The following is a 56,979-nucleotide window of genomic DNA, read 5'->3' as shown; positions in this document are numbered from 1 at the left end:
CAGATGTACAAGGGGGCGCATGGGTCTGGAGTTCAGTTGCAGTGGCTGGAAGACCTGGCGCACCCATTCTCTCTCTATCTGCCTCTTTCTCTCTCGGTCACTCTCAAATAAATAAATAACAATGAAATATATATATATATATATATATATTTCATATTCTTGAGAACCCCTGCCTACCTCTTATACCTTGTCTCAGTGACTTCAACATTTAACCACTTACCACTGATTCATTTGGTTTCCAACTGAAAAATGTCAGGCTCTCACCCCAGAACCTTTACCTATACTTTGCCTTCTCTTGGTACATTCCTTACCCACACAGCTTCTTCTAGTCTTGGTATGGCTAGATTTTCTCTGCCTTCCCATACAGGTCTTCCCCTCTCTCTATATACCCTATTATCCTTTCACTTTTTCTTTTTCAATTCATAGTAGTTCTCATAGTATGTATACTTAGTCATTTCTGTCTTTTCAACAAGTATTCACTGGGTACCTGCCATGTGCTGTGTATTACACAAGGAGAAGAACCATACTTATTTTTGCTAACCTCTGTATCCTACTGCTTATCATAGTACCTGGGATATAGTGAATAAGCAATAAATGGTTGTTAGTAAGTGATGGAATTGTGTTTTGTTCATATGTCCATCTCAGTGAAATAAAACAATATTCCATGCATAAAATGGGTTGCATAAATCCAGTGTGAATGAGGTTTAAAACAATTTTGAGCATTAAACTCTAAAGACTGAGTCAGTGAGTGCTGCTGACAGAAATCACTGTGAATGAATTGATGTTTCTCTTCAGCTAATCTTGGATATGAGTTATGAGGTTCCAAAGGAGAACAATATGAATATTTCTTACCACAAACAGTCTCAATGAATACTGAATAAATTTAACCTGGAGAGAAAGCTATATACATCAGATCTTGAGAGTAAGAACTAACTGGGAAAAAATTAATAAAAAGACTTCTTTCCACTCTTTTTAAATAGTGCTGATAAGTTTATTTCGACTGATAAGAGATACTCATAAACAAAGAACAGACAGAACAAGTCTCAAGGAAACAAGTTTCAAGCACCTATTAAGAGGTTAATACATATTTACATGAACAAATGGGCACTTAGAAGACCAGACCAAGAACCCTATGGCACCAAGGGACAGGAAAGTTTGCTTGTCAAGGCCAGTTCTTGCAAACTAGCCTAACAAGTTATAGGTGGAGGCCAGGTTCTTAGTTCCAAGGAAACAGACTTGCATCCAAGGTCTTCAGAGTAATTAGTCTTTAGTATAGAATCTTGAGAAATTTTGACCTGGGAAAAGACGATTCCCCTACTGAATTAGATTCATATTCATGATACAAAATATACTTTGGAACTGGGGCACATAACAGTTGGTAGAGTGCTTTTTGTGTGTGCAATAAGCCACTTTCTATAGTAGTACATCAGGAGCAAAGCATTGAAGTCAACTTAGGAATGCTAGATGTAAGTCTAGACTAAGCCAAGTATGATTCCCTCTAAAGAATAGCATGTTTCATGACAAGGGCAGCCATAACTCATGAATTATATCAGGAGCCATATGTTCTGAATCAAAAGTCAGGGCTAAGTAGCCCTTTTCTTTTTCAGCACTCAGGAGGCTGAAGCAGGAAGATGAAGCTAGGTCTACCTAATGAGAATGTGTCTCAAAAGAAATTAGGGCAAATGTTTGGATAATAAACTCAATCTAGGGAATATGAAAACTTTAGTTAAATGAGAAATGAATAACACTTTAGTTTATGAATTTCTTGGTACTGGGGATTGTGCATGCTAAACACATACAAGTAAGCTATACCTCCTGCCCATTTTCTAATAGAAAATTAAACCTGAAGGTTATTTTTTTTGTTACCCCATATCTTGATGTGAATCATCACAGATTATACATATTTTGGGTGTTTTGTACATGCCAAACACATTCCATAAACTGCCCATTATGTTCTCAGTGACAGACAAGATAACTTTAGGCAAGAGCTGAGGAAACTGTCCAAAAAGTGTTGTCTTCCCAATGGGCCCTGGAAAACCGAAGAGCTGGGAAAGCTAGTGACAGAGGCTGGATTTTCCAGTTATAGGGAATAATATAAAGAAAATCACAAAATTGTAGGGAATAACTAACGAATTTGGACTGCAAGGAACAGAATGAACCAAAGACCTAGCAATGCTTTTGAAAGCTGTGGATTAAATAAGTGGTCAATGAAATCTCACCAACAATCCATAAATTTAGGAAGTTAAGCCGGGCATGGTGGTGCATGCCTTTAATCCCAGCACTCGAGAGGCAGAGGTAGGATGATTGCCATGAGTTCGAGGCCACCCTGAGACTCCATAGTGAATTCCAGGTCAGCCTGGGCTAGAGTGAGACCCTACCTTGAAAAACAAACAACAAAAAAAAAAGTTTAGGAAGTTAACCCTAGTTTGCAGTTACTAGGACTGAAATGAACTAGAGAAATAGACTGAGCATTTCTCTAGCAATGGACCTGGTGAATCATGATTCTTTACTACCCCAGATTCTTACAGATGTGAATAAAAGTAAAAGAATTTTCACCATCCGTTTCCTCTCCAGCTTCTCAAGTCTGCTTTCCCTCTGGTTTCTGTTGATAGAATCTCAAGATCAGATGTGCATCCAAGGTCTTTTAGTATAGAATCTTGAGAAATTTTGACCTGGGGAAAGACTATTCCCCTACTGAATTAGATTCATATCCATGGTAGAAAATACACTTTGAAACTGGGGTGTAACACAGTTGGTAGAGTGCTTTTGGTGTGTGCAGTAAGCCGTGGCATAAATCCACAATACTGCATAAACCAGGCTTTATGATTCATGCCTGTAATCCCAGCACTCAGGAACTGAAGGCAAGATGATTAGAAGTTCAGGGTCATCTTCAGCAAGGTAGGGAGTTTGAGGGCAGCCTGAGCTTGATACCCTGTCTCAAAAAAGGAAAGGATCTGGGTGTGATGGTGGTGCACACCTTTAATCCCAGCACTTAAGAGGAAGAAGTAGGAGTATCACTATGAGTTTGAAGCCACCCTGAAACTACATGGTGAATTCCAGGTCAGCCTGGGCTAGAGTGAAAACCCAACCTTGTAAAACCAAAAATAAAAAAAAGAAAGAAAAGGAAAAATGTGGGGAAGGATGAAGGAAGGAAGGAAGGAAGAAAGAAAGGGAGACAGAAGAAAAGAAAATATACTTTGTTATCTACCCCTGGCACCAAAGACACAGGTCACCAGCATAGTTAGATCACAGGTAACCATTTGTCATGACCAAACGAAGAGACAGATATCCCCCATCATTTTAACAGATGAGGAAATATAAGTGTAGGGAATTGAAGTGGCTTTCCTAAGATGGCAAAGCAAAATCAAAACCTAGGTTTCCTTGACTCAAGATACCTAGCTCTTTGCCATCTACACCATAGAATCAGTCTAGTAGTCTTTCTTATGGTAGTAAAATGCTAAAGCCAGCCCACACTGTTAGAAATTTCCAAGGAAGATCTGTCCACAATCCCACACAAATGTTTAACTGCCCTCATGATCAGGAAATCGTTCACTTGTGTAACGAACATCCCTCTGAACAACGTGGAAATTCATTTCCTCTTGACTGGGTTTTTCACTTGGGCTGTTGCTTGGCAGCTTTCCTGATATCAAAACAGTCGTTAGGATCTTATTCTTACACTCCGGGAGGTCTTGGACTTGTTGGCCTCTGCCCGGAGTGTTCTCACTGGCTCCTTTGAACCTCCCTCCCACCCCGAGACAGTGCAGAGTTGGACAAAGTCTGTTAGGGAGTGAAAAAGTGACACTTGAGAATATACTGGCTTACTATTTTACTCTGAGGAATAAAACTGACCACAGGCGATGCCACTAGAATTGCCAACAGGAGGATGACACCCACTTTCTCATCCTATCTGTCTTTTCCTTGATTTCTATACCATCTCCATCTTTGAAGCTGCTGAATCAGGTAATTGAAGAATGCATATGTTACTCAGAGAAGGTTCCTGTGTCCCAAATTCATCTGTTTGTTTATTTTTTTTTTCTGCATTGCTGTTCTGGTTTTGAAAATGCACCAAACACATTATTCAGAGCTAAACTGAGAAATTATTGCAAGTTCTAATGTCAGTGGTTGGACTGTAGCTGAATGTGTTTCTTTTCCAAGAAAAATACACTTATTTTTAAATCAAGGCTTTCTGTGCCTTTAAACCAAAGGGATAGTGTCTTCACAATATCATCAGATCTCTTTGGTTGGGGATACTGATATTTCTCTTTCACCCACTGAGTAATTCCATAAGCTGGCAGGCAAAGAAGCATCAAGGACAATTTTCTTTGTACTTCTGTGGAGACAGACCTTTGTTCAAAACAACTCCCACAGAACTTTGCCAAATATCATAGTAAAAATGCTGTTAGTATGCTTTCCATAGCATCTAATGTCCCATCTTGTAATACTCCCTGCTATAGTTTTTAAAGTATCTCAAGTGTTCTCTACAAGATCAGGAGTGTTAACAAACAACTCCAAAGCCCTCCTAGGTGGTGACTTGACTTGAGAAGTGGTGGAAGTATCATTCTGGAGGATTTAAAAGAAAGCACCAGCCGTCTCCTAAAAGGGACCTGATGATGTGTGCCTTTGTATGGTGGTTTCCTGCTTCATCAAGCCCTATGATCCTCCTGCTTATTGTCTGGAACAATGAGTCCTAGAGCAGAGAATTATAGTTGAGAATCAACTAGAAATTCCCAAGTGCAATTCCCAGGAAAGTGGTACTTTGTAGGTGGGAGAGGGGGTGGTCATATTATAGTTTCTGTGTCACTGTACCTGATAACAGCCTGTTAATCTTTTATCAGTGATCACACCATAGCATATAGTAAGCCACTACTAAGGGCAGGAGAGAGAGATAACCTCCTGGACTTCCTGTTTGAAGCTTTTTTCCCTCTTGAGATAACAAATTCTCATCAAAGCCAGGAGCCGCTTGGGCCAGGAGGCTAGGCTGGGCGAAGGCCAAGCTTCAACCAGATGAGGAGGGACATACATGAACTCAGCCTGGGTCCTCTGTGTCCTAGAATGCATAGCTATAGTGACAAATTCTGTACTATCTATGAGCCCAGGGTAAAGTGAGAAGGAGCAGTTGGCTCTGTAAGGCCCCATTTGTCTTCCTATAACACTGGGCCCCTAGCCTGTCCTCTTCACACACCTATGTTTCTTTGGTCCAAAGTCAAAGGCCCCAAAATAGCTGGATGGGCACTGCTTCTGTTGCCCCAGGAACTTTCAAAGTACTGCCAGAAGTAAGGAGATAAGAAAAAATGAGGCTGAGCTCTAGGATCATTCCCTCTCATAAGAACCCCTTGGAGATGAGAGTACAGGATAATGACTTAGCTATGGGCTATATCCCTATTTACTCCTCAGCACCACTGTTCACTTTTCTCAATGTCCCATAGTGGTTCAGTTGCAAGGATTAGTTGTTTAATCACCCCACCCCATCTCAAGTATTGTGAGGTCCTCATTACATATGGGTTGGAATTTAAGGGGATTTACATAGTTTTCTGAAGCACTGGCACTTGTAGGTCACTTTCTCCCCATCTCTTAAGGGACTGTTTTATTATGTCTTGTACTGTGATTATATGTGCATGGCTTATCCACACAGATCAGCAGTCAACTTCTCCAAGGCACAGATTTTGCATTATTTACCCTCAAAGCTCTTAGCACATTGCCACAAAATAAAAGTGCACTTAGTGTGGGTGGCTCAATGGCTGGTCAAGTAGCTGCTTGGCTGGATGAGGTTTCAGAACGTTGGGGTTTGCCTTTCTACTAAGAAGCTATCAGCCTTCCCACCTCCATTAATGATAACATAACAGTGGGTCACTGGGTAGGCAAGACGGAAAAACACAAGTCATTAGAATATCAGAGGAATGAAGGAGGCCAGAAACATCTCTCCTTGTGCAAGGGTCAGAGCCATGAGGTGAGGGCATAAACACAACGGCTTTTACTATACCCTAGTCTATGGTTAATCTAAATCGCTTTATGGTGTAAGGCAACTGGGGAATTGAAAACTGTTCTACTTGAGCCTAGACTTGAGAAATTTCTAGGAAACTATTTAGAGCAAAGCTTTTCTTGCTCAATCAGAAAAAAAGATCAATGACACTTTAACAGTCCTGCCCTGATTTTGTTTTTGTTTTTGTTTCGTTATTTTTCTTCTGAACTTCTAATTCCTTCATTGAAACTTCCCAGATTAATAAAGGTCATAGGAAGCTCTAGGCCAGACTCAGCCAACAACAAAGGCCTACTTTCCCAAGTGTCCTTCTATTCCACCACAGACAGGGAAAGGGAATGTATGTGAGTTTGAAGAGCAGCAGCAGGTCCTCAAATACCTTCTTAGACCAGAATCCCATATCCGCATTACCATGAGAAAGTTTTCAAGCTGATTCTGTGTTCTGACACTGTAACTTTAGAGACCTTACTCAATCCACTAGTTCTTAATTTTGTCTCCTGTGAAAGAAACATTGTGCTGTTTTAGAAGATGCAGTGAGGTTGGTAGATCTAAAAGTGCTTTGTTTTCCAGGTGTTGGTTCATCAGAGCCATGGCAGATAGCTGCCCATTCAGAGGTATCCAAGAAAACATCTTTCAGACTCTAGGAGACCCCAAATCACATACTAGGGGTTCTTGATACCAAACTAGAGACAAATCTGTTACGATTCTATCCAAAAGGCCTCCATCACCTTGCCCTTTCCTCTAAATAGGTTTGAATGCTGGCTTCTCACCTAACCAAACATCCATGTCAGAAGTGAAAAATGACTGTAATAACCAATTCCTATGTGTTGATGCCCCCTAGATTCAGGGTCTGGTTAAGCTGAATCTCATAGGGCCCCATTATTGTCCCAGTGAAGCCAAACCATTGGCTTCCAATTCCTCTGTACCTCCAGGATTAGAGGAATTGGGACTTAGGTGTTGCATATTATTCAAATATAAATTTAGCATTGCCCCTAGTGGAACAACTAGGTGAGCCAACTTGGCCAGTTGACAGTAGAAGGAAGTGGCATTTCTAGAAGATGCACTCAATGAAGCCCTACTTTCCCAGACCACATTAATGGAAGACTCAGAAAATCTTCATGTACTCATTCTTACAATACTTGCCCTAAGTTATCTTCTTGAAGCTCTGGCAGGCTTTTTTCTATTGGCTGTGAATATTGTTGGATCTGATGATTCCTATTTTGAGAGTCAGGAGACAGGAGCATTAATACCAGCTATGTGTCCTTGGGAGAATCTCTTTACCTCTATGGGTCTTAGTTTTTCCATTTGCCATGTAGATGATCAGATTCATTTTACCTTCTGTATAACAGTTGTTCAGAGAATGAAATAATAAGCACATAACCATCTAGTACATAACACAAATGAAACTTTTTTCTGAAAAAATGAGGAGTCTGGGAAAGATGAAGAACTTTATTTCCTTTGTGAAAGTGTTGTTCTTATTTTACCCACAAATCTAGAATGTACTATTCACTCTACACAGTCAGACACTTCTACTCTCCCCTTCTTTTAACCCAATTCTTTTCAGTCACATGTGCCATGTCAGGGCCACTTTAATCAATAAAACAATTAATCAACAAGTGTTTATTGATCACCTAGTGTGTGTCCAGCACTGTTACAAATAGTATACATACTGACAAGTACATGTCTTCCAGGTATTTACAGTGAGCTTTTGAAAACACACACACACACACACACACACACACACACACACACACGACATAAAGGGGAGGGGTATCAATCAAAATTGTGAATTATAAGCATCAAGAAGCAATTTATGTATTGCAGGCTGGAGGTGAGAGAGGTAAAAACACAGAGGAGTGCTCAAAAAGGCCCAGGGAAGGAGGTGACGTGATGCTGAGCAAGCCTCCCCCCCAAGCATAGGGTAGATTTTTCACGGGGAAAAGGGCTTCCAGGTTGATAAAGCATCTTGAAAGGGCAATAAGGTGGAAATGTGAAAGGCATGTTCGAGGGATTCCTGTGAGGACCACCCTTGCTGGCACTGTGATTTGGGAAGGTATGCGAGATATCTTCAAAAGCTGGTGATATTAAGCTGATGAGGAAAAGTGTCCGGTTTATGACTTGTACCTACCCTAGGGGAAATGCAGCATCTTCAGATTTTGCAGTGAAAGAGTCTTCTTGGAAACCTCCAATTCTCCCATCTCAATCACAATCCCAGATACCAGCTCACCTATAGCTCAGATCATGGATACAGCACCTCAAGCATAGATGTTTTATGTTGGAGCTTCTGGGTACACTCTGGACTATCTCCTGATGGATGGTGAGAATAAATGAAAATTGACAAAGGACCTATCTGGTGCTGTGGGTTTTCAGAGGATCTGTAGTGCTCTGGGGATAGACCCTAGGGGTTTAATTTTCCATTAGGTCTGCAGACTGAGAGGCTGCTTCTCTCTGAAACAGTAGAAACACACAGCAGCTACCATGTATATCCAACCAGCTTCTTATATACCAAGGTTCTTTTTTTTCTTGGCCAGGGTCAAAGAGTACATTATTTCTTAGTCCCCCACAGCTCCCATAATATTTATTCCCCAGCCAAGGAAAAGTAGTTCTAGAAAAACTGGCTATTGTTCTTAAAGAAACCATTGTCTGGGGCCCCAAGCCCCAAGCCTTGTGGTATAGATAGGATACCAGGTCAGGGGCCCCAGAGGGAGGCAGAGGCCTCACTGGAACTCGGAGCAGCAGCTCTCAGGCAGTCCTCAGTGGTGTCAGAGTGTGGCTGCCTTGTGCTTACCATCTTTATATTATCTTCAGTCCTTGTGCTTCCCTCTTGCTGGGGCCTCCATCTCAAATCCACAAGTGTGAGGGAATTCTGGGAAGTACCCTGTAAAATGATTCTGATCCATTTTGATCCCTTTGCCTTCCTTTTCTCCCATCCTGCACCCAGTTGCTTTCTGATCCCTGCATACCATGAGAAGGCTTTCCTTTACTTGTGCAAACTGGTCTGGATACTCTACAGTCTTATCAAGAGTGGGATGGAGACTCCAGGTCCTGTTACTGACCAGTCCATTTCTTTGGAACTTGTTTTGAAAAGGAGGTTAAAATCATGTCCATAAAAGCCACCACTCCTCCTCCCTGTCCCCCAGCCATGAGTTAAAAGTCAACCTCATTCAAAGGAAGAGGGTCTTTGATTACAGAGTGGATCAGTCAGTTGGATGTGATTAATGGCCTTGACGATGGATTCTCAGGTAAACCAAAGGGGCAGGAGGAAGCCTCTGGAGCTTAACCAAAGGTGGCAGTAGTAGTAGGAGTCTGACCTTGAAGACTCAGGGAACACAGTGGAAGGGAGGAGCAAAGTGAGGGAAATAGAAAGGCCGGTTTGGTGAATATCCTTGACAATTCAACCTGCACGCTGTCACACTGTTTCTCATTTCTACCTTCCCTTGATCCAATGGCCAAAGACAGTCTATCCTCAGCAGCACCTGCTGACATGATGCAGTGGCAATGTCCCTCATCTGTAGCCCTGGGGGCGCTGCCCACTAGTTTGCACCAATCCAGCCACCCCCCAACTCTGGCCCCTGGTTCTTCACACATACCCTGTCAGGCTGTAGGAGTTGAACTCACTCTTGGCTTTAGGCTGTTGACCAGGTCTTGGAGAGCTCCTAGTGGCAAGAGGCTGGGCCTGGTAGCCATCGTAATAGTTGGTGCGATTTCCCTGGGATGAGCAGGAAAAGCAGAGGATGATTCCAGCTATCAGGGAGAACAGGGAGGAAATAATGCCCAAGTAAAGTGCTTCTCCAATCTCATATTTCATGCTGTCAGGCACCAGTGGTGAGTAGAAGTCCCTCAGGATCCCATGAAGATTCCAAGCAACTGGGATGAAGCCCAAGAGGCCTCCAAGGATGAAGAAAACTCCTCCCACTACAGCCACTCTGTCCTTGGCTCGGGATTCCTGGCAGAAGACTGTGCATCTCATGCCCACCACAGAAATCATGCAGGCCAGTGAGGACATTGCACTGGATGTTACCATCATAGCCTGGGCAGCCTGGATGTCAGCGGGTAGGCCTAAAAGGGTGCTGTAGATGTCACACTGGGTGATGCCTGTGCTGTGCGTAGCACACTCCATCCAGAGACCCTTGGAAAATCCAACTGCCGTCACTATGCTGGCACCAACGTAAGAACTCGTTCGCCAGTTAGGAAGCAGCATGGCAATCACTGTGCCCAACAGCCCCAGAAGGCCTAGGATGTAGCCCACGAGTTGGACGCCAAGGGATGCCATGGTAGACCTCTCAGTAGAAGTGTCTTCAGGACCTGTTCCTTTGTATTTTGGTTGCAGCTCTTCTTGGATCCCAGCCTCTAATCCCTCATGTCACAGTTGTCTCTGCCAGGCTGACTTCTGTCTTTCTTACAAGTATCTGTGGGTGGCCACAAGCAGGCTCAAGAAGGCATCTAGAAAACCTTAAAAAAATCCATAAACCAGATTAAATATTGACCAGACGCTTATGAGAAACCAGAAAACGCTGGATGCCTTTTGACCTTTGTTATCTTTAGAAATAACACATGAGAAAGGGGGAAAAAAAAACTTTGAAAGTGGAGCCAAAATGTCATCACCTCCTGCGTAGGCACATGCCTTAGGTTGGCAGTCAGACAAAGGCAGGGGCCAGACAGGTGGCTGCTTTCCGAGAAGGTAGTGTGGCAGCTGCAGTTGTGATGATTGTGCTAACTCCACTACTCATCTCCAGGGCCTGCTGTTTAACATATTGCCAAGCAACGGCACCACAGGGCCCCTCAGTTGCAGACTGAGGCCAAACTCCAGGGGACTCGATCAGGAGGAACAAGTCCTAGAATAGGGCCTTGGACTCCAGCTTGTTAGAGACAGCTTGAATCTCCAAGGGACAAAATAGTAGTGACTTAGCCCTGGGCCATCCCACCTATGGTAAAAATGTATTTCCAGGCCAAATAGGGGTGGATGACAAAGCTATCTGTCCATACTCTGAGAATTCAGGTCTTAGCTTTGCCTAGATCCCTCTCTGTGGCCTCATCTAAAGGCTCCTGCGCATATATATATACATATATATATATATATATAGTACACTAGTTATTTCCTCCCTAATCGCTTGATGTGCTCCCACCATTAGCTTTGGCTTACATGGGAGGACTGGAGAGAGTCTGTTCCAAGTCCTGGAGGTTCCTGGCTTAGCTGTTAAGGGCAGTAGAAGTTGCTCTGGAATAGAGGCCAGCATGTGAGCCAATCTTTTGGAATGTCAGTGTTTAGGAACTCATCCGTCTTTCCAAGATTCAGGACACTAAAAGTCAAGGTTAAGTCCTTTTCCACATCTTCAAAAAGACCCATAAGGTCACTAGTTTGTCAACCCACTACAATTTGGCTACTCCGTCCTGATCTTCAAAATAACTCTTTCCCTATTCCTTCCTTGAATGTGAGCATTGCTCAGAAGTCCATTCTTTTCTCAGCACCATTTCTGAACAAACACACCTGCTCCATAGTAATCTATTACCCATTCACTGGCACTCAGAACTCTAAATTTCCAGTAGTGACTCTCCAGACTGGCAGAGGAATCTTCTAGTCAAAATTCTCATATGAAGGGACTGGGGATTTTGCAAGCACAGGACACTGCCTTCAGTTTACAGCACTAAAAAATATTTTTTTAACATTGAAATCGCATAGATACCTCAGAATTGACATATCCAAAGGAAGATATACGACCTACCCCTTTGTGACTCTCCTTGAGTTCTCTTCTCCATCCACTCCTATAAGACCAAAGCCCCCAGAGTGATAGTTGACACCCTTCTGCTTATCCCTTGCATCCTAGAATCAGAATGTCCTAGTAGTTCTACCTCTTGTATATCCCCTAAATCCAGGACTTCTCTTTTTCATTTCCACTGCCTGATCATTCTCTCTCCCAAGGAAAACAACAGTTTCCTAAGTAATCTTACTTTCAATCTTGCCTTCTCCAATTCATTCTCCACCTTGTTGCCATGGTGATCTTTTAACACATTAATCTGATCAAGGGACTACTCTAAATAAGACATTCCAATAGGAAGCTTTTAGCCAAAGGATAAAGTCCAAACTTATTTGTACTCCATGACTTTCCAAGTTTCAGCTCTTGCTGTACACCTGCTCCTACGCTATACTCTTGGCTAAATAAATTACTCTCACTCAACTCCTCAATCATGTCATGTAGTGTTTGTATTTGAAATGTGAGCACAGGCTGTTCTGTGAGGAATGTCCTGCATTCTTCTGTGTGCTGCTTTCTTATTCTTTAGGACTTAGCTTAGGTATCTCTTATTCTAGCCTTGGCCAATTGTCCCACTTCTATATTCTTTTTAAATTTTTATTTATTGATATCTCTCTCTCTCTCTCTCTCTCTCTCTCTCTCTCTCTCTCTCTCTGTGTGTGTGTGTGTGTGTGTGTGTGTATCCCAGTGTCTCTTGATGCTGCAAATGAATACAAGACATAGGTGCCACTTTTGGCATCTAGCTTACAAGGGTGGCTTGGGGATTGAATGAAGAAAGTCAGGCTTTGCAATAAAGTGCCTTTTACCATTGAGACATCTTCCCAGTCCCCCTCTTCTATATTCTTATAATATCTTCCTTCAATTTTCTTTTGTAGGCCAGGCCTGGTGGCACACGCTTTTATTATTTTTTTATTTATTTTTATTTATTTATTTGAGAGCGACAGGGAGAGAGAGAGAGAAAGAGGCAGAGAGCAAGAGAGAGAATGGGCTTGCCAGGGCCTCCAGCCACTGCAAATGAACTCCAGACGCGTGCGCCCCTTGTGCATCTGGCTAACGTGGGTCCTGGGGAATCGAGCCTCAAACCAAGGTCCTTAGGCTTCAAAGGCAAGTGCTTAACCGCTAAGCCAACTCTCCAGCCCTCTTCCTTCAATTTTGATATTAGCAACACTTATGAACTTCAGATGCATGTGCCACCTTGTGCATCTGGCTTTATGTGGGTACTGGGGAATCAAAATCCAGTCCTTAGGCTTTGCAAGCAAGTGCCTTAACTGCTGAGCCATTTCTACAGCTCTGATCTTCCTTAGCTCTCCAAGTGCTGGGATTATATGCATGTACTACTATGCCTGGTTATGCAGTGTTTCTTATGGTGCCATTACAAGCACTTTACATGTGTAAATTCATGTAATTATCACTTTTATTATAGATACCAATACTTCCTGCTGTATAGAAGATGAGGAAACTGAGGTAGTAGTATACATTGAACACTATCTTATACTTCCCTATTTAAAGTCATTTGTCTCTACCAGTCTGTGAGTTGCTTGAGGGGAGGAATGGTATCTTACTTATTTCTGTGTCTCATTTGTCTTGCACAGTGTTTTATCCAGAATAACTGTTCAAAGTTTTCCTTTCCTGTTTTTTTTCTTTTTCTTTTTAAATTTTATTTTTTCAAAGTAGGGTGTCACTCTTGTCTAGGATGACATAGAAGTCATTCTGTAGGCCCATGCTGGCCTTAAACTCATAGTGATCCTCTTACCTCTGCCTCCTTTTTTTGAGGCAGATTCTTTTCATGTAGCCCTGGATAACCTGGGACTTACTATATAGCCCAGGTTGTCCTCAAACTCCTGCCTCAGCCTTGCAAATACTGGGATTATAGGCCTGCACCTAGCTCAAAAATATCTTGGGGGGGGGCTAGAAAGATGGCTTATCACTTAAGGAGCTTGCCTGCAAAGCCAAAGGACCCAGGTTTGACTCCCCAGTACCCACATACAGCACAGGGTGGGCACATGCTTCAGGAGTTCGTTGGCAGTGGCTAGAGGTCCTGGTGTGCCATTCTCTCTCTTAAATATATAAATAAATCTTTTTAAAAGTTTGTAAAAATATCTTTTCAGTGAATGAACAAAAGTAGTTAAGAGGTTTGAGGGGCCCCATGTGACTATAAAATATACTTCCTAAATGAGTCAGCGAGCATTGCAGTATAAGGATTACCAAAATTCCACCCAGATGAGAAAAGAGGATTGAGATAAAGGGGATCAGAGGAAGGAGTAAATAGTGTAGGGAAGATGGAAAAACAGGCACAGAGACACATACATTCATTTGTTGCTTATCTTGCTTTTTCAGTTAATTCAAAATAATTTGAAGGTGAAAAACACATACATTAAACTTTTGTTGTTTTACTGCAGGACCTGACAATGACTTACAGTTAGTGCTATTCATCTGTACGGGATACAGTGATGCCAAGGTTGATGCAAAGCAATACTGATAAGGAGCCAATAAAATATTTAATGAGCTCTTATCAGTTGTGACATGGAGCAACTCCTTTCTTGACGCTGGTTTGCTCCTTGCTAACCTGGGCACAATTATGCTTATCCAGATCTTGATTGTACATATTGGTGAGGCCTGATAAGCATCCTCCTGGTGAATCCTGCAAATATTCCCCACTCTTCCTTATTGACAGCTTTTATGCATGTATATAATATACTTTGATAATAATCCCCTTCCATACCTTCTCTTGACCTCCCCCCTTTCACCTTCCACCAAACCCTTCATTTTCCCAATTAGTCTCTCTTCTATTTTGAGGTCTTTTTGTGTATTTGTTTGACCCACTGAGTTTAATTAGGCTTGTCTGCGTGTGGCATGATTCACCAGATCATATGCAACTTACTAGTGGCTATACACCACTGAAAATAATGTCTCCTGCTCCCCCAGCAACTAACTGCCAGTAATTCCTCCAGGAGGGATGGGTACCTCATAGCCTCCTCCATTCTTGGTGATGGAATGTTGATAAACTCAATATTGTTTCCCCCTCTCTTCTAAGCTTCCTTCCTCCTTCCTTCCCTCCCTTCCCTCTTTCCCTCCCTGCTCCTTATGCAGCTATTGCCATCTATCCTGATCACACTTTTTATAGCCAACACTCTTAAACTAGCATTTAATACTGACGTCTGTCTTTCTCCACCTTCTCACTCAATTCTCAGCTCCAGACATTCCTGCTTCCATTTGCCCTCAACTGAGAGTGCTCTCATCAAGGCTAATGATTTCCTTGTTCCAATATCTAATGATCATATCTCTCTCCTTCAGAGAATCACCTTCCTGTTTTCTGTAATATCACTCCCAGTTTTTTTTTATTTTCTTTTACTCCTCAGAATGACTCTTCTAGGCCATTTCATAAATTACTTTTCTTCTGATCTTTATGAAAATCATATTATTTCCTGCAGTTTCATCTAGATTGCTTTCTTGTTCTTTTTATTTATTTGTTTTCAAAGTACAGTTTCACCTAACCAAGACTGATCTAGATCTTACTAGCCCCAGGATGTCATCAAACTCGCAGTGATCCTCTTACCTCTGCCTCCTTAGTGCTGGGATTAAAGGCATGTGCCATCACTCCCAGATATATATATATATATATATATATATATATATATATATATATATATATATATATATATATATATATATACATATATATATATATATATATATATATATACACACACACACACACACACACACACAATTTCTATTCTTGTTCTCATCCTATTCCTTCATCATAGTTATTCATTCTATCTCTATGACAATGATTTTGGTTTTGGATACAGAGTCTTGCTACATAGCCCTACCTGACCTGATACTAGGTATGAAGCACAGGCTGGCCTCAAACTCACAGCAATACTCCTGCCTTAGTCTGTACATGACTCTTAAATACCTCTGTTCTCTTCTCTTCTCTCTCTCCCTCTCTCTCTCTCTCTCTCTCTCTCTCTCTCTCTCTCTCTCTCTGTGTGTGTGTGTGTGTGTCTATTCAATTGTATTTGGAATGACCTCACCTAAATGTGCTCATGGAAACTCAAACTCAATTTTTGCAAAACTAAAGCGTACTGTCTTCTCTCTCTACTCCCAAACTACTGAGCATATAATATGCCCTATCTCAATAGAATCACCAACCATCCAATAACCTAAACCAGTAACAGTTGATTCCTATAGTTTTCTTTTTTCCTTCTTGAGACAGGGTTTGTCTACATCACCCCAGGCTGGCCTTGAACTTATGCCAATTTTCTGTCTCAGCCTTCCAAATGTTGGAATTGGGTGCATGCACCCAACTTCTTCACCTTTTCTTAACATGTAATTATTATGAAGTCCTGTCAGATCTACCTTCAAAGTAAATCATGAATCTATCTACTTATATCTATCTCCACTGCCCAAACATTAATTAAGACTACAAAACCGGCATAGCTTGTCCATTTGGAAATCACATAGGTGCTTCAAACTGATTTCTCTAATTTCCATTTAGCCCTGGCCCTGTAATCAATTATCCATCTAGTCATTAAGGATTTTCTAAGGTATAACTCAAATCAGAACTGTTACCTTACCCTTTGTCATGCTTAAAAGACATCGGGAGCTTTTCATTCCTTTCAGAATGAAGTTCAACCTCCCTATCCTAGGAAACTAGAAAAAAAAAAAAAAAAAAAAAACAACCTCTATTGTCTGACCTTATGCTTTTCTTTGCAGACTTATCTCTCTCCATTTACCTCCAATACTATGCCTTATATATATCTACACACACACATACACAGTGTAGCTGTACCGGAGCACTTCTATTTCTCTGAATCTCCGTCTGTCTCCAAGCTCTGACAATCCATCATTTGCTTGGATAGTGCTTGTCATCCTTTAGTATCGATTCTTTCCTTGAAACTGTGCTTGGGCTCTACTTATACCCCAGGGTTAAATATCTTTCTGTAATACCTTCAGTCTATACCTGTGCTTTCAATGAAAGGCGATACACTACTCTGTCATTTTTAAGAGGAAGACCTCCTGGCTCTTAGCAAAGCAGGTTTTGGCTTCAAGCTTCATGTGATGGCAGCAGAACTAAGCCCATGCTGGATAGTGGTGCATGTTTGTGATGGCAGCACTAAGAATGCAAGGGCAAGAGGAGGCCAACCTGAGCTACATAGGGGAATTCCAGGTCAGTCTCACTAACTAGTGAAACTCTCAAGACAAAACAAAACAAAACAAACAAACAAAAGCAGAGTGAAGCCTGAGTTGCCCATGAGAATGAATCAACTTAAGTACCTCCAAAAGAAGAAACTCTCCTCAGAGATAGGCCTGACTTGGTAAGAGAAAGGAGGAAAGCACAAGGAGGGCAGAGTTAAGAAAATGTCCTAATTTAGGCTCAGAATCCTTTTTTTTAGAGGTAAGGATTCACTCTAACCCAGGCTCACCTGACACTCATTTGATAGTCCCAGGCTAGCCTCGAACTCACAGCAATGCAATCCACCTATTGTTTACCTACTGAGTGTTGGGATTAAAGGTGTGCATTACCATGCCTGTCTAGGCTCAGAACCTTTAAAGAGTAAATTGGCATAGCTGAGCAGAGAAACAGTCCACTGTCAGAGCCTAGTGACATGAGAGAAATGGGTCCATAGAAGTTTACTTTCAGCCAGCATCAAGAAGAAAAGTAGGCAAAGGATCCAGGGACTGGGTAGTGTGCCAGGATAGATTCTGATTTTGTTTGATGAGCAGTAGCAATGAGGTCAAACACTATTTAGTTAAAGGGAACTGAATTAATGTCTAGTTTCTACTCTTAGTCCTTTATGGAAACATGTTGAAGGAGTTACCTAACTTTTGTAGCCCCTGGTTTGCTCATCCCTAAGTTTCTAAGTCTCAAATAAGTTATTGGAGGACTGTAAAACTGCTATTAGAAGCAAATGGAGTGAAAAGAAGCCTCTCTTTGAAGGATTCTCCTAGAAGCCAGGTATTGCCTGCTTTGGGGTTTAGAGAACTCTGGGTTTTACCAACTGAGTCTGACTTCTGGGAATGAGGCCAACATATTCCATGGCCCAAAGGCTGGGCAAGAAAGTTCCACTCAGGATCCTTTCCTAATCTTCTGTAGGGGAGGGATTGGAACTGCAAGAGAGGATTAGGAGGCTCAAGACTGACAGCAGCTCCTCACTTAACTCCTTCTCACCTGGGCACTTGTCCTGATAACATTCCCATTATTGTGCACAGTTCTCCTCCTTTGAAGACAACCTTAAAAGAGTGAGTGGAACAGGAACATTGTGATTCTCAGGCTCAAGGTAGGACCTACTGTAGCCTTCCCAGTCTGATGGAAGCCAGTCACCCTCATTTCTCTGTCTCTTGATCCCACAGCATTTTAGGGAAATCAGAGACACTTGTTTCTGTCTAAACCCCAACCAAGCTTCCAAGGATTCTTATATGTGGCAAAGATTTTTGTTGAGACCCTATTTTCTGTAAAGTCTATCCTTGGAGCACTACACCTTTTCTTCTGCATCAGTTGATTGATGGCACCTCAGGGGATTGCAAATGGATTGAGAGGTTTTCTAATTGTTTTAAAAAGAAGTTTTTTTTTTTTTTAATCCTCATTATCAAAGTAAAGCATGCATAACTTTAAAGCACTGGAAAATACAGAAAAGCAGAATTTAGAAAGCCAACATCAGCTTTCATCTTGCCAGTTATAGGGGTAGTGAATGCCTGGGTTTCAACCCCATTTTCAAGAAAAAACACTTGAAGATAATAATGCCTAAATCAACCAAGGAATTTGTAATGGGAGGCTTGCAGAGCAGTGAGCTTGAGGGGAAAACTTCATACTTTCACATAGGAACCCATTCTCTGCTGATTCCCTGAGCCTGCATGCTGAGAAGGGCTTTGGGAATTACGGTCCTTCTCATCCCCTGTCCCCCTCAATGTGAGGAGTATAACTAGCTCATTTCTTTCCTTATTTGCCCCAGTTCTTTTCTGCCAAGAGATCAGTTTTGAAGAATGCCCCTTCTTGTCCTGAATTTGCAAAGACAGGAACATTTGTGGCAGCTTCAAGGAAGCCCATTTCACTAACCCAGCACCCACTGACAATCTTCACTCAGAAACGCCATATACCCAACCTGATTCCACCATGGGCTCAAATGACAGCAGCCAGACAGGTAAAGCCCCACCTAGGTGAATATATAGAGCAACAACTGGATCTGGGTCCAGATACTTACAGAGCTGTTCTTTCGTAGAGCCTCTGCAGAGAAGATGCCTCCTGAGAGATGGGGTGGGGTCCTGAGAAAGGCAAGCCAGATACAAGGAGCCATAGGCTGAGGTGATAAGGGATTTCTAATTCCTAGCAATGGCTTTGCAAAATCCACCTTATGCCTTATTACAGATGAGAATTAAACCCTGTGGAGACTGAGAAAGATTGAGGCACTTAAAAAATGGTTTGGTGGGTTTTGTGTTTCTCTGGAAAAATCTCCAGCTGGGCTTTTGTGTGGTGACCTCCTTGAGCCCTGGGGAAACCTTGGGTGAAGGGGGATTGGCCCAAGGAGGAGGAATTCAGAACATTCCTGCTTTGAGGAGGAGGGGGGAAGAAGGGGGCTCTGTTGTGCCCATTAGGTGTTCCTGGTTTTCAGTCCTGAGGCCCAGCAAGAAGTAAGTCTCATAAACACAGCCCTGGTGAGCTAGGTCTAAGCAGCCCTGTAATTCTGCCTCAGCCCCAGGGCTCCTTCCCTTCTCTACCTCTAAGTCTGATCCTGAGGCTCAAGGGCAAACATTTGTACTATAGTTTTGTTGCTGAAGCTGTTCTCATCAGAGCTGGACCCTTGCAACTCAATCAAGTTAGGTTCAGCTACTATCCCCAATATAGGAATTAAAGAGACAATAATAATGAGAAGCAGAGAAAGATTTATTCTATGTGGACACATTGGGCAGAGAACCAAATAAAGGGGCAGTGATCTCAAATTCCATTTTCAGGGGTACCACTTCAGGATTTCAGTAGCCTATAAGAAGTATGTGAAATTAAGCAGCCCTGGTCAAGATATAGTCCCAACTATCAGTGGACCATCATTGTCTTAGTTCTTCTGGTCTTTCCCTGCAGGGTGGTTCCATAAGTGGTCAGAACTATGTGAAACTTCTTGCTGCAAGGCAATTTCCTCCTCTGGTTTTAGCCTTTCTCTTCCCCTAGTATTCCTGGGGAAATTTTAATTTTGAGGGGCTGTCCATTCTTTTAATAATCTGATGACTGAAAGGAGGGGCAAAAGTGTTTCTCCTTAAAACATCTTCTGTCCTATCAGGGTAGTTACAGGTTCAGTCCCTGTGTCCAAAGCAGTTTCTTCAAGGTAAGACTGATGAGACTGGCATAATAGCAGTACTTTTTTTTAACCATACCTAACAGTACTATATGTCATTTCTATCCCTAAGAAGTTCCAGACAATGCAGAGGCTGGGTTTACACTCCAAGTTGAAAATAAATTCCATATATACACACACACACACACACACACACATACACACATATATATGTATATATATATATATATATATATATGTATATATATATGTATATGTATGTATATATGTGTGTGTGTATGTGTGTGTGTGTGTGTGTGTGTGTTTCTTTCTTTTTTAGCTTTGTGAGAAACTGGTCTAAAGCTTGAAGCAACCCTCCCAAGTCCTAGGATTTATAGGCATGAGCTGTGATGCCTGGTGCTCCTGGGTTTTCTGAATAACAAATACTAGATGCTATTGAAAAAAAACAATTTAGAGAATAAAGTATAAAGAAGAAAATGAAGGTCCTCATAATGCTACCAGCTAGACATAATCACTACTAACATCTTGATTTATTTCAGAATGCATTAATATAAATACCTCTTATAAAATTGAATCACACTATATCTACACCCTCTATAACATAAAAAAAAACACCTGTTCCCATGTCAACTGAAAGACAGAGCTATATCATTCTCTTATGGCTGCACTATATTCCATCATATAAATTTATTCCTTTAGCCATTAATGTACATCTTGTTATTTCCATTTTTGCTATTAAAAATCTCATCTTTGCATAAAATCCCATTCCTAGGTCTGGAATTGCTAGGTCAAAGATCATTCATGCTATAGTGGCTAGTTCAACATGTTTCATAACTAAAATAGCTTTTACTATTCCCATGGTTGGAACTTAAGCCTAATTAGATGAAAGAATGAATTATTTAGCATCTCAAGTTAAGCATTAATAGTTATATCTAGCATCTATATGGATAATTGAATAAATTTTCAAGTGAGCTTCCCAAGGAATCCCATGTAGAAGTGCAAAGGCCAGTGGCCACTATTCAGTGAACACTTTGTAAGTGTGGTGTTGAGGGTTTTCATACATAGGATCTCACTGAGTTAATGTAAATATTAGAAGGTCGGAGTTCTAACTCTGGCCATATTTGGTATTTGACATTTATTCATCCTGGCTGACTCCCTTCCTTGACCAATGCCAGAGAAAACAGACTGGTTGCCTGGGGTGAATTCAATGAAGCAAATCAGAAATCATCCTCCTTCCTCAGGTGGCCCTTATGGGCATGAATGGGAGTAGTGATCCCCAGCAGTACTCTTGCATAGGAGTCTCTTCATGATACTCCCCACTTGACAGGCTGGGGCAGGCTAAGGATATCCAGGACTGAATTCAAGCCTCCGGACTCGTTGGGCATTTAAGCAAGCAAGGATGTGTGGACAGGGTGAATAACAAACTGGCTTATCCTCTAACCAGCTTTGTGACCTTGTGCAAGACTTTTCATCTTCTTTTGTCAGACTTCACCCAGCCAACTCCCCAAGGCTAGGCTCATGAATCTGCAAGTGTTTTGAGACTTAGACAAAGATGTTTGATTTGTAGTGGAGGGGCACATTATCAGTGATTCTGTGCAATTGGTGATAGGAAAAAGCAGCATCTTACAGGTAGGTGCCAGGGGAGGATGAGAGTACTGTGTTGGCAGGATGTGGTTACCATCTTGGCAAGTACTCAAGGACTAGGTTCTAACAATGGTTCTTCATGCAGCTTGGCACTGTCAGATCCTGGTGGAACCATGCCAATGTGTATAACTCCTTGGTGTTGAGTCTGGGAGGAGCCTTGGCAATCATTCTATTAAGACCTCCTGCTGAGTCCCAGCCAACATACATAGTGGATGGAGAAGAGCCTGAAAGAAGAGTGGAAAAAGGAGCAGTCTGAGAAAAGTAGTATGTGTTTAAGGAGAGGAGTGAGTAAAGTGAGCACAATAGTGGCCTAGAAGGTGATGGAAGAGGAATAGTAGAAGAGGTGAGAGACCCATCTCCAAGAAAGAAAATCTGTGGTCTATTTAAAGTAACATCTTAAAGGAGATGGAAGAGATGTTATGGGAAGAGGAGTCTAGGGCTAGGGATGTAGCTCAGTTGGTAGAGTGCTTGCGTAGCATGCATGAAGCCCTGTGTTTGATCACCAGCACTGCATAAAACCAGGGTAGTAACACATAACTCTAATTTTAGCATTTGGAAGGTAGAGGCAGGAGGATCAACAAGAGTTCAAGACCAGCCTCATCTAATTAACTAGTTTGAGGTCAGCTTGGGTTAGTGAAACCTTGTATCAAAAGATAAAAGGAGCTTAGCTAGGCATAGTGACACATGCCTATAATCCTAGCACTCAGGAGTCTGAACCAATGAATTTGAGGCAAGTCTAGTCTACATATTGAGTTCCATGGTAGCCTGGGCTACTGGGTGAGATTCTGTCTCTAAAGAAAAAAAAACGCTACCAAGTATAAAGAAGAGATGAAAAACAAAGCAGAAGTCTTGAAGGAGAAATAGGAATAATTGAAGAGGAAACGAAGTAGGGATAAGAGGACTTTGAGAATAGTGAAGGAGTTAAGGTCAGTGGCAAAGGTAGGCTTTGAGAGATTTCGACCTAAATATTTCACCAAACTAAGAAGTTTTTGTCACCAGTGTGCTTATGCCACCAAAATTTTGAGGCCTTAGCTTCCCTCACCTTTGCACAGCATTCAGTAACCTCAGCAACCACCCTTTGAAAAACACTTCTTTTGGCCTCGGTGACACAATGCTTCCCTGGGTTTTCCTCTAGCTCTTGGACTACATTTTCATTGGTTCTTTCTCTTCTGTCAGACCCTAAGTGCTAGTGTTTGTCAAAAGTGGTGAGTGGCTTCAACTGGGGCCCTGTTGAGGTATGATGGGGTAGCTCTCTCCTTAGGATCTACGTCTATTCGAAAAAATCTGTTTTCTTGGTGAACCAGGTACCAGCACAAGGGTGAAGGAGATCAACACAGAGAAAAATCAACTCCTGCCAAATCAGATATCCAGAGACCCAGAGGCCCCCAACACCTCATCACTGAAGCAGACCAAAAATGAACCTAACATGGCTCAGGGAAATTTTCGGGGGCGGAAAAATGTCAGAGCTGGGCTGGAGAGATGGCTTAGCAGTTAAGTGCTTGCCTGTGAAGCCTGAGGACCCTGGTTCGAGGCTCGATTCCCCAGGACCCACGTTAACCAGATGCACAAGGGGGTGCACACATCTGGAGTTCGTTTGCAGTGGCTGGAAGCCCTGGCATGCCCATTCTCTCTCTCTCAATCTCTCCTGATTTTTCTGCTTCCATTCTTGGCATGTGTGTTGGGGGGGGGGGGCGCGCATATGAGTGCCATGATGCATCTGTGGAGGTCATACGATAGCTTTTTTTTTTTTTTTTTTTTTTTTGGCTTTCTTGCCTTTTCATCTCATTTTGAGGCAGTTTCTCTCTGAATCTCATCCTACTGTTACTCTTTGCTGTGCTTATGCTACAGTGAGCCAGGAATTTCTTCTGTCTTTATCTCCCATCTTACTGTCAGTGTTCCGGGAATACAGAAACTTTCTGTGGCTTCCAATTTAATATTGGGTCTGGGGAGGATCAAACTTGGGTATTCAGGCTTGAGCAGCCAGTGCACTATCCACTGAGTTGTCTCCTCAGCCCATCATTCTTGTTTTGTTACAGTGCATTTTGGGCCTCACCTTGTTATCTTTGTCCTCCCCCCTTCTCCCTCTATGTTGTATTTGCTGTAGTTTCCCCACTGGACTGTGAATTCCTGGAGGTGTTGTTTCCTTAATCATTTTCATCACTATATTCTAGTTAAATACTGTGATTACGATATGATAGGTGATCCGTAGAAGTGATAGAATTGGACTAAGACAAGAAACAGTTGATTTATTACAAAGTGAAGGACTCTGGGAGAAGAATAGAGAGAAACAAAAGAATTTTGTAATAGAAAAAATATGTGGAGTGGGAGGGGCAAGAGAAAGGTCCACAAAGATATCTAAGGAGAAAGAATGATAAAAATGGGGGCTAGAGAGATGGCTTAGTGGTTAAGTGCTTGCCTGTGAAACCTAGGGACATCAGTACAAGGCTCGGTTCCCCAGGACTCACATAAGCCAGATGCACAAGGGGGCGCATGCGTCCTGAGGTCGTTTGCAGTGGCTGGAGGCCCTGGTGTTCCCATTCTCTCTCTCTCTCTCCCTCTCTGTCTCTTTCTCTATGTCTGTCATTCTCAAATAAATAAATAAAAATAAACAAACATAATGATAAAAATGAATATGAAGATCTAAGAAGAGGAGGTGTGGAGTCAGTGGTTCCAGTGCACCAAGACATAGATTTTTAGAAGGAAGGACCGGAAGGGTGAAGGAATGACTAATCTTTTATTGATATTAAAGTTTATTCCATGTAAAGAACTATCTAATTTCATTCTATTCTCTGTATAGTTGGGTTTGAAGTTTATTTATTTATTTATTTTGTTTTTTTCAAGGTAGGGTCTCACTCTAGGCCATACTGACCAGGACTTCACTACATAGTCTCAGATTGGCCTTGAAATCATGGTGATCATCCTACCTCTGCTTCCCAAGTGCTGGGATTAAAGATGTCAGCCACCACGTCCGGCCTTTGAAGTTTATTTTATAAAACAAAAAATAGTAAGTTTTTTTAGCGGGGAGGGAGGAGGATTTCATAGCTGACCTGGAACTCACTATGTAGTCTGAGGCTGGCCTCATACAGTGATTCTCCTACTTCTGCCTCCTGAGTGCTGGGATTTAAGGTGTGTACCACCACATACAGCTTAAATAATAGTATTTTTATGATCCTAATCACATAAATAAAATTTCAGGTGTCATCTCATTTTTTGGTGTGTATCTGTGTGCAAATGTGTATGTGTGCATGTTCGTGTGTGTAAATGTGGTCACTTGCGTGCCACAATGTATGTGGAGGCTAGAGGAAAACTTGGATATCAATCCTTGCCTCCTACTTTGTTTGAGGAAGCATGTTCATTTATTGCCACATTCACTAGGCTAGCTGGCCCATGAGCTTCCCAGAATTCTTCTGCCGACACCTCCCATCTTGCAATTATTACATATGCTTGTGCTTCTGCATCTGACTTTATGTGGGTTCTGCGGATCCAAACTCAGGTACTCATACTTGCTCAACAAGCGCTTTATCCACTGAGTTATTTCCCCACCTCTCTTGCTCATTTTTAAAAAGTTTAGCCAGGCGTGGTGGCGCACGCCTTTAATCCCAGCACTCGGGAGGCAGAGGTAGGAGGATCGCCGTGAGTTCGAGGCCACCCTGAGACTACAGAGTGAATTCCAGGTCAGCCTGGACCAGAGTGAGACCCTACCTCGAAAAAAGAAAAAAAAAAGTTTGAAATTTAGCCTAGCATGGTGGCACATGCCTTTAATCCCAGCACTCAGGAGGCAGAGGTAGGAGGATTTCCATGAGTTCAAGGCCACCCTGAGACTGCATAGTGAATTCCAGGTCAGCCCAAGCTAGAGTGAGACCCTAACTTGAAAAACTAAAAAAAGGGCTGGAGAGATGGCTTAGCGGTTAAGTGCTTGCCTGTGAAGCCTAAGGACCCCGGTTCGAGGCTCGGTTCCCCAGGTCCCACGTTAGCCAGATGCACAAGGGGCGCACGCGTCTGGAGTTCGTTTGCAGAGGCTGGAAGCCCTGGCGCGCCCATTCTCTCTGTCTCCCTCTATCTGTCTTTCTCTCTGTGTCTGTCGCTCTCAAATAAATAAATAAATAAAATTTTTTTTTAAAAAAAGTTTGAAATTGAACTGGCCCATGAAATCACAAGGAGAGAAGGGCTCTGGGAGGAGAACATTTTACATAAAGTTTTCAGAAATATTTGGTCTCAGGACAACTTAACACTCATAATAATTGTTTAAGTATTTAGGGAATGGTAGTGCACATCTATAATCCCAGCACTTGCGAGACTGAGGCTGAAGAATCAGAATTCAAGGCTCCAGGTTTGTCTGGGTTACATAATGAGACTATGTTTCAAAAGTTAAAACTGAAAAAAGAAAAAATTCTTTAAGAAATAATCTTGAATTGATAAATAAACTATCTATCTATCTATCTATCTATCTATCTATCTATCTATCTATATATAATTGAATATTATTCAGCAACAGAAAGGAACATTCTACTGTTCTACACAAGTATATGGATGAAGGTCAAATGTATTTTACTGGTTGAAAGAAACCAGACTCAAGAAGATGCTTATTGCATCTATATGGCATTATCAGAATGACAAAATTATAGGGATGAGGAACAGATTAGTGGTTGCCAGGGGCAAGAGTAGTGAAAACATAGGCTGCAATGATATTACACAAGGGAATTATATGGGGTATTAGAACTCTAGTGGCTGTTACAATAATTTCAGTCATTTGTCAAACTTCATAGAGCTGAAGCTGGATGTGGTAGTACATACCTAGGAGGTATAGGTAGGAGAATCTGGTGTTCAAGGTCATCCTCAGCTACATAGTGAACTCAGGGCTAGCCTGGACTACATGAGACCTGTGCTAAAAAATTCATGGAGCTGCCTACTAAAAAGTGTGAATTTTATGCATTCTTCCACATTTTGTTACACAGAATATTAGATGTTTGTAAACTTAAAAATGAGCAAAAGTTATTAGTTAAAATCAAAGAGGATTTCAAAGGGCTTTTTCTTCTATGAGCTGTATCTATTAATATTTAACATATTAGAAATTAAAATATGCATTTAAAGTGTTCATTTATTAATTTACAATCATAATTATAAATCCATTATGTGATAAAGTAAATGGCATATTTTCCAAAACAAAAATGTGGCAAGAAAAGTGGCATTATATTACATATTTGCAAATCTCTTTAATTTCTGATCAATAAAAGGCAGCCACACTCTTGTATTGACTCTTCCATTCAGTTGATGCAGAATTTTGTTTTGTATATGTAGAAAATCCAGTCTCAGAATGATAGATGAGAAGTGTTTGATAACCTTCCCAGACAGAATTCTAGGACTGATTCACCAATGATTCTTATCTGGGGATAAATCCCCTGCCCTCTGTGAATGGGTATCTATGAAATATTCTCATGACTATATTAATTATACAGCAAATTATTCCATTAGACTTAATCTAATAACAGAATCCCATTAAAGAAGTTTTAAAAATATTTTATTTATTTGATAGAGAGAGAGAGTGCAAGAAAGAAAGAGGCAGATAGAGAGACATAGAGAATGGATGCACAAGGGCCTCCTGACACTCCAAATGAATTCCAGATGTTATGTGCCATCCTGTGCATCTGGTTTTACTTGGTTAATGGAGAATAAAACCTGGGTCCTTAGGCTTTGCAGGAAAGCACCCTAACTGCTGAACCATCTCTCCAGCCCAAGAAGTTTTAAAAATATTTTTCCATATTGACATTTCCATACATGTATGTGTTTTGATCGTATTTCCCCAAAATAACCTCTCTTTTCCCCTTCCCCTCCTTTTAACACCCTTCTTCTTTCCCATTAATCCCCATTTTATTTTCATACATTTTCTTTAAATCATTGAGCTAAATTAGGGTTGGTTGCATGATCATGGGTAGAAGGTTATTTACGGTGAAATAGGCAATTTAAATCATTGAGCTAAATTAGGGTTGGTTGCATGATCATGGGTAGAAGGTTATTTACGGTGAAATAGGCAATTTATCAATGGTTCCATCACTGATGAACCTGACTCTCCTATTCCAGCAACTATTAGCTGCCATTAGCTACTCTGGGAGGTGTGGGGTCTTGTATGTTTCCGTCCCATGGATGTTTTCTAATGCCAGAGACAGAAGTCAGAATCAAAAATGAGAAATACTTGATGTGTCATTGGTGGTTTCAAAATTCAAGGGCCACATGAGAAGGAATGTGGGTAGACTGTATGAGTAAAAAGCTGACTTTGGATGACAGCCAGCAATGCCATAGGGACCTCAGACCCATCCCCAGGAGGAAGGAAATGGATTCTGCTAACAGCCTTGGAAGGAGACTTTTTCCTCTGAGCCTCCTGATAAGAGCCCAGCCCAGCTGACAACTAGACTCCATTCTTCTGAGACCCTAGACAAAGAACACAGGTGAGCCCATATGGACTTCTGACCTACGTAACTGTGAGATAATGAGTGTTGTATTAAGTTGTTAAGTTTGCTGTATTTTGTTATGGCAGCAATAGAAAACTAATAAATTGTGTGGGCTTCTTTTTGATAGCTACATCTAAACTTTGCAAGTGGTAGTTTCTTAATGTTTATTTGCAATGTTGAAACCAAATCCCTATCAATGAACCTTTTGTACTCTGTTACGTTAAAAATTCATCAGTTTATCTTGCACTGTGAATGGATCCATTATCCATGCATGATTTTAGAACACCATACATTAGTCATTAAAATATCAGTCCAATCAGTGATGCAGATGTTCTAATTGTTGACTCATTCATGACTATATATAATATAAAATAATCATGTAAGTTAATATCACCACTAATCTTATCATAAAGGTCTTTAAGGGTAGTTGGAAACATTCAAGCTGACGGTAGGAGATGCGAGTTTTCCAAAATTTTGCTTTTTACATAAAGGACTAAATAGTATGATTGATATGATGAGTTGTTTTCCTTGAGGTAAAAAGAATCATTTTTTAAAATACTGGCCAAATACCCAAGTGTAAATAACCAGTTTGTTGATTTCAAGAAAAAAAAAATGTTCTATGAAAAATTAGTTGGTACAAAATAAAGAAATAATGAAAAGCAATTGTTGTCTGGTAGCTTTCAATCCAGTTACACAAATGCTTTTCTTCATGACAGTCATACTTCAGTGTGCACTAGAAGTGCTCCTTTCCTATTTTGCCACACATTATTTATTTTTGGCATTTTAAATACAGTTGGCTTTTATTTGTTTCTGTCCCTCCTCCAATCCTCAGCTGTCTTCCCTCCAATTCTCCTCCCCACCCTGTGTTTTCCCTTCTGTTTACATGACACAAGTATCCTTTTGCCTATCCTCTGTCTTCCAAGCCCTTCTGACTAAATTTACTTTGGGTTGCAACTCTGTCTTTATAAGTTTTATCCACATTTGCTGAGAGAGAGAGATTATACAAGCTAAAAACACTGCATATCAGAGAAAACATGCAGTTTAGTCTTTCTGGATTCGAGTCACTTTACTTAGTATGATTCTTTTCAGACCATTTTCTTGAAACTTTCATAATTTCATTTTTGTATATATATCACATTTTTTGTAATCCACTCATCTGTCAGTGGACATCTAGGCTGTTTCCAATTCTTATTTGTTGTAAATGGAGCTACAATAAACATGAATGTTCAAGTATCCCTGTAGTAGAGTGTGGAGTTCTTAGGGCATATGCCCAGGAGTGGTAAAACTGGATCTTATGGGAGATCTATTTCTAACTTTCTGAGAAACCTCTATACTGATTTTCATAATGGCTGTACTAGTTTACACTCCTGTCAACAATGGAGGAGGGTTCCCTTTTATTGCATTCTTGCCAGCATTTGTTGTCTGTTTCCCTGATGACAGCTGTTCTGACTGAGGTAAGATAGTATCTCAAAGTTGTTTTGATTGGCATTCCCCTCATTGCTAGGGATGTTGAACATTTTCCTAAGTACTTGTTGTGTGTCTTCTTTTGAGAACTGTCTGTTCAGTTTATTAGCCCATTTGGTGATTGCAAATTAATTTTTGGCATTTGATTTTTGCAGTTCTTTGTAAACTCTGGTTATTAGCCCTCTGTCTGAAGTATAGGTTGTAAAGATTTTCTCTCATTCTGTAATTTGTCTGTTCATTTCGATGATTTTGTTTGTTTGTTTGTTTTTTCTGTGCAGAAACTTCTCATTTGTTGATTCTTGGGGTAACTTCCTATGCTGTTGGAGTCCTGTTCAGAAACTTCTACCCTATTCCTATATCCTGGAGTGTGTTCCCTATTTTTACCCCTGTACTTTCTGTGTCTCTGGTTTACAATTGAGGTCTTTGATTGATTTTGACTTGCTATTTGTACAGGAAGAGAGATATGGATATACTTCATTCTTCTGCACATGGATTTCCAATTTTGTCAGTATCATTTGTTGAATAAGCTGTCTTTTGTCATTGAATATTTTTAGACCATTTGTTAAAGATGGGGTGGCCAAAGCCATGTGACTTAATTTCTGGATCCTTTATTCTGTTACATTGGTCTATATGTCTGTTTTGCACCAGTACCATGCTATCTTTAGTACTATTGCCCTACAGTATAATTTGAGATCAGGTATTGTGATACCTCCTGCTATGTTCTTTTTTCTTAGTATTTATTTTTTTATAGCTCTATGAAGAATGTCATTGGAATTTTGATGGGAGTTATGTTGAATCTGTAAATACTTATGACAAAACAGCCAATTTTACAATATTAATTCTGCCAATCCAGGAACATGGTCATACCATCATGTAGTAACTGTTTTTTTGAAAACTACTGTGAATGGGATATTTTCCTTGATTTCTTTCTCTGTGAGTTCATTATTGATATATATGAAAGATACTGATTTTGTATTCTTCTACTTTACTGAAGATATTTATTAACTCTATGAGGTTTTTTTGATAGATTCTATTGGGTCTTTGAAGTATAGAATCATGTCATCTACAAACCAGGGTAGTTTGATATCCTGTTTTCATTCCTTTTATTACCTTTTGTCTAATTGCTCTGGCTAGAGGACTGAGAAGCATATTGAATAGAAGTGGTGAGAGTTGACAAACTTGTCTCATTCCTGATTTTAGAGGAAATGGTATCAGTTTTTGTCTATTTTTGACATTGTTACTATGATGTGCCATCAGAAGTCTTTCTCTGTTCAAGTCTATTTAAAGTTATATATGCCTTTTGTGTTTGAATATAAACTTCATCCTGCTGATTTGGGAAATTTTCTCTTATAATTTCATTAAACAATCAACTGATTCCTTTTGGATTTATCTCAGCTTTTTCTTCTAACCCATGTATCCTGAGGTTTGGCCGCTTGAATTTATCCCAGAGTTCTTGGAAATGTTGGTCATGTTTTTTTTTTTAATATTTTATTTAATTATTTGAGACAGAGAGAGAAAGAGGGAGAGAGAGAGAGAGAAAATGGGCACACCAAGGCCTCTAGCCACTGCAAACGAACTCCAGATGTACGAGTGTTCTTTGTGCATCTGGCTAATGTGGGACCTGAAAAATCAAACCTGGGTCCTTAGGCTTCACATGCCAATGCCTTAACTGCTAAGCCATCTCTCCAACCCTAGTCATGGTTTTGTTTCTTAAATTTCTTTCCCTTATTTGAGTCTGGGTGAATTGGTCATAGATTAGTAAGAAGACATTTTTAAAGGTCTGATGTAAAATAACAACCTTTTTAAAATACAAAGTTTCAGTATGGACACCATGTTGATCTTGAACTTGCTGTATTGCCTAGTCTGACCTTGACTAGACTATCCTCCAACCTCAGCCTCCTTAACTGCTGAGAATACAGGCATGCACCACCCTACTCGGCTAAAACTTACTAATGGGTATTATTTCATCTAGATATTCCTAAGTGAAACTGACGTTCTTTTTTTTTTTTTTTTTTTTTTGGTTTTTTGAGGTAGGGTCTCACTCTAGCCCAGGCCGACCTGGAATTCACTATGTAGTTCACGATGGCCTTGAACTCATAGTGATCCTCCTTCCTCTGCCTCCTGAGTGCTGGGATTAAAAGCATGCACCACCACGCCCGGCCTGACATTCTTCTATCAGGAGTATGAACAATGGTGACAAAGAATGGGTTTAAAGAATGCTGCCTTCATTTGTGCACAGACACTAGCACTTTTTATCTCCTCCCCCTTATAGTCACTCTTTCAGGGACACACCAACACACAGAAAAAGGCGACTAGGCCTGAACCCTACAAGCTTGCTGCAGAAGCAGGCCCCTTGTTTTGCCTTCTTGATTGAATGGCTCCTGGGTCCCTAATTCCCAGATCCCCTGCTCCAGAGTGTGTGTGGGAAGAGTGAGTAGTCAGATCTCACTGCCTCCTGCCCTCCCAATTCCCTGCTTCTGGGTGGTTCCACTGCTGCTGGTTTGGGGCTGCCTGGACTCTGCAAGCTTGCTGAAGAAGCAGGCCTCTTGCTCTGCCTTCTTGATTGGAAGGCCCCTGGGTTCCCAATTCAAGGAGCCCTGCTCCAGAGGGTGTGCCTGCAGAGTGAGTAGACCAGAGCTCCTGCTTGTTTCCCACCTCCTACTTTCCTGGTCCTGGTCCCCTGTTGCTGCCTTTGGGCAGCCTGGTCTTTGCTTGTGGGCTGCAGAAGCAAGAGTTTTGCCCTGGTTTCCTGACTGACTGGCCCCGGGTATACAAATCCCTATTCCCCTGAGCCAGAGGGTGGACAGGGCACTGTAGGAACTAGCTTCTGTCCCCTGGCTCTCAAGCTTCCTGATTTCTGGTCCCTCGACCCCTGATTCCTGTGTGCTGAAGAGTACATGGAAGTGTAGTTAGTAGGTCTGAGCTCCAAGTTCCCCACTTCTCAGTTCCCCAGGTACCTTTGATGTACTTGCAATCTCCACAATGTGCACATCTCTCATTATAACCCCATTGCACACCAATCTGGTTCACATTTAAAACAGAATACCAACTGAAGATCCTAGAAAATCAAATACTTGCTTTCCCTTCAATAAAATAAACATTTTCCCAAGGTGGGTAGACCACAACACACACACACACACACACACACACACACACACACACACACACACACAAAGTGAGAAAACAGAGATCTCCACCAAGGATGCCTAGTGTCACAATGAAAGCTTCCAATGAAATCAAGGAGAAATCACCAAAAATTTAATTCCAAAATGAAAACACACCAACTAATATGACTCTGATCAAAAGAATTGCTGAACTGGAAGCAAGCCATCAAAAAAACCAACAATCACCTAAATAAGCAGAATCATCTCTTAGAGAACTCAGTGTTTGACACTAGGCTTAACTTAATTGAAGAAAACCTTAGAAGCCTCAAAAGAGATATAAATGTATTGAAGATGAGACAACAAATGGAAGATCTCAATTACCAGTTGATAAAACTTAATGAAGATTTGATCAATTATGAATTCCTGGAAGCATCAAGAAAATGAGACCTTGAACTGAAATCATACCTCAAAGGAAAAAAGATGGACACAATACAAAACAACACATCAGAAAACAAAAATCAAATAGAGCTTTAAAAAACCTCTTTTGAGGGCTGGAGAGATGACTTAGTGGTTAAACGCTTGCCTGTGAAGCCTAAGGACCCTGGTTCAAGGCTTGATTCCCCAGAACCCACATTAATCAGATGCATAAGGGGGCGCACATGTCTGGAGTTTGTTTTCACTGGCTGGAAGCCCTGGCACACCCATTCTCTCTCTCTATGTTGCTCTCAAATAAATTTAAAAACATTCTTAAAAAAAACTCTTTAGGACCCCTCACTAACAGAGTTACTCATGTGGAATACAGAACCTCCGATATGGAAGACAAGACAAGAAATTGATCAGGAGGCCAAAAACTTTGCAAAGTTCAAAATATCATGCAAACAGAGTATGAGTGAACTGTGGAATATCCTAAAATGACAAAAATACAGATCATGGGTATACCAGAAGGAGAGGAAATCCAGGCCAGAGGCATGGAGAACATATATAATAAAATTATTGAAGAGCATTTTCCCAAAATCTCAAAAGAGAGGTCCATCCAGATACAAGAAGCTCACAGATATCCAAACAGACAGGACTAAAGAAGAAACTCTACAAGGCACATCATAGTTAAAACTCTTAACAATGAAAACAAAGAGAGAGTGCTAAAAACAGCAAGAGAGGAACAACTCACTACATACAAAGATAATCCCATCAGAATTGCCTCAGATTTCTCAATGGAAACCCTAAAAGCCAGAAAGGCCTGGAATGGAACACTTCAAAATCTCAAAAACTACTAGCTACTGTATTCATCAAAAGTATCTCTCATAATAGATGTTGAAAGGAAAACTTCCCATGGGAAAAAAAAATCAACTCTATAATTATATGAACATAAAGCCAAACCTACAGAGAATACTTTAGGGAATATTTCACACAGATGACTCAAACAACCAATCTCAAGAGTGTACAAGAAGAATATCACAATAACCAAAACTAGAAAAAGCTCAAAAAAGTACAAAACACAAGAAAGCACCAAACCCTATAAAGCACCCCATCATGGCAGGGATCAAATCAAACATCTCAGTTAACCTTAAATATTAACAGTCCTAACTCATCCATCAAAAGACATGAGTTAACAGGGTGGATAAAAAATTGACACTTCTACCTGCTGTCTTCAAGAAACCCACACCACCAGTAAAGATAGATACCTCCACAGAGTTAAAGGATGGAAAATGATATTCAAAACAAGATAAAATAAGAAATAAGCAGATGTTATTATATCATATTTGATAAAATAGACTTAAAACCAAAAGTAATCAAAAAAGATAAAGAAGGCCAAGGGAAAGATCCAACATGAGGGTATCACAATTATAAATCTATATGCACCAAACACAGGTGCACCATAGTTTATAAAACAAGAGCTACTTGACAACAAAACAGAAAAAAACCACAACACCATATTGTCAGAGACTTCAGTGCTCCACTATCATCCATAGATCATCAAAGCAGAACATCAACAGGGGAATAATAGAGGTCAACAATACCATAGATCAACTAGACCTAACAGATATCTACAGAACTTTCCACCACAATTCTACAGAATACACATTCTTTTCAGCAGCCTACGAAACCTCCAAAATAGACAATATATTAGGTCATAAAGTATGCCTCCATAAATTCAAAATTGAAGTAACTTTCTGCATCACATCACATCACAATACTTTAAAGCTAGGCATTTACAACAAGAGACACATCATGAACTCCACCCAGCTCCTAGAGACTGAACAACACACTTTCAAACAATGAATAGATTGTGGAAGAAATCAAAAACTTAAATTGTAAAATTCCTAGAATTGAATGATAATGAAAACACAACTTACGGGACACAATGAAGGCAGTCCTAAAGGGAAAATTCATAGCACTAAATGCCTTCATAACAAAGACAGAGAGATCCCAAATTAATAACCTAACTCTCCACATAAAAGGATTAGAAAAGCAAAAAGAATCCAACCCCAAGAGCTCCAAATGGAAATAAATAATATCAGAGCAGAAATTAATGAATTGGAAACTAAGAAAACAATTTTAACAATTAATGAAAAAAAGAGATGGTTCTTTGAAAAAATAAACAAGATTGATAAACCCCTGGTCAATTTGATCAAGCAAAAAGAGAGAAATCCCAATTTAACAAAATCAGAAATGAAAAAAGGAGATGTCACAACAGACATCAGTGAAATTTGAAGAATCATGAGAACATGCTTCCAAAACCTCTATTCCACAAAACTGGATAATCTTGAAGAAATGGATGAATTCCTAGCCACATATCACTACAACTAAATTCAGAGCAAATTAATCTCCTAAACAAATCTATCACATCCATGGATATTGAAAAGGTAATAAAATATCCCCCCAAGAAGAAAAGTCCAGTACTGAATGTCATCTCTGCTGAATTCTATCAAACCTTCATTAAAGAACTGAAACATTTTTTTTCAATATGTTTCACTTAATTGGAGAGCAAGAAATCCTCCCCAACTCCTTTTTATGGAGCTAGCATCAACCTAATACTAAAACCAGATAGAAATCCAACAAGAAAAGAAAACTATTGGTCTATATCCCTGATGAAGCTAGACACACATGTCCTGAAGAAAATCCTCCCAAATGGAATTCAGCAACACATGGAAAACATGGGTTTTTTTTGTTTTGTTTTGTTTTGTTTTTTGTCTCAGGCCTGTAACTCCAAGTACCAGAAATTAGTTTCTACTCACAATGAGCTGCTGATCAGAGGGACCTATAAGGTCCCCCAAACAAGACAGGTTTCTATCAAAACACTAGATTACCCACCTGAGGCAAAAGGCAAGACCCTATTACTGAAGACTCCATATGCTGCCGACACAGATCATGGAGAGACCTGGCTACAATCCAGAAGAGAGCCAGTCCCCAGACAGTCTGTCTAGAACTGGAAAGCACTACCATGAGCTACTGGGGAAAAGTGGCCAACAATGGTCTGAGTAACCAGAGGTCTAAGCCACTCAGAAGCAAACACCCTGACACCATGTAAATGCCAGTACAATAGTGGCACACAGCCTCAGTGAGTAACCAATAGCGTTCTGATTGGCTAAGAGATACACTCACTATAAAGGAACCCATATCTGGAGTTGGGAACCAGATCAGAATGCTATGGAGACAAAGATTATGCTCTCCAGTGTCAAGCTCTCATGAGGCTTTGGCTAAAAGAAAGGTTATGTACATCAAATTCTCCCTAAATTAATAAGCTTAAATAATAATGCTTGAATAATAAATTATCCCATTTTAACTATGCTGACTTTATTCTCTATTAAAGAATCTGTTCTTATTTTTCAGAAGGTAGGGAGACTTGAGGAGATAAACTACCCCTCACACTTCAGCCAAGTCATAGCTGAAACCACAGAGGAATTGGGGGGATGAGCAAGAGTGCTGCTTCCATGCTGAACCTGATAATCAGCACCAGGGTATAGGAGGCAGACCCTGAGGACACTCAACACCTACCAAAGCAGAGATCCAGAGGCTCCTAAGAGCTCATCACTGAAGTAGACTTAAAACTCACCCATCACAGCTCCAGGAATTTTGCAGAAGAGGGGACAGAAAGACTGTAAGAGCCACAGGTTGAGACACCATGCCCAGAGGCATTCCCTCCCCCACCACTCAAAATAACTGATTTCTGTTCCCACAATGCATTAACCACAATCCCATAGAGAATTTCTGCAACCCCACTGAGGAGGGTCCCCAGTGGAATGGGAGCAGGGACAAGGACAAAGAGGGTACTAACACTGATATATCTATACAAAATGTGTTGTTAATAATAATATTTTCAACCCCCAAACAAAAAAGCAACTAATGTTTTGTCTTTATCATGAAAGTTGACTGAACCTCTAGAATCTTAGGAGCCCATAGGTTCTTTGGACCACACTTTTAGGGCTGCTAGTCAGGGTTGAGGCTGGGAGGGGTGAGAAAACACAGATGGCGGAGAAGAAATTTTAACCATGCTTAGAAATGTTGTGGAAGTAGAGGAGGCATCAGGGGATGAAGAGGTGGCAAGAATTTCTGGCTCATTCCCTAATAACCTGTGTTGTGTCCCTTTTCCTACTTCTAATAAGCCTTTTTCTTGAGCTGCCAGAGCCAAGGTAACAGTTACCCTTTAGGGCTGTCTGCATCCTGAACTCCTGGATATTCTGTCTCAAGGCCAAAACCCCAACAGAGCATTCTGTCCTGGCCCAGGCACCTGTTGTGGCTGTTTGCCACTCCACCCTGGAGTCCTGTGGTTCTGCTAGACTAGTTCTGTTTATCTTCTCAGCCCAACTACCTTATGTCAAACACCACAATGTTCACATGGAACAGTTGCCTGCTGTGGACTCAGTCTGATGCCAGGTGCTAATAGGAGTGAAACAGGACTTAGGCACAACCCTTCCAAGAACAACTCCATAGAGAGGCTTGCCTTAAAGATGCAGAGGTCAGTGAAGGAAAGGCTACCACTTCTTCATGGTGGGGGGAGGCAGATGCTAGCATGGCTTAGAGGCTCCCTGTTGTACATGTGGATTCCTGAAGGACCTTACAGGAAAGGAAGAATTTGTGTTATGTGGGAGAGAGAGGCATTATGGACATGGGCAGGCACAGGGTTGTTCCATGCCTGCTGGTAGTGAGTAGGGAAACTGCATGGAGTTGGAGGTGAGGCTGACAAAATAGGAAAATTCTGTGTGTTTGATTTATTCCCATCAGTCATGGGTTACCACTGCAAGTGTGTGAGCAGGATAGAAGGTAGGTCTGGCTACCCAAATCTGGCCCAATATTCAGAAAGCACATGAAGCTATAAGAGACAAAAGAACTGAAAACAATTTACCTATAATATTTTATTTCAACTTACTTCAGCCCCATGAGATGGACAATGCCATTTTCATCCCCAGAAACTTGAAACTCAGAAATATAGATTAATTTACCCAAGGTTACCTGAAAAGGGTTCCAACATAAGAATCCCTGCTTCCATAGTCTATACTCTGAGAAACCACAATGATTGAGGGAAAACAGAATAATTATAAAAATGAGAATAGTCAATATATACTTAATGCTAAATACATGTTAGAATTAGAAGAAAATATATGCACTATTTCCTACAGTCTTCACTGCAAGCCTGTGAGGTAAAGATGTTATTATCCCTCACACTTTAACTGGAGAGTCCAGGTTTTCCATTTGAAGGATTCCCGTATAACCACAAGCTTTAAATGATTGGGGCCTGAGGCTGTGTGGCAGCCAAGCCACCTGCATAGCTACTTATCCTCAGGAGATCAACTTCAGTGCCTCAGTTTTTTTGCCTATTTTTATAAGAAATAAAATACAACAAAGTGTTTTACAGCACGCCCTGGAAGTAGTAGTTATGTAATAATTGTTAGTTATTTTATTGAAATTATTATTATTTTGCCAGGATCTACTTCCCAGGAAGATATCTGTTACTCATTACTAGATTCTTGTCCCTTATTCAGCCAGATTCACCAGGATACAAAGACTAAAAAGACAAAAAATAAAGGGCAAGATGGAGAATTCAGGATTACTTGATCTTCACAAAGTCTCTTGCCACCAGGGAAAGGTGGCTATCTTAGAGGGGCGGAGTGCTAGAGAGGCTAGTGGGAGGAGCTAGGCCTAGACCTAGCCTGCCTAAATAGGCAGGAGGGAAGGAGCCTGGCTGTGAGTGACCTTTGCTGCCACCCTCTTGCCCTCTTCCTTGCTCCTCCCTAGTGTTTTGTTTTTCTAGGCCTCTGCAGTCCAAATGAGGAGCAAATGGGGAGCTGCAAGAGGATTTGCCAAGACAGTCACACCACATGGGCCACAGTCCTGACTCAAATGGTCTGCAGGCCAAGAGGCTAAGACTGCTGGAAGAGAGTTGATCTAGCAACAAACTGCTCTCCAAAGGGGACACCCTGTCCCAACAGCCCAAGGGTCTGGGTCTAAGACTTGGCCCATTTGGGACATTTAGACTTGAGGACAGAAGCCTCATGTACCATTTGCTATTTTTGCTTTGGGAACAGGCTTGAATGGGGTAGAAGACCTTCTTCTTTCCTCATCTCTTTGAGAAGACCCTGCCTTTTGTCTGGCCTCCACCTGGCTCCTTCCTAGATGTTTAATCTTCCTGTCCCCAACCCAAGAATCAAAGGCTGGAGGAAAAGAGTAAGATGTACCTTCTGGTCATGAGAGGAACACCTATCACTGAAACTTTCAGCCTAGCCTTGAAAGGTCTGCATCATCAGTGCCTACTGGCCTAGATTTTCTCTGTTCCCCAGCCAAACCACTTTCCTCATTGGCCCCCAGTGGCAGCAGTGTGGGACAGCATTAAGAGCTCCAAGACTACCTGAGTTTACATCCTAGATTTGTCACTTTGAGCTCTGTGACCTCGGGCAAGTGCCTTAATCTTATCTACAAAACGAAGAAAGAAACACACACACATGCACAAACTTAGTATCTTTCTCATAAGGTTGCTTGTGAGGCTTAAATTAATCCATACAAAGTGCTTAGAACAATGTCTGGACATCAATGTTTAACCAATGTTCTCTGCTCTTGTTATCTGTGCTGTGCCCATTCTCTCTGCCAAGGTCGCATCTCCCCCTGCTTTCTGCCTTCCTTAAACCTAGCTCAGCTCATTCTCGCCCAGGTCCTAAACTTTTCCCAGCATTTTCCATTCTTGCCATTACTGCTCCTCCCCAGTGAGTTTAAAGTCATAGTGAGCACAAAGGACTGCAATGTGACCAGCTTTAACCAAATGAATCACATATTAACATCTGCACTAACCATTTTAGTGATGCTTTTTGCTGTGACCTACAGTAAGAAAAACAATTTATAGCACCACTAGCTACTTGGATTTGTTTACACACACACACACACACACACACACACATACACACACTGACATCCACACGCATGCACACACACACGTGTGTGTGTATATGTGTATTCTCCTTAGGAGTAAAAGATTCACAGAATAATACCCTTACTAAATGTGATCCTTTCTTATACTCACTGTTCATTTTGATAAGTGCTGATTGAAATCCATTAAATTCATTTAAATCCTGTCATGTGTTGTGACCCAAAGTTAAGAAATTAAAACACACACAATTTCAAGAATAACCCTGAGTCTCCTTTCTCTTTGATAATCTCTACTCAGCATAGGATTAAAATATTCAGCATCTCTATGCCTGAAATGACTACAGATTAGTGCATGGTGTGTGGAATGGAGATAGAGTCACAGGGAGCTACAGTGGGCAGTGTGAAGAGCAGAGCGTGCAGAGACAGAAACCTGGAGAGGCAGGCTGGGCTCCAATGACAGAGGACTGTGCCTTTTTCTCATAGGTAATTGGGAGTTGCTGGAAGTTTTTAAGCACAGAAATACCATTCTCAAGGCTGCTGTAGAAGTATCACAGAGGCACTAGTGAAGATAATGGGTCGGCAAGGCTAAGACAAGGACACAGATATCCAGGTGTGGTTAGACAGAGGAAGCCATCATTAGAACAGCTGGGAGAAGAACATGTGAGGAACAGTGAGGACTAACATGACAAAGGCTTTATTCCTCTAGTGACTGGATCAATATGATGCTGGTGACTGAGGCAGGTACATGGGAGGTTTGTTGGGAAAAGCAGAATCATTCAGCTTTGGGATGAGTTTGAAATACCCACTGGGAAAATTTCAGGCTGGATATATAGCTGTCATTCAATGAATATTTATGAAACTGACACAGAGAAACTAATATTTTTCTTTGTTAACTGGGAACATTAAAGACATAAACCAGCATTCACCTTCACCTTAATTTTGAAAGAGAGATAAAAATTAGGAAGGAATTAATTTCAGAATGCAAGATAGCTATTTATAATTCAACAAACTTAAGTCATTGTAAACTTTTCCTATTGAAGTTTTTCTCATTTCTCTATGACCCATCAAAAGTATCACTGCATCACCGTGATTTTGGGGACCAGTTGTTGAAATGGGCAGATAAAAGAGAGGTCAGAGGGCTGGAGAGATGGCTTAGCGGTTAAGCGCTTGCCTGTGAAGCCTAAGGACCCGGGTCCCACGTTAGCCAGATGCACAAGGGGGTGCACGCGTCTGGAGTTTGTTTGCAGAGGCTGGAGGCCCTGGCGCGCCCATTCTCTCTCTCTCTCTATCTGCCTCTTTCTCTGTCTGTTGCTCTCAAATAAATAAATAAATAAAATGAACAAAAAATTAAAATAAATAAAATAAAAAAAGAGAGGTCAGAAAAAATCTAGAGCCAGGCACAGTGGCACATGCTTATAATTCTAGCACCTGGGAGGGGGATGCAAGAGGATCTTGAATTTTAGACCCAGCCTGGGCTACATACAGAGTGAGAAGCTATCTCAAAAAAATAGTTTAAAAGATGAAGGGAAGGAGGGAAAGAGAGAGGGAGAGAGAGAGAGACCAAGATTGTTAGGATTATTTTTTTAAAGTAGGAAGAAAAGAAGGGAAGAGCAATCATAAAGGCCCATATATATGAAGACGAGTTTCAGAAATGAATGCTTGGCCAACAGTATCTTTTGCCACCCATAGTGCTAAAAGGTCATCAAATTTGGCAATTAGGAGGTCATTGGTGACCTCTGTCAGTGCCCTTTCACTGGGATGATGGGACTGGGGCCAAATTGCAGTTGACTGAGGTGTGAATGGGAATCTGGGGAAAGTTTAAGTCTAGAGTTTAGTTATATTCTTCAACAAAGTTGAGAGTGAAAGAGTGAAAAGATGGAGGGAAGGAGTGAGATAAGGAGTAAAAGAATTGGAGAGAGCAAATTAGGAGTAAGAAAACATGTGGGGAAGAAGGGTGCTTGTTGGCGGGTGGGTAACAGAGACTGGCATTTTATGCTGTGATGTAGGAAAGCTGAGTTCTCCGGAAGAGGAGCATACAATCTGGAGGAAGGGCCCAGAGAAGGAGGGTGGATGAGGCCAAGGGCCAAGAGAAGGGATTAGCCTTTAACGAAAGTGGCCCCTTGTCCTCTGTTAGGGGAGGGTAGAAGAGAAGGAAGTTGGAGAGGCAAGCCAATTTTAGAGGGGGCAGGGAACTGAGGTAATTCATGCTTGAAGGCCTCTGTTTTCTCAAGGAAGTAGGAGGAGAAGTTCTGAGAAGGGAGAGAGGTGTGGCAGGAACATGGTAGGCAGCTGGAGGAAGTTTGGAATGTGGCCCAGAGAAATGTGTAGACTTCTCTGGGAGTCTGACTTGACGAGGGAACCTGTTTGAAGTTGATGGAGGGAGTCCAGACTGCCAGAGGCTGATTGAATATGTCTTCCTCCATTAAGTTTTGTCTCCCTCTCTAACCCTTTTGGGGCACAAGTCACAGCACCTTCCTCTTTCCAACTCACCCCTCAATAGGCTGTGCCCTGCAGAGTATGGCTTAGACAGAGGAAACATCAAGTCCGCTCCAAAATGTTGGGCAAAGCAACCCAGACAAAACCCAGCACACCATAGTACTGATAAAAAAGATAGACAATATCTTGATTGCCTTTATTGAAGTTCTCCATTTTAGTTGATCTTGACCTTGCCTAACACCCTGCTGACCATCTTACTCCTCTTCTATGCTAAGTGCAAGAGAGAACAGCCAGGCCTCCATTTTTGCATAGCAATAGACCTTTAGTCCAACAAGTGAAGCCAATGCCTTGGTCTCTCTTCCCAGGGTGGAATGACGCTGAGGCATTTCATAGGAGGCAATAAGTCAGAGCAATTGTATAAGGAGAAGCAAAAGCCATAGATAGGACTAAAGGCTCCCTGGGCTCTCAGCTACCCTTTTGGGTGATGGGTATAAGGAGAACACTGAGGCATGCTGCTTAGGGGAGTTAAAGGAGGATACAACTTCAAGATCAGAGGTAACATAATTAGTAGTATGGCAAAGTTAGGTTGAGGCCTCAGAGGAAGTGAATGTGTCTTCCTCCCCTTTCCTCCTTCCTGCATATTGTCAGAGGTTACCTGGAGGTCAAAAGGACTCCAAGGTGTGATAGCATGTCTTGGGCTTCTTTCTCCTTTCAGCCCAGTATTCTTGACTTTGCTCTGTCTTTCAGCTTCAGTCCTCATTTTATAGCTAGTGATGCATGAAAGCAAATTTTCGTCAGTGAGCAAGAATGTTCACAGGCTTATAGAAGCTTGGCCTCCCTCTACAACAGCCTTCCCTTTCCCCACAGGGTTCCCTTCTTCGGGATCCAGCCTGCCCTTACAAAATTCATTAAGAAAAAGCTGTCCCAGTCCAAGGTAGTACATTTTACTGGATTCAATCTCATTCAACAAGTCTGCTTATTTTTTTTTAAAAAAAACATTTTTTTAAATTTATTTATTTGAGAGCAACAGACCCAGAGAGAAAGACAGATAGAGGGAGAGAGAGAGAATGGGCACGCCAGGGCTTCCAGCCCCTGCAAACGAACTCCAGACGCGTGCACCCCCTTGTGCATCTGGCTAACGTGGGACCTGGGGAATGGAGCCTCGAACCGGGGTCCTTAGGCTTCACAGGCAAGCGCTTAACCGCTAAGCCATCTCTCCAGCCCAATAAGTCTGCTTATTGAGGACAGGAACAGTACTAGGTTTAAGTGGTGGATGAGCTGTTAGGCTTCTTGATGAAACCAGAATGGGACTCTCTAGCTTGTATCCTTGGACCTCACTCAGCCTTTTGTTTTGTTTTGCTCTGTTTTGTTTTGAGGTAGGGTTTTACTCTAGCTCAGTCTGACAGGGAACCCCCTCTGTTTTTCCAGGCTATCCTTGAGCTCACACTGATTCTCCTACCTTGGACTCCTGGTGCTGGGATTAAAGGTTTGTGCCACCATGCTGGCTAGCCTTGCTTTTCTTTAGGAATGAGAGAGAGAAACAGAGAGAAAGGGAGAAGGAGAATTGACACACCTCCAGTCACTGCAATCAAACTTCAGAAGTGTGTACCACCTTGTGTGCATGTGTGACCTTGTGTACTTCCATCACCTTGTACATCTGGCTTACATAGGTCCTGGAAAGTTGATCATGGGTCTTTAGGCTTTGCAGGCAAGCACCTAAACAGCTAAACCATCACTCCAGCCCTAGTTTTGCCTTTTGAAGTCACATAGAACATGTGAAATCTCATTGCAGCCTAATCCTAAATTATTTAAAAATGACTGCCTTTCCCTCTTCTGTGGATAAGCATAGATTTTGTTCACATTTTTGTCTGTCTTTACCTTTTGTTACCAAAACAATATCAATTCAGTTATGAAACTTTTTCAACAATTCAGAAAAGCATAAAGAAGGAAGTAAAAAGTTCACCCTACTTTACTTTCAAAACTGACAATCTCAATATCCTTTCTTCCAACCAGTCATGTTTTCTCTCAGCATGCTGTACATTCCACATTTTTTCTTACCAAAACTGGTTCATCTTTTTAGTAATATTTTAGAAGCATGTTTTTTTTTCACTCATGACTATATTAACTTTTTATTCATTCTTCTATCAGGCCAACTCTAATATGAAATTGTTAAGCTCTTCAATGATTTATTGAACCAGCTCTTCCAAGCAAGCCATTTAGGCTGTCTTCAATTTTTATCTTAGCAGCAAAGAACATAGCAGGGCTAAAATTTGAAGTAGAACAGAGGTGGGGGTATATGTGGAGCCCTCAAATTAAATTAAATTAAAATGCTATTTATCATCTAGCTTTTTTAAAGTTTCTGTGTTTATGATTATATTTCTAGGACATCATTTTGAGTGTCTCCTTAGTATTTGGTTGCAAGGATTTATTCTAATTACTCTAACTGGTTTCCTATTATTGGACATTGAGGGTGTTTCTAATTTTTGAACATTACAAACCAGGTTGTGATGAATGTCCAAGACACTAAATCCAGGCTAGTGTTGGACACTGAGGTCAGAAGGAATATTTTCGAAACCTCTAAAGCATATGATGCCTGCCAGTAATTGTAACTGGAAACTTTTTGGCAAAGGCTCAGAAAGCTGGCTAAGACCAAGGACCATGCTCAAGCCTGTAGGCTTGACCAGGTCTGTACCGAGTACCCAGATCCTGTCACAGGGTGTTCAGACTGGCAGGGCCTTGGGGACCACTGTGCCAGCACCCTCTTCTCACGTGAGAGAACTGAGGCCTGGAACGGCCCTTTGACAGCTCAGTGTTGGGCAGGACCCTGCCTCCCGGAGTACCCTGGCTCCTGAACTGGAAGCTGAGCTGTGCCATTTGGAATCTGCCCTGCCAACTGCCTGCGGCCTGCTCCCCACACCACAGGACACCACTTCCTGCTGAGGCCGGAGGGGGCTTCAGGCACTTTTGCAAGTGAGCTCAGCAGTGAGGGAATGGGAGGCATTGAAAGAAGACTTGAGGTTTATCCCACAGACAACTGGACCTGATACACCCAGAATCCCCTTTTATCCTAGCTCAGGGGGTCACACTTCATGGCACTGACCCTGTATCAGGGCCACCTGGTAAATCTACTTGGGATTACTGAAAGAGCTGGTGAGTCCCTCTCTCTTCTGAGAGCAGGCAGACATCTATTCTCACTGGGAGCCAGCTTTGCTAAAGGCCTACGCACAAGACCCTCTGTCCCAGACAACCCTAGGTGCTTGTGGGTGCTAATGAGCTCCCCTCCTTCCTGCCTTGGGCCTTGCTACTGCCTGGGGAATTCACACAAATGGTGTGAAACTTGCCCCTTCTTTGTTTTCTTTTCTGATTTAGAGCTAACGCAAAACCCTCGCCCCCTACTGCCACCCTGTTTATTCAACTGGGAGGGATTTTACACCCAAGAAACCAGCTCTCCCTCCAAGAGCCCCTTCCTTAAATTTTCACCCCCTTCATACCTCTGCCATGCACTGCCTGAATAATTGATGAGTCCAGGCAGGGCATATAAAAGGGTCTCTGGGGAAAGGCTAAAAGAGTGTGGAAGGTTCTGAGAAGTAGGAGAGCTCACAGCCTGCCTGACTTGGTGTCTCAAGGATGGACCTTGCTGCCCCTGCTGATGCTCCTTCTGCTCCCCGTGACCTGGTTCTGGCTCAAGCTTCTATTCTAGCACAAGTCCCTGGGCCACTCCCTGACCATTTACACCCATCGTCGTTCCTCTCTTCTGGACAAGAAGTACCGGGGAATGAAAGGTAAGTGGAACTTGGCCTTTGTCAATCTGAAACAGACATAGAGGGCTCCTGGGAGAAGGAGGTGATAAGAAGCCCATGGGAGCCCTGTTTTCTATGAAGAAGAGAGGCAATGACCTCTTAACCCTCCCTACATATCTCTGGCTAGTGTATTTCACCTCACTAATCCTTCCAAGTCACCTGAGGGAACTGTGGGAAGGTAGGTAGCCATTATCAAACTGAAGTCCAAGCACCTAGGTCCTTGTGCACCAGCCTGTGGAGTTCACTAAGGGGCCCAGGGGAGGCTGTCATAAAACCTGGCTAACGCAACCTGGACTGTGGGACCTAGGTGGTGGTGGGGTATGTGGGGTGAGAGGAGCAAAGTCTAAAGAGGCCTTTGACTGGGGTGCTGCCTCTTTCCTGACCATGCCACAAGGTCTTGTTTCCTTGCTCTTTCCTCTGGAAATTCAGAATATTCTGGGCCCTTTCTCAAGCTTAGGATGATGTTTAAGTTTTGAACTCTAGCACTTGGAGCAGGAGCTAGAGTAGGAGATATAGGAGGCAATATATTTTCCACCCAACCCTCTCAATCATTTCTCCAAACATTTCATATTAGACAAATGTTTATTGAAGTTCCTACCATGCAGATGGCATTGTGCTAGGTGTTAAGGATTCAGATTTGTTTAGACTTGTATTTCAACTCGCAAAGCTCAGGTAGTCACAAGACAGTGGGATAATAGCAGAGATAACATTATGTTGGAGTGGAGAGTTGGAGCATCTATCATGGCCTGGACTCAGGAGATAAGGGATGTAAGAAAGGTATGTTGGAGCAGATGATGTGTGAACCAAGCTTTGGATAGGACTTCTGTGATCTGAGGGAGCCGATATTTTAGTCTTTTCACCCACCAATTGATACCTCCTCTTTGTCCTAGAGGAGCTCATCTTTGGAGGCCCTGGCTGTCCTCCACAAATGACCATTCAAGGCAGGTGAGGAATCTGATACCTTGGGTGAGTTTGATTCCCTGTGACATGTTTGCATAGACACATGGGGCCACATCCCTTTCCAGAAAACCCCTGACCTCAGTCCATGGTTGCTTATCTGGGGCCAAATCTTCCCAGCTCTGTTGACATTTGATCCCCACAATAGCTCTGGAAGGATAGTATGGCCAAAGTTTCCATGGCAAATGAAATGAAGAGACCAAGGCTCAGAGTGGGGAAGGGACTTGGGCAGACCGCAGAGCCAGTGTACAGCTTAAATCTGGGTTGGGTCTTCTAGCACTTTGTCCCAGTGCTCTTCCACACCATCTCCCTGAATCTTTTGTCCTTCAGGTGAACTCTGCCCCCTGGACAGCCTCCAAATAGTTGGAACAGAGGCAGAAAAGCAAACAACCCCAGTGACTCTGCTCACTTGTTTTTCAACAAACTCTAAGACAGACCCCCTTGTATCAGGGCAGGGTTGGGAGGTGGCTATACCCCAGAGACAGCTAAGATCTTTTGTAGATCATTGTACCTACGGATATCTGACTGCTGATACAGAAGAGGCAGCAATGCCACATACTAGCTTTTATTTTGGACAGGTTGTTGGTGGAGCAACATCTTCTGAGGTCACCAAGGCCAGCTCTGAGTTCCATCACCCCGTCAGGTAAGCTTCTGAACTTGACAAGCAAAGAACTTAGTATACATCAGTGAGCTCTATATATGCTTAAGACAGGTCTGTGCACCAGGAGGAAGGAGACACCACTGGGTAACTGTTTCAGAGACAACAGACAAGGAAGCTGAAGCCCAGAAAACTTAAGGGCCTTACTTGGCCAAGGTTACTTGCCCTGAAGGCATTGTCACTTGACTCCTAAGGATGAGCCACTGTGCACCTAACAGTGAAGGATTCCTTAACAGAGAGAGCACAGGGTGGAGAATTCTTGGCTAGAAGCTTCCTGGGATGGGTCAGCATTGGAATTGATAGTTTCTTGGGCTTTCCACATCCCTATCTATAAATCTGTCAAAAGTGACTTTCTTGGAACCATTTGGTAACAATTGCAAAGGTGATGTAACAGCTTTCTTTCCCCCTTTCCCCTATGATCCCTGAACACAGGGGCTGGCTTATTTCTCAAGCCTACTGGCCGCTCTGAATAGATGAGATGCACCTCAGTTAGGGGCTATGTTTCTTCTCTGTCCACAGGCTCTTCTGGCCTAAATCTCGCTCCTTCGACTACTTGTACAGTGCTGGGGAGATTTTACTAAAAAATTTCCCTGTCCAGGCCACCATCAACTTGTATGAGGACTCTGATAGTGAAGAAGATGAGGATGACAAGGAGGAGGATGAAGAGGAGGAAGCCAGTGCCAAAGCACCAGAAGGATGTGTGAGGGGACCAGAGTTTACACCACACAAGGCCACAGCCCATGCCCCTTCCCCACCCCGGATCTGTCCAAACTAAAGCAACCCCAGCTATAGCAGGCAAGTTTCCAAGGCATCGATTAGCCAAGTGTCTCCAGGCATAGGCTTCTGGACTTGAAAACTGTGTCCTGAGGCTGCTCAGCTCATCCCGGCTTTCCTAATGGGCCTGTGAGCCCAGGCCTCTGGCATGCCTTTGTCTAGGCTGCTCTTGTGTCAGCAGTGGGAGGGTCCTAAGAGCTCAAAGAGAAAGAATAACTGATTTCTAAAGCCCCCTACCCACCCCAAGAAGCAGAGAAGGACATGACATGCCCCAGTACAAGGCAGCAGTCACTCTCCAGGGCTCTTTGACCCTTCACCTTTCCCAGGTAACAATATAGTCCAGTCTTCCTTTCAGAAGCCTGACTTCTAGGCTGGGCCTTTAATCCTAGCACTCAGGAGGCAGAGGTAGGAGGATTGCAATGAGTTCGAGGCCACCCTGAGACTACATAGTGAATTCCAGGTCAGCCTGAGCTAGAGTGAGACCCTACCTTGAAAAAACAAAAAATAAAAAAGTAGCCTAAGTTCTGGCTTCACCTTCAGGGACACCAAAGGCCAGAAACAACATTGGGGTGCCTTTCTGGAAAGGAAGGGAACAGTGCATGTAGAGAAGCAGTTTATTTGGGGACCCACACCTCATTCTTCCTGCTTTTCATTCAGTCTGTGTGTTGGCATGAGATAAATCAGGAGAAAAAAATAAACTGGATGATATTTACCTTTTTCTTGGAACTGTGATGATTTCTTAAATGAACTCTGCCCATGTTGTGAAGCCATAGGTAGAGGGTCAGAGACCAACTCAAGGCCAATTGTTCTACCTAATGTTAATTGACAGATTTTTCTCCACAAGGATATAGGGCTGGGGACCTAGCCTAGGACCAGGCCTTCTCTATCAACTTGAGAAATCAGTCTTAATTAAGCTTCAAGGACAACTTATAAAAGGAAGGAAAGGCTCCCCTAGGGTAGTCTGAAAGTTGGATGTCCACTATAGGGATTTTGGGTTAAGGTAAGAGGTATGGTCTCATGTGAGAGGCTTGGAGGTGGCTGTGTGTAGTGATGAGGGCCATTTGGGGAGCTACTAAATCCTGTCAATTTTATCACTTAATTTTTCTTGGTATCTATCATAGCTCAGACCTTCATGTTTACTCCTGCCCCAATTACACTTCAACTAAATTTCTTGCTTCCAGCATATTGTTTTGCAATCTGTCTGCACATTGTCCATTACATCAAGTCACGTCCTTGCCTCGCCAGCAGCTGGACTTAAAGGTTTGTTCCCCCACCTTTTTTTCACAGATTCCCCTTGAGAAACTATGTTTTCTCCACCCAGAGAAATACATGCACATAGGTGGGCCTGTGGGCATGCAATTGTGCATGCACACACACATGAACGTACACACACAATGCTATATATTCACAAATTAAATCCTTAATGTGATATTCTAGGGTTTGCAATAATCTGGGACTTTTAAAAATTGTCCTGTGGGGGCTTTGTGTGTACCTGTTGTTGTTTTTTAACAGGCTCTCACTATGTAATCCTGGCTGCCCTCTACTCACTAGATAGGCCAGGCTGGCCTGCAACTCTTGGCAATCCTTATACCTCAGTGTCCTAAATTATTTGATTACAAGCATATGCCATCATGCCTGGTGCTTATCTTACGGTTTTTGTCTCTTAAGGCTAATCTCTTAACTATTGAAATTTATGCTACCAGTTCTTGCAAGCAGAGGGAGAAGGGGGGAGAAAACAGATATGCAGGAGCTTCTGGCCACTGCAAGCAAACTCCAGACACATGTGCCATTTTGTAAATCTGGCTTTGCGAGGGTACTGGGGAATTAAACCTGGACTGTCTGGCTTTGCAAGCAAGCACCTTTAACCACTAAGCAATCTCTCCAGCTATGCTACCAATTCTTGAATGTGGCATATTTTATAATACTTCTGTGGCTTTAAACTCTACCTGCAATGGCTTTCCAGTTTTGTATATTTCCTAAGTACCCATTTATTCAGTATATATAAGTAGCTCACACAACCCTTTTGTAAGAAGACCCTCAAGGTCCCCAAGTCCAGGCTAGGACATCCAGTATCTACTCTACCATATCATCTGCCTCCCTTCCTATGAGGTCAGATGGGCTGTGTTTGATATCCCCAAGTGACCTCATAGCCCAGCACACTGCTAAGCACAAAGAAGGGCTCACAGAATGGTAAAGGAAACATCCTCAGGTCTTCTCAAAGCAGCTGTTAATACAACCACCACTTTCCCTCTTCCTTGTATCTTTGCTAAACCATTAAGGAGGCAGGGTAATGCCATCTTGTTGAAAAGCAAAACAGTAGCTATTTTTTTCTTTCCTTCCTTCTTTAACTTGAGACAAGCTGCTTTGGTACACAGTCCTAGTTGGGACTTAACCTAAATGGGAATCTCCAGCTGGCCACTAAGCTCACACACTGGTGCCATCTATTGGTAAAATTTGAACCTTGTTCTTTGATTAAGGCTGCCAACTAGTTGATCTTTGACCATTTTAATTCCTTCAGTCCATTCTGTTCCTGCTTGTAAGGAAAGTGGAGTCTCGCAGGACCTAGTTGTATGACCTTGGAAAAGCTATTTATCCATTCTGAGCTCCAGTCTCCTTATCTGTAAAATGAGGATATGATACTAGTGACGATGTCTCTGGGATCACTTTACCTAATCTCTCATTCATAATTTGATGATTGGCCATCCTGGTAGTGATTTTATGCATTAAAACAAAGAAAACCTGAAAATAATTAAAACCAACAGAGGTCTAGTGTGGCTTTACTATTCTTTACATTCAAACAGTAGCACATAAATTTGTGGTGCCTTTGTCCTAGGACTTAGATTTTAAAGTTTATTTGTCATGCTTTAGCAGGAAAACCATTATGAAAATTGCAGAAAGCTAACATAAATCAGGTAAAAATGGAACTGTCCCAGCCAAATCAAAACAAGGAGCCTCAAATCCTTCCTGGGTAGTCCTCTCTCCTATGATGACTCTACACACTCCCTTCTGTAACGCACCTTCAAGGATCCTGAGACTCTGGAGAGGAAAAATTGGAAACATTATCCCAAGGGTTAAATCAAGAATGATTTCAAATTGCAGGAGGATTAATTAGTATTTTAACATGTCCAGTGTTCTGTTTAAAATCCTTGTTTGGGGCCCTAAGTGCCCAGCATTTCATAGCTCCAAAATTACCCTAGTCCTTCTTATACCATAGGTTACAGGGATTTAAAATCTTTTGGGATTTAAGACCCTAAATCCTTAGAGCAGTAATTCTTAACTCAGAAAGAGCCCTTCTCACTCTTCCTCCTCTCCCCAGTGCTGTTCACGTGATGTTTACTGGGATGACATTTTGTCTCCAGTTCCTCCCAGTCTCCTGTCCCGAAATGGCTTCCAAGCTTCCTCCCCCACCCAGATGGTTGCTTTGTAATTGGAATTCTCTGCTCTGACTAAGCAAAACCTAGTGTGAATTACCTTATAGCAACTTCACCTCCACTGCACAATTCCAGGAGAAAATCTGGGCGAAACCTAGTGTCCTTCTTCTAGCTAACCCACTTGCCCCATCTTAGCAGGGGAGGCTGCTCCTGCAGAGCACTAGAGAGAGCATGCCTCTGTTAAGGCTTGACTACGTTTGAGCTGGGCTTTGAAAAATGGACTTGGGTCCAGACAGAGGGGGATAGAAGAAAGAAACCTTCCAGAAAGTGGCAGCAGTTTGAATTCCTTCATTAAACAAATGTTTATTGAGCACCTATGATGTACACTAATACTGCACTAACAGCACAGGCTTTGGAAACAGAAGTGCTTGGATTCAAATTCCATATTTGTCTTATGCTGGCTTTATTCATCTGCCACTAATGTTAAGGTCAACTTTCTGTTTGTTTTTTTTCTCAACTTTCTGTTCTTAATGTTCTCACTAAAACCTCTGTAGTCCTTTCATACAGATAACCCCTCCACCCCACCCAGCACTTGCACATTGAAATACATGCTTATTCTCTTCTACCTTGGGACACAGAAAGCCTCCTGCCTGTACCCAGTGGGTGTTTCCAACCTTACTTCTCATCTCCTCCCCACAACCATACCTGTGTGGGTATCTAGTGAATAGTCACCTAGCCTCCTTTCCTCTTTAGTCCCTTGGTGGTTAACTTGGCCTCCCTTTGACCTGTCAGGTGTCTAGTGTCGGTTACTGTGCCAATCAGTCATTTTACCCCAGTTAACAAAACTTGCAGCAACCTCCATGTAAGCTCAATAAAAGCACTGGAGATAAAGCTCAGTAGTAAATTGCTTGCCTAGCAGGTACAAAGCCCAGGATTCAATTGTCAACATTGCAAAAAAAAAAAGAAGTCAGAGAAGAGTAAGTGGTAAACACTCCACCAGGCACTTGCTGCTCTTGTTATGCCCATGATTTGCGGTAGCACTGTAATCCCAACAGTACCAGAAGAGAAAGTGCAGTTACTACTCTGTTGATGAATAGGAACACTGAGAGTCAGCAGGATTTTGTAGCGGGCTTTGTGCACTTGCATGGAAGTTGCTTCAAGTCTAATCAGTTAGGAGCAAACCAAAAACACAATCACAGATACCAGGCCCAGGAGAGGTCAAAACAGTAAAGTAAGGGCACCATTTTACAACCAGACACAAGCTATCCACTACATTGCCATAAATGCCCAGTTGGGAGTAAGTACAAGTGGTAATGCCACCGGACTGAAGAGGGAACTTTCCCAGTCCATAGGAGACTTGGTAACAGAGTGACTAGGAGGATTAGGCCTTAGAACAGCTACTAGTTATTGAAGTTTGACTAGGGAGTATGATAAGGAACTGAACATGGAACTTTAATAATATAACAACCCTGAGGGATGTGTACAGTTTTGGAAATTGAGGTTTTGAGTGTTGTTTTATTTTCACTGCCCCATATCATACACCTGGTAATTTGTGGCATTTTTGTTAATACCAAGTTCTTTACAAGAATTGCTTCCTTTAACCCTCACAGCCCTAAGTGTTAAGAATTATTATCCTTATTTAACAGATGCGGAAGAGGAGGTTTGGAGATGCTAAGGAATCTACTGATAGTTAACATTTACAAATGGCTAAGCCAAAATGTTAGGGGTGGCAGCTCTCCCTCATAGTACACTGATGGTAAGTGGCAGATGCAGGACTCAGAACCCTCTGACACTGGAGCCCTGTACCTTGAGGAGGTGAAATCAACAGAACTTTCTTGGCAAAGGATTAGATCTGGGGGAAAGCCAAGGGGAAAAGGTTTAAGTTGTGCCTCAAGGGAAGTGAGTCAGAGGATATGAAAAACTCCCTGCCAGGAGACCTGGAAAAGCTGAATGCCACTGAAAGTTGTCTTGGGAGGAGGGACATTTTGGGGCCTCTTGCTGAGTAAAGGCAGGCCGTAACAGAACTCTGTCTGGGAGGGATAGAGCTTCCAGAGGTGAGGGTTAGCCATGAGATTGTTCTCCCTGAGTGTCACATTGCTTAAGTGAAACCAGACCCAAACTGCCCAGACTAGGGTCCAGCAGGCCTGAGAAGCTGAAACGGGGCACAGTAAGTAGAGCTATTGAGGAGGCCTCTCCTGCTGCACCAAGCAAGGAACTTAGGCATCCCTCATACTTGTTTCAGAACAAGCTTCATTCAAACCAGGATGTGCACTCAAAGAGGTTGAGTGACCTGCCCATAGTAACACAGTGGGGCAGCTCTATTTACTAGGCTGGGTCTCTCCTCCCCAGTCCTGAGAACCCTGGAGGCAGGCAGCTGTCCTTGGCCTACTAGAACCTACAGGGAAAAAAAAAATGTGTGAACTGTCACACAAAAGCTTTCTTTTCCCCATCGACGTGAGGGCAAATGTGCACTTAAAAATGTTGAGGAAGAGCCCTAGAAGCATAGCAAAGTTTTGCTAACATCAGTTCCCTCTCCGTAGCTGTTCAACTTTACATTTAAGCTCTACCATCAGGGGAGGCAGCACCCACTTGTGGTTAGTCTCTAAAGTTACAGCCATTAGGGTTCTTTTTAAATTTATCTAATTAGATTATTACCGTTTGTTAACTTGTTTCAAAAAAGTTAAAACTCTAAGAAACACGTACAGAAATCTTGTTTGAAGAAAATATACATGAAAAGTGAAAAGAAAAAAAAATCAACATAAAATGGCTCTTCCTCCATGAAAAAGTCTACAAACAAAAAATTAGGAATGAAACCTACCAGCCTGCCATATGAGACCATTACAGAAATGCCATTATTAACAAAGTCACATTGAATTGCCCATAAACTACAATTGTTTAAAAACAACACAAGCCTACTGGTACATTACAAATAGTTTTCAAAAGGGGAGATAAGAGGCTAACTCAGTTGGAATATGATCATATATTAAAGTTCCTAATAAAAATTGTTCAAAATATAATTTTCAACTTTTAGTGGACCCAAAAGAGTTTTAAAGTGAAAAGGAAAAAAGCTTAATATGTGATTTGATATGAAAAGATGTCACCCATTAAAGTCATACCCCATGGAATTAACTAAACACACAATTCTGTCACCTTAATGAAATTATTGTTGTTGTCCTGGTGCATTGAGACATAGTCTCACTGGTCTTCATCTCCTTAGTTGAAGCTATCTTTCCACCTCAGCCACTCATGCAGATAAAGTCACAGTCTGGTATTACTATGCCTCGCATAGTGCTTTTTAAAGCTCTCCCTTGAGAGCAAGTTAATGATGAACATTCAGGGAGAGGACACCATGGAATTTTAGTGTTTGGATCTTATGTGGACAGGCTATGGAATTAAACTAAATATGGGTTCAAATATTGGTTTTACTTCTTGTTGTCTAAAACTTCACTTGAAAATTGGTCCTTATGGCTTAGTTTCCTTTCCTTCTTACTTCCTTCCCTCCATATCATTGAGCTAACCCTAATCCTATTTGTTATTTTGAAACAAGGTCTTGCTTAGTTACACAGGATGGCATTGAACTTGCTAAGTAGTCCAAGCAATGATCCTCCTGCCTTCACCTCCTGAGCAGCTGAGGTTAGAGGTGTGTGGAGCAACGCTTAGTTTCTTCATATATAAATTAGGAATGATAATAATAATCCCAAATTATTATAATGCTTAAGTTAGATAATACATGTAAAAAGCTTAGAGTACTTGGCACTTTATAGATGTAAAACATGTATCACAAAACACCCATTTATAGTTATGCACATGTACACACAATGTGTATATATATATATGCATACATATATACAACTGTGCTATTTCCATGTTTATTTTTAATTTTTTGGAAGAATAGCTTACTGAGTCCACTGCAAGAGAGCTGGGCAAAAATTATAGTACCACCTTGCAGCCTTATTTTATATATTTCTGTAGCTCAGGCCAGCCTCAAATTCAACATCTAATTCTCCTGTCTCTACCTTCCAAGTGATGGGTTTCCAGGCATGCACCCCCATGCCCAGCAGACTGCTGTTTTAAATGTATGCATGGTAGTCACATTCCTGATCTCCATAACCTTCCCCCATTTAGTTCTAATAAGTTGATGGTGACACCAAACATGTTTTCTTGTCACAAAGGAGGGAATGTCAACAACACTCTTATAAGGTACAGTTTCTTAAAGTGTGGATTGTGACACCATATGGGGTGTCATAAGAGAATGCAGGGGTCATTAAAAATTTGGTAATTGGTCTGGAGAGATGGCTTAGCAGTTAAGTGCTTGCCTGTGAAGCCTAAGGACCCCGTTCGAGGCTCGGTTCCCCAGGTCCCACGTTAGCCAGATGCACAAGGGGGTGCACGCGTCTGGAGTTCGTTTGCAGAGGCTGGAAGCCCTGGCGCGCCCATTCTCTCTCTCTCCCTCTATCTGTCTTTCTCTCTGTGTCTGTCGCTCTCAAATAAAAAAAAAAATAATTAAAAAAATTTGGTAATTGTAAGAAGTTTCTGAAGACATAAAAATCAAAACTTGATTCCAAAATGTATAAAGAATCTAAGGTGTTTCTGGTAGCTCTTGCCCATGTTGCATCCTGTGACTTCACTACAGCCTTGCTTTGAATACCCAGCATACGCACTTTTGGACTGTGCATGTTGTCACACTATACAATGCCAATGAACGCTGCCTGAATCACCTCAACTTAGATTCAAGACAATTGTGTGCTATGAATTGCCGTGTTTTTACTGTACATACAGTTTTCTGCTCATAGGGAAACCTGGTTTAATTATAGAAAACAGACTTTCACTGTTTTTCTATTTTTGTTGTTCCTTAGCATATAAGTATCAAATTAGTATATCTTTAGGTTGTATTTTGTTAGAATGTTTGATTTTCAAATATCTGTTTGAATTGCTGACTTGAATTTCATGTAAA

The 56,979-nt window shown here is 41.8% G+C and overlaps 2 protein-coding genes across 3 annotated transcripts; one reads left to right on the top strand and one right to left on the bottom strand.

Moving 5' to 3' along the window:
• Positions 1-7,406: 7,406 nt before the first annotated feature.
• Positions 7,407-19,060, bottom strand: Cldn2 (claudin 2). The gene is made up of 2 exons (XM_045140021.1): positions 18,933-19,060; positions 7,407-10,429 (listed from the first exon to the last, which is right to left on the bottom strand). Exon 2 carries the CDS (start codon positions 10,248-10,250, stop codon positions 9,558-9,560), a length of 693 nt encoding a protein of 230 aa, XP_044995956.1. The 5' UTR covers positions 10,251-10,429; positions 18,933-19,060; the 3' UTR covers positions 7,407-9,557.
• An 8,857-nt stretch (positions 19,061-27,917) lies between these two features.
• Ripply1 (ripply transcriptional repressor 1) lies at positions 27,918-49,325 on the top strand. Of its 2 annotated transcripts, none has more exons than XM_045140925.1 (5): positions 27,918-28,102; positions 46,092-46,247; positions 47,156-47,210; positions 47,801-47,865; positions 48,400-49,325. In XM_045140925.1, the coding sequence occupies exons 2-5, from the start codon at positions 46,093-46,095 to the stop codon at positions 48,653-48,655; spliced, it is 531 nt and encodes a 176-aa protein (XP_044996860.1). In that variant the 5' UTR covers positions 27,918-28,102; position 46,092; the 3' UTR covers positions 48,656-49,325. The 2 variants fall into 2 exon arrangements, with proteins under 2 accessions (XP_044996860.1, XP_044996862.1); XM_045140927.1 differs by lacking the exon at positions 27,918-28,102 and adding an exon at positions 43,908-43,951.
• The last annotated feature ends 7,654 nt before the right edge of the window (positions 49,326-56,979 follow it).

The sequence above is a fragment of the Jaculus jaculus genome, chromosome X (assembly GCF_020740685.1).
Source record: "Jaculus jaculus isolate mJacJac1 chromosome X, mJacJac1.mat.Y.cur, whole genome shotgun sequence".
NCBI classification, from domain to species: Eukaryota; Metazoa; Chordata; class Mammalia; order Rodentia; family Dipodidae; genus Jaculus; species Jaculus jaculus.
Note: the sequence above shows the minus strand (reverse complement) of the source record. Positions and strands in the feature narration are given on the sequence as shown.

Excerpts from the sequence above, each read along its gene's own strand:
- Cldn2 (XM_045140021.1), bottom strand. The coding sequence starts at position 10,250 with ATGGCATCCCTTGGCGTCCAACTCGTGGGCTACATCCTAGGCCTTCTG.
- Ripply1 (XM_045140925.1), top strand. The coding sequence starts at position 46,093 with ATGGACCTTGCTGCCCCTGCTGATGCTCCTTCTGCTCCCCGTGACCTG. Across the intron at positions 46,248-47,155 it reads GAAGTACCGGGGAATGAAAG|AGGAGCTCATCTTTGGAGGC; the intron begins GTAAGTGGAACT and ends TCTTTGTCCTAG. Across the intron at positions 47,866-48,399 it reads GAGTTCCATCACCCCGTCAG|GCTCTTCTGGCCTAAATCTC; the intron begins GTAAGCTTCTGA and ends CTCTGTCCACAG.